Source organism: Eretmochelys imbricata, chromosome 4 (genome assembly GCF_965152235.1).
Source record: "Eretmochelys imbricata isolate rEreImb1 chromosome 4, rEreImb1.hap1, whole genome shotgun sequence".
NCBI classification, from domain to species: domain Eukaryota; kingdom Metazoa; phylum Chordata; order Testudines; family Cheloniidae; genus Eretmochelys; species Eretmochelys imbricata.
In genome coordinates, this window is record NC_135575.1 from 37,761,334 (window position 1) to 37,826,607 (window position 65,274).

Here is a 65,274-nt window from a genome sequence, read left to right on the forward strand (position 1 = left end):
TAAGTGCAAAGTACTACACTTAAGGAAAAAATCAAAAATTCGACTAAAAATTTGAGAGTAACTGGTTAGGTCATAGTACTGCTAAAAAAAAAAATCTGGGGATTACAGTGGATCACAGACTGAATGAGTCAATAATGTGATGCAGTTGTAAGAGAGGCTAATCCCTTTCTGGGGTATATTAACAGGAGTGTTTTATGTAAGACATGGGAGGTAATTGTCCTGCTCTACTTGGCACTGATGAGGCCTCATCTGGAGTACTGCATCCAATTCTGAGTGCCATGCTTTAAGAAAGATGTGGATAAATTGGAGAGAGTCCAGAGGAGATCAACAAAAATTATAAAAGATTTAGAAAACCTGACTGATGAGGAGATGTTAAAATAAAGGGCTTATTTAGTCTTGAAAAAAGAAGACTCAGCCCTGGTCTACACTAGGACTTTAGGTTGAATTTAGCAGTGTTAAATCGATGTAAACCTGCACCCGTCCACACGATGAAGCCCTTTATTTCGACTTAAAGGGCTCTTAAAATCTATTTCCTTACTCCACCTCTGACAAGTGGATTAGCGCTTAAATCGGCCTTGCCGGCTCAAATTTGGGGTACTGTAGACACAATTCGACGGTATTGGCCTCCGGGAGCTATCCCAGAGTGCTCCATTGTGACCGCTCTGGACAGCACTCTCAACTCAGATGCACTGGCCAGGTAGACAGGAAAAGAACCGTGAACTTTTGAATCTCATTTCCTGTTTGACCAGCGTGGCAAGCTGCAGGTGACCATGCAGAGCTCATCAGCAGAGGTGACCATGATGGAGTCCCAGAATCGCAAAAGAGCTCCCGCATGGACCGAACGGGAGGTACGGGATCTGATCGCTGTATGGGGAGAGGAATCCGTGCTATCAGAACTCCGTTCCAGTTTTTGAAATGCCAAAACCTTTGTCAAAATCTCCCAAGGCATGAAGGACAGAGGCCATAATAGGGACCCGAAGCAGTGCCGCGTGAAACTGAAGGAGCTGAGGCAAGCCTACCAGAAAACCAGAGAGGCGAACGGCCGCTCCGGGTCAGAGCCCCAAACATGCCGCTTCTATGATGAGCTGCATGCCATTTTAGGGGGTTCAGCCACCACTACCCCAGCCGTGTTATTTGACTCCTTCAATGGAGATGGAGGCAACACGGAAGCAGGTTTTGGGGACGAAGAAGATGATGATGATGATTGATGATGATGAGGTTGTACATAGCTCACAGCGAGCAAGCGGAGAAACCGGTTTTCCCGACAGCCAGGAACTGTTTCTCACCCTGGACCTGGAGCCAGTACCCCCTGAACCCACTCAAGGCTGCTTCCTGGACCCGGCAGGCGGAGAAGGGACCTCCGGTGAGTGTACCTTTTAAAATACTATGGTTTAAAAGCAAGCATGTGAAAGGATTACTTTGCCCTGGCATTCGCGGCTCTCCTGGATGTACTCACAAAGCCTTTGCAAAAGGTTTCTGGGGAGGGCAGCCTTATTGCGTCCTTCATGGTAGGACACTTCACCACTCCAGGCCAGTAACACGTACTCGGGAATCATTGTACAACAAAGCATTGCAGTGTATGTTTGCTGGAGTTCAAACAACATCCGTTCTTTATCTCTCTGTGTTATCCTCAGAAGAGTGAGATATAATTCATGGTCACCTGTTTGAAATAGAGTGCTTTTCTTCAGGGGACACTCAGAGGAGCCCGTTCCTGCTGGGCTGTTTGCCTGTGGCTAAACAGAAATGTTCCCCGCTGTTAGCCACAGGGAGGGGGGAAGGTTGAGGGGGTAGCCACGCGGTGGGGGTAGGCAAAATGCGACCTTGTAACGAAAGCACATGTGCTATGTATGTAATGTTAACAGCAAGGATTACCCTGAAAGAGTGTAGCCACTGTTTCATAAAATGTGTCTTTTTTTAAATACCGCTGTCCCTTTTTTTTTCTCCACCAGCTGTATGTGTTTCAATGATCACAGGATCTTCTCCTTCCCAGAGGCTAGGGAAGATTAGAAAGAAAAAAAAACGCACTCGAGATGAAATGTTCTCCGAGCTCATGCTGTCCTCCCGCACTGACAGAGCACAGACAAATGCGTGGAGGCAAATAATGTCAGAGTGCAGGAAAGCACAAAATGACCGGGAGGAGAGGTGGCATGCTGAAGAGAGTAAGTGGCAGGCTGAAAACAGGGCTGAAGCTCAAATGTGGTGGGATCGTGATGAGAGGAGGCAGGATTCAATGCTGAGGCTGCTGGAGGACCAAACCAGTATGCTCCAGTGTATGGTTGAGCTGCAGCAAAGGCAGCTGGAGCACAGACTGCCACTACAGCCCCTGTGTAACCAACCGCCCTCCTCCCCAAGTTTCATAGCCTCCACACCCAGATGCCCAAGAACGCGGTGGGGAGGCCACCTGCCAACCAGCCACTCTGCCACAGAGGATTGCCCCCAAAAAAGAAGGCTGGCATTCAATAAATTTTAAAGTTGTAAACTTTTAAAGTGCTGTGTGGCATTTTCCTTCCCTCCTCCACCACCCCTCCTGGGCTACCTTGGTAGTCATCCCCCTATTTGTGTGATGAATGAATAAAGAATGCATGAATGTGAAGCAACAATGACTTTATTGCCTCTGCAAGCGGTGATTGACGGGAGGAGGGGCGGGTGGTTAGCTTACAGGGAAGTAGAGTAAACCAAGGGGCGGGGGGTTTCATCAAGGAGAAACAAACAGAACTTTCACACCGTAGCCTGGACAGTCATGAAACTGGCTTTCAAAGCTTCTCTGATGTGTACCGCGCCCTCCTGTGCTCTTCTAACGGCCCTGATGTCTGGCTGCGCGTAACCAGCAGCCAGGCGATTTGCCTCAACCTCCCACCCCGCCATAAATGTCTCCCCCTTACTCTCACAGATATTGTGGAGCACACAGCAAGCAGTAATAACAGTGGGAATATTGGTTTCACTGAGGTCTAAGCGAGTCAGTAAACTGCGCCAGCGTGCCTTTAAACATCCAAATGCACATTCTACTACCGTTCTGCACTTGCTCAGCCTGTAGTTGAACAGCTCCTGACTACTGTCCAGGCTGCCTGTGTACGGCTTCATGAGCCATGGCATTAAGGGGTAGGCTGGGTCCCCAAGGATACATATAGGCATTTCAACATCCCCAACAGTTATTTTCTGGTCTGGGAATAAAGTCCCTTCCTGCAGCTTTTGAAACAGACCAGAGTTCCTGAAGATGTGAGCGTCATGTACCTTTCCCGGCCATCCCATGTTGATGTTGGTGAAACGTCCCTTGTGATCCACCAGAGCTTGCAGCACTATGGAAAAGTACCCCTTGCGGTTTATGTACTCGGCGGCTTGGTGCTCCGGTGCCAAGATAGGGATATGGGTTCCGTCTATGGCCCCACCACAGTTAGGGAATCCCATTGCAGCAAAGCCATCCACTATGACCTGCACATTTCCCAGGGTCACTACCCTTGATATCAGCAGATCTTTGATTGTGTGGGCTACTTGCATCACAGCAGCCCCCACAGTAGATTTGCCCACTCCAAATTGATTCCCAACGGACCGGTAGCTGTCTGGCGTTGCAAGCTTCCACAGGGCTATCGCCACTCGCTTCTCAACTGTGAGGGATGCTCTCATCTTGGTATTCATGCACTTCAGGGCAGGGGAAAGCAAGTCACAAAGTTCAATGAAAGTGCCCTTACGCATGCGAAAGTTTCGCAGCCACTGGGAATCGTCCCAGACCTGCAACACTATGCGGTCCCACTAGTCTGTGCTTGTTTCCCGAGCCCAGAATCGGCGTTCCACAGCATGAACTGCCCCATTAGCACCATGATGCATGCATTGGCAGGGCCCATGCTTTCAGAGAAATCTGTGTCCATGTCCTGATCACTCACGTGACCGCGCTGACGTCGCCTCCTCGCCCGGTATCGCTTTGCCAGGTTCTGGTGCTGCATATACTGCTGGATAATGCGTGTGGTGTTGAATGTGCTCCTAATTGCCAAAGTGAGCTGAGTGGCCTCCATGCTTGCCTTGGTATGGTGTCCGCACAGAAAAAAGGCGCGGAACGATTGTCTGCCGTTGCTCTGACGGAGGGAGGGGCGACTGACGACATGGCTTACAGGGTTGGCTTCAGGGAGCTAAAATCAACAAAGGGGGTGGCTTTACATCAAGGAGTATTTCAGGCAGGACTTCACGGAGGGTTCCAATAAGAAATGGTGCACCTAAGTTATTGTTCTTATTGGAACAAGGAGGTTAGTCTGGCCTCTGATTGATACATGGCTAGATGTACCTCGCTGCACCTTCTCTGTGAGTGACTACAGTGTGACCTAGAGGAATGAGTCCCCTAGACAGGGGAGGGGGGGAAGCAAACGAGTACAAAACAAATCTGGTCTATTTCTTGTTTTGATCCACTCCATCTATCTTTTACATCTTTGGCTGGCAGCAGATGGTGCAGAAGGACTGCATGCCATCCACATCTCATGGCTGCTCGGCAGAAGATGGTACAGTATGACTGCTAGCAATCCGTATCGCCTGCCTGCTCACCATAAGACGGTTCAATAGGACTGACTGCAGGACTAAAGAGAATGACCTGGTCAAGTAACTCCAAATTTAGTCCCTGCGCCCATGTCTGCCTAGGCGCTCCCAGCCAACGTGGCCAGGAGCACCTCGGACACGACGATGACGGCTACCAGTCGTATTGCACCGTCTGCTGCCACAAGGCAAGGGGTTGCTGCTTCTGTGTAGCAATGCCGTACCGCGTCTGCCAGCACCCAGGAGACATACAGTGATGGTTACCTGAGCGGGCTCCATGCTTGCCGTGGTATGGCGTCTGCACAGGTAACTCAGGAAAAAAGGCGCGAAACGATTGTCTGCCCTTGGTTTCACGGAGGGAGGGAGGGAACGGGGGCCTGACGATATGTACCCAGAACCACCCGCAACAATGTTTTAGCCCCGTCAGGCATTGGGATCTCAACCCAGAATTCCAATGGGCAGCGGAGACTGCGGGAACTGTGGGATAGCTACCCACAGTGCAACGCTCTGCAAGTCGACTCTAGCCTCGGTACTGTGGAAGCACTCTGCCGAGTTAATGCACTTAATGCACTTAGAGCATTTTCTGTGGGGGGGGACACACTCGAATATATAAAACCAATTTCTAAAAAACCGACTTCTATAAATTCGACCTTATTCTGTAGTGTAGACATACCCTAAGGGACACCTGATATGTTTTCTACTGTTATTAAGAGGATTGTGATCATTTGTTCTCCATGACCAGTGAATGTTAGACAGGAAGTAATAGGGTTAATCTGTAGCAAGAGAGATTTAGGTTAGACACTAGGAAAAGTTTTCTAACTGTAAGGGTAGTTAAGCATTGGGATAGGTTCCAAGGAATGTTGTGGAACCCTCATCACTGGAGGTTTTAAGAACAGGTTGGGCAAACCCTTGTCAGGGATGGGCTAGGTTTACTTGGTCCTGACTCGGCAGAGGGGACTGGACTAGATGACTTCTTGAGAATTTCTAATTTCTAAGTTTCTATAATGCATTTCTATCCCATCACGAGTACAACTGTAAACAAATTATTTTTATATAAATTCTCAGTCTTACTAAAACATTCTCTGAACACATTCCAGATTTATCTCTAATCTTTAACAGTAAAAATATTGGAGGCAGATAGCTTACATTTGCAATTACATTTAAATTATCATTAGCATGGATTCTTAAATCATTGGTTTGCTTTTGCAAACCTAAAGCAAAACTTCTTAAGATAAACCATAGCACTACAATTCAAGAAATTATTTCCATATAAAGTCTGTCTGTTATATGTACAGAACTGTTATATGGTTCCTTAAAATTTATTAAAGGCAAAGAAACTGCCTGGCAGGAATACCTGAAATACATGATAAAAGCGTTTCCTACTATATAAAGTAGAGCATGCACAAATAACTGGAAAAAATTCTACATATTCACTTAGATAGTGAGTATAACATAAACCAAGTTGACCTCATTTATGTGAGACCATCCTAAAGTCAAATATATTCCTAAGCTTAGTTTTATCTGTTATGCTAACACTTTTTTGTTCAAATCTAAAATGAAACCGTTCAGACTTCTGAGCTGTCTGATAGTGAGGAATTTAACAATAAAACAAGGTTCAGAACCCACTGTTTGGATGGCTACATCATTTTAAAACTTATGCTTGTAAATTAGCAGATATAAGTAAGGATTAATGTTCCTCTCTTATTTGGAATATACACTTTAATTGTCTGAACCTTTACTGCTAGCACAGTTGCAACTCACTCTTAAAAGGTGAATGATCTCAGAGTTGTTAATTTTGGCAATCGCAATCTGGTTAGTTTAATTCTGTAACACGTTACAACTAGTGTTAGGCCATTTGGAACAGTATTAGAGCCAAATGCCCTGTTACTGTCAAACAATGAAGAATAAAATTTCTTCCACTAAATTGACTCCCATTTGTTCCTTAAAATAGTTGTATATAATAGGCAAAGCCTTTTTCTAAAGCTAACTCTCATAACTGATGATAGATACTGAAGCAGCACTGTGCTCTACAAGACACTAGAATCTTTAAATGATGACTTAAGGATGTTGCTATTTGCTTGATTAACCCTTTTATTTAGAGAGAGGCCCAAACCAAACCAAATCTCTGGATTTGAACACCCAGAACTTTAGGCAGAGTATGGAGGGTTGGAATCCAAACAGAGATTTGCATCAGGCAGTTGACGTGTGACAAAGGGAAAGAATCAGTCACTTTCTAACACTGAACAAGAAATTATTACAATAAGGAAAACTGATGATCCCTAAATCTACTCTGCCCCCCCACACACACACAGACCCTCTGCTTCACTGTAGAGCTTCTGCCTAGAGTCTACCCTAGGCAACGCCTGCTGTCTTCCTGATACAGATGTAAAGAAACAGGGACTGAGAGTATGTGTACTATCTTTATTACAGGTCAAACCAAAGACCTGGATCCAAATATCCTCATGCTTTGGAGTGTCCAAAATCCAGTTCTGAATTTTGTTGCTTGAACCTACCCCTACTTTTATTATTGTTTGTGCAGAAGTGCAGTGCTGTGATAGTCATTCTCTTCATTCTACCATCTTTTCCATAGGTGATAGAACATCTGGTGTAATCTGTCTGTGGAATTCGTTTCCACAAGAGATGATAGATTAAGTGGCGTGCTTAAATTTAAGACAGGAGTAACTGGTTTAGTGTCCAGTAACACAGGCATACTGAGTTGGGTAATCAAGGCCTTGTTTACACTGGCAAGTTCCTGTGCAGTAAAGCAGCTTTCTGCGGTGTAACTCCCGAGGGGTACATGCTGCCAAGCCACTCAGGGCACAGAAACTGCACAGTTGCAGTGCTGTTTAAAAAAAAAAAAAAACATCCCGATGAGCGGCATAGAGCTTTCTGCACCAGGGCTATAGCGCCGTGGTGTCAGTGTAGACACCCTGGTCGATTACAGTGCTGGGACTGGCCTCTGGGAGGTGTCACACAATGCCTGTTCTTGCCTCTCTGGTCATCGGTTTGAATTCTACTGCCCTGCCCTCATGTGACCAACCATCATCTCCACCCCGTAAATTCCTTGGGAATTTTGAAAGTCCCCTTCCTGTTTGATCGGTGACACGTGCAGTGATCTCAGCACATCTTTCCAGGTGGCCATGCCTGCTCCATGCACCAGGCGATCCCCTGCTTGGAGAAATGCCGAGCTGCTGGACCTCATCAGCATTTGGGGAGAGGAGGCTGTCCAGTGCCAGCTGTGCTCCAGCCGTAGGAATTATGATACCTACAGACAGATTTCACGATGCATGACAGAAAGGGGCCATGACCGGGACACACTGCAGTGTAGGGTCAAAGTGAGGGAGCTGCAGAACACCTACCACAAGGCGCAGGAGGGAAACCGCCACTCCAGTGCTGCACCCACGAGCTGCCGGTTCTACAAAGAGCTGGACGCGATACTCAGTGGCGATGCCACCTCCACTGCGAAGGCCACTGTGGATACTTCGGTGGCTCACGTGCTAGTCAAGAGTGGACCGAGCCAGGAGGAGGAAATCTTGGATGAGGATATGTAGGGGGAGGAGGACCCACAGGCAGAGGACAACTCAGAGGCCAGAGATGCATGCAGCCAGGAGGTCTTCTCTACCCCGGAGGAGGCTAGTCAGTCACAGCTGTCAGATCTTGGTGAAGCGCAAACAGGAGAGACGCCGCTGGTAAGAGGCTTTGATTTTGGGACTCGCTGAAGCGAGTTGTTGGGGGCAGGAGAGTTGCAGAAAGCAGGCTTCTGACTGTATTATGCACGTACCACCACGTGGCTAGTCTGAGTGGCGGAACAGGGTGTTGATTGACTCCCTCACTTCACGGGAATCTGCCTCAGAGATCTCCAGGAAACTCTCATGAAGATATTGGGCAATCTGCTGCCGCAGGTTCTTTGGCAGAGCTGCTTTGTTTCTTGCCCTATTAAGGATAACTTTCCCGTGCCACTCTGCCATCACTGGTGGGGGGCGGGGAAGGAACCATTGCTGCACACAGGCAAGCCACATAAGGGCTAGTGTGGAAGCTTCAGTCTTAGAGAAGACCCTCCCTTGATTCCCTGCTCCCCCTCAGCAGCGAGATATCTTCCATAATGAACACAGCTTGTGGAAAATGTGGGGACAGGAATGATTATAAGCCCCCCCACTACAGTGCTGGCTCTACCCAAGAGCCGTGTGCCCAGTGTACAGTATAGTCCTGAAACACTGATTTTTTCCCTACCCTTGCGGTTACTCACCAGCGCTGCGGCCTCCCAGTACCCACTGCACTCAACACCCATCCCTCTGCAGTTTAGCCCTGCTGAAGTACAGTACCCACTGCACTGTACTCCAAAAGAGAAGGTTGGATATGATCCCTCGACATACACAAATCTTTAACCGTCCCAGAACCCCACCTCTTCCTGGGACCTTCTCTTCCCCATCCCCCTCAGTGCTGCTGTGTGGTTTTTTGTCTCTCTCTTCCGGTTGTTGTTTTTTTAATAAAAGAATTATGTTGGTTTGAAAACAATCCTTATTCTATTAATTTAAAGAAAACAGAACCATGCAAAGCAACAGGCAGTTTTCTTAAACCTTCATAGTGCATCGTCTGAACCAGCCACAATCATCTCCTAGCATTACAAGCACTGCACTCCCAAGCATAGCAACAAATATTAGTGGCTTTCCACTTCAAATTGCTGCCTCAAGGCATCCCTGATCCTCATGGCCCCGTGCTGTGCCCCTCTAATAGCCCTAGTCTCTGGCTGTTCAAACTCAGCCTCCAGGCGCTGAGCCTCAGCAGTCCAGCCCTGAGTGAAGCTTTCACCCTTCCCTTCACAAATATTATGGAGCGTACAGCACGCGGCTATAAGCATAGGAATAGTGTCATCGGCCAGGTCCAGCCTCCCATATAGGAAGTGCCAGCGGGCCTTTAAATGGCCAAAAGCACACTCAACAGTCGTTCTGCACTTTCTCAGCCTGTTGTTGGACCGCTCCTTGCTGCTGTCAAGGTGCCCCGTGTATGGCTTCATGAGCCACGGCATTAAGAGGTAGGATCTCAATGGGCATTTCGACTTCCCCATGGTGATCTTCTGATCCGCGAAGAAAGTCCCTGCTTGCAGCTTCCTGAACAGGCCAGTATTCTGAAAGATGTGTGTGCCATGCACCTTTCTGGACCAACTTGCGTTAATGTTCATGAAACACACACAGTGATCCACAAGTGCCTGGAGAACCATAGACAAATACCCCTTCCGATTAATGTACTCAGTGTCTCGGTGGTCTGGTGCCAGAATTGGAATATGCGTGCCATCTATCGTCCATTCCACAGTTAGGGAAGCCCACTTGTGCAGAGCCATCCAAATGCATGTTGCCCAGAGTCACGGTCTTTCGGAGCAGGATGCGATTAATGGCCCTGCATACTTCCGTCAACGCGAGTCCAATGGTTGACTTTCCCACTCTGAACTGGTTAGCGATCAATCAGTAGCAGTCTGCAGTATCCAGTTTGCACAGTGCAATCGCCACACACTTCTCCAATGGCAGGGCAGCTCTCATTCTCATGTCCTTGCGCCACAGGACTGGGGCAAGCTCATCACACAGTCCCATGAATGTGGCTTTCCTCATCCGAAAGTTCTGCAGCCACTGCTCATCATCCCAGACGTGCATGACGATGTGATCCCCCCCCACTCAGTGCTTATTTCCTGAGCCCAAAAGTGGCGTTCCACTGTGACCAGCACCTCCGTGAATGCCACAAGCAATCTCATGTCGTAGCTACTACGTGTGGAGAGATTAATGTCTCACTCCTCTTGCCTTTGTAGTTTAAGGAATAACTCCACTGCCACTCGTGACATGTTAGTCAGAGCAAGCAGCATATTGGTCAACTGTGCAGGATCCATTCCTGCAAATTGAAGAGGCAGAGCCCAGTACACAAACCGAAAGATGGCGCTATATGTGGACAGAAGCACAGGGATGCTGAGATGCAAAGCAATGCATCACCGGGCATTGGGACAGGTCCCAGGATGCCCCCTGACCCCTTCCACCTTCCCACAACTCTTAGCAGCAGAAGAGGAAGAGATGCTCTGTGGGATAGCTGCCCACACTGCACCTCTCTGAATACCAGTGAAAGTGCCGCAAGTGTGAACACGCTATTGCGCAGGCCGCTGACAGTGTGAACACAGAACCGCAGTTTCAGTGCTCTCTGGGTGGCGATCTAACTCTGCCAGTGTAGACATACCCCAAATCTCATGCTACAGCCTGATTTCACTCTCACGCTCTTCAGTGTATGCATTTCACAGTTGTCACATTATGGCTCCTTTTACCGTAGAGTCAGCTCTCTGACATCCCAGCCCCAGGCAACACAAGCACTTCCATCTCAGCCTGTGCAGGTTCCAGTGGCCCTCATACAGGTTAGTGATCTGCAGACTCCAAACCCTAAGTCCTCCAAGCATCCTCCTGCAGTGTCCAGCCCCTGTTCCCCTGGACATGCAGAATTCACACACCAAAGAATAGTACATACCAGCATATCAGTTTCACCTATGTAATGCTACTCTGTTTAACACACAGCACTTAGATATGTTTATTCCGAAAACAAGGATTTGTTTATTTAACAAAGAGAAGGTCTGAGATAAGAAGTAAGTAAAATTAGGATTACATATAAAATAAAATCATAGTACATTCTGAAGTTTAAACTTAACTAACAAGAAGCCCTCTTGTCTAATAAGAAATGCTTACCCAAAGTCCTTTTTACAGCATATTCTACCAGGATGGCTGAGCCCCTCCTTTCATGAGACCAAGCCCTCTGGCAGCTTGTCTCCCCAGACAGATGCTAGGGTGTCTTTCTGCACCCCTAGGTATATTAAACCACTCTCTTGTTCTTTACCTGTAAACGGGTTTCCCTCTTCTGCTGTTCAACTCTTCCTGATAATTTCCTCACTTGAAGTCCCAGCAATCTCTTCATTAGCATTTGACTTGGTATGCAAATAGATTTCCATTGTAAAACACACAGTATACAGAGACCAACCAGAGAGAGAAATGTCTCCCACCTCCTCTGGTGGAACCTGTCTGAAGGCATATTACTGCTGGGTGACCTACCTTTGACTTCAAGACTTTAAAAACATAATTTCCAGTATATGTACATAACTCCTTACATATTATCTGTGCATTCACTTTGCAAAGATTATGACGACCAGAGTGATGCAGGCATTCAGCAGAAACCTTACATGACATTCTTTGGTGAATTAAAATGTAAATAACAGACACGGGCTCCCTGTACCCTTACGCACCCTTGTGCCCTCTGCCAGTTGGCAGTAAGAGGTCATTGGGTCACAGACACTTGTCTAGGTCTCCAACACAAATTTTAAAATAGATGCTTGTTTATAATAGAGATCATTGACATACACTAAAAGATTTCTATGCAATCCCCTTGCCACTGAAGCTGGGGGGGGGAGAGATCTTTAAAAAGAATGGGTATCTGTGTCAGCAAATGCAATATAGAATCAGATGAATTTTTCATGGCCTCAGGTTCCTTATGAACATTTCTCACGATTGATGATGTACAGTGGGCTAGATCAGCCAGGGATGGGGCTGGTATAAATCACTATAACTCCTTGTAAGCCAGTTAACACCAGCTGAGGATCTGGCCCAATAGGTGTGTCTATAGGAATATAAAGTACATGTTCACACATATACTATTTACTGTGAACCTGCAAGAAAATATTTTAAGAGTTCCATGTTCCTGGCAGATTAACACTCTCCCCCCCGCCCCCCCCCTCAGCTCAGGAGAGGAAGAAAATCCTGTGGGAGAAGCTCTGAAAAGGCAATATTCCCTTAAATTGAACACACAGGAAAAGACATGACATTTATAGTGCAGCAGTTTATTTCGAAGGGATTAGTGGATGAGATTTTAGAAATAAATACAATGTACATTAGGTTTAGAAAAAGCTTTTCCCCAGAGTACTGGAAGTGCCATTGATTTCTGACACTAGGTTTGTAAACTTAAAATGTAATGCTGAGTCAATAAGAATAGACTATGCCTTGTGCACCAATTGCTTCAGCTACAAGTGTTTTACTGCAGCAGCAAGAGGCCTAGCCATGACTGCAGCTTTGACTTCTAATTACTTCCATAACATCAGTGGGCCAAATTAATCCCCGATGTAATTCCTTTGCAATTAATGAAGTTAATTAATTCAATTATCAATTTAAAGTTTGGTGTTTCCTTTTATTTTCTGTGGCCATTGAGCTTTTGCTAAATAGCTGCCAAATTCACAAGGCTAAAACAATGGGATTGTGCTCTATGGGCCTCCAGCCAAAGCCCACTGAAGTCAACAAGAATATTTCCAATTATTTCAGTAGGTTTTGGTCAGGCCTTAAATTTGCTGTTCAGTTTTAAGTGTGTGCTATTTGTATCCAGAGCTCCTTATTATTGTCCCAATCCAGCTGAGCAATTAAGCTTGTACTTAACTTTCAGCTTGCAAGTAATTCCACTGAAGTCAGTGGTAGTAGTGCTTGTGGTTGCTAAAGCTGTAAAACAAACTGCATTATAACTTCTTGGCTCTATATAATTGTAGAGGGAGTTGAGCAAACTACTTGTAGCAAATAATGTATTTGAATTTTCTCTTTTCAAATTATCAAACAGACATTAATTTTTATTAATTTGTTCAGTATTCAGAATTTTCCAAAAACCTTACACAACTGTGGTCCAAGGGTTGTTGACAAACTATTTGTTCTGACTGTGGTTTTAACTCTTCATTATTCACTGTGTGCAATTGTTCTCCTAAATAGAGCTGGGTGAAATTTTTTTACCAGAACGTTTTTGGTTGACTTCCCAGGTCAGGTCCACAGACTTGTGCTAGTGGGGCTCACGCTAGCATGCTAAAAATATCTGGGTAGACCAGTGGTTCTCAACCAGGGGCACGCATACCCCTGGGGGCAGGGCCTGCTCCAGCATTTTTGCCACCCCAAGCGGTAAAGGAAAAAAAAAGAACTATGGCCTGCCGACTTGGACCTGCCGCCGACTTGAAGCTGGAGAGGGAGTGAAGGGCTCGCCGCTGAATTGCCGCCGAAGACGCGGACGTGTCGCCTCAATCATGGACAGAGTGCTGCCCCTATCTATTGGCCGCCCCAGGCACCCGCTTCCTTCGCTGGTGCCTGGAGCCAGCCCTGCCTGGGGGTATGCAGAGGTCTTCCATGGGTACATTAACTCATCTAGATATTTACCTAGTTTTACAACAGGCTACATAAAAAGGACTAGCGAAGTCAGCACAAACTAAAATTTCATGCAAACAATAATTTGTTTATCCTGCTCTATATACTATACACTGAAATGTAAGTACAATATTTATATTCCAGTTGATTTCTAATTATATGGTAAAAATGAGAAAGTAAGCAATTTTTCAGTAAAAGAGGGCTATGACACTTTTGTATTTTTGTCTAATTTTGTAAGCAAGTAGTTTTTAAGTGAGGTGAAACTTGGGGGTACGCAAGTCAAATCAGAAAGGTTGAGAGCCACTTGTGTAGACATTGATTTTAGGTTGGAGCTTTGGCTCTCATGTGGTTGGGGAAAGGCTCCTATCTGAGCCACAACCTCAAAATAATACCTACACAGCTATTTTTAGCACACTCGCGTGAGCCTTACTAGCATAAGAGTGTGGACCTGAGCTGGGAGGCTCACTCCACATGCTTTGGAAGAATAGGCCGGAAAGTATTTCCTCTGTGAACTTTGCCCTGGAGCTTTGCCCACTCGTTATTTAAGGAATGAAATGCCTGCTGCTTCCTGCTACAGCAAGGTTTCTTTTGCCATCAAAATTGAATTGACACTTTTCCTTTTTTTTAACCAAAATATTATTTTATTGTTTTCCCTCTCCTCTCCTCCCCTCCCTTTTCCTTTTTACAACTGCTCTGATAGTTTGAGAAGTCATTTAGAGGGGCATTTATTTTTGAGTATAGACTTTAAGGTCAGAAGGGACCATTATGATCGTCTAGTCTGAACTCCTGCACAACGCAGGCCAAAGAATCTCATCCACCTACTCCTGTAATAAACCCCTAACCTATGTCTGAGCTACTGAAGTCCTCAAATCATGGTTTAAAGACTTCAAGGTGCAGAGAATCCTCCAGCAAATGACCTGAGCCCCACGCTGCAGAGGAAGGTGAAAAACCCCCAGGGCCTCTGCCAATCTGCCCTGGAGGAAAATTCCTTCCCGACCCCAAATATGGCGATCAGCTAAACCCTGAGCGTGTGAGTAAGACTCACCAGCCAGACACCCAGGAAAGAATTCTCTGTAGTAACTCAGATCCCACCCCATCTAACATCCCATCACAGGCCATTGGTCATATATGCCGCTAATAGTCAAAGATCCCATAATATCATCACCTCCATAAACTTATCAAGCTTAGTCTTGAAGCTAGATATGTCTTTTGACCCCACTGCTCCCCTTTGAAGGCTGTTCCAGAACTTCACTCCTCTGATGGTTAGAAATCTTGTCTAATTTCAAGTCTAAACTTCCTGATGGCCAGTTTATAACCATTTGTTGTGTCCACATTGGTACTGATATTAAATAATTCTTCTGCCTCCATGGTATTTATCCCTCTGATATAATTATAGAGAGCAATCATATCTCCCTCAGCCTTCTTTTGGTTAGGCTAAACTAGCCAAGCTCTTTGAGTCTCCTTTCATAAGACAGGTTTTCCATTCCTCGGATCATCCTAGTAGCCCTTCGCTGTACCTGTTCCAGTTTGAATTCATCTTTCTTAAACATGGGAGACCAGAACTGCACACAATATTCCAGATGAGGTCTCACCAGTGCCTTGATTCATGGTACTACCACCTCCTTATCTCTACTGGAAATACCTCACCTGATGCATCCCAAGACCGCATTAGCTTTTTTCACGGCCATATCACATTGGCGGCTCATAGGCATCCTGTGATCAACCAATACTCCGAGGTCCTTCTCCTCTGTTACTTCCAAGTGATGCGTTCCCAGTTTATAACAAAAAATCAATAGGACTACTCATGTGAAAATGGTTGCAGGTCCTGGTGTCATGAGATAGTAGTTTTGCATGTGTTGAAACCTGAAGCCAGGAAAAAGTTGATATTTTTTTGAGTCTTCTTTTGAAACTGAGTGTCTTTGAACCCGGAACTTTAAGAGAAACATAGATGGCCCAAACCCTGCAAGGTTTTAAGGAAAGATCTAAAGGAGGATAACATAGTGACTTTGCAGTTTTTTTACTTGGCGCTCTTCCCAGACATAAAGGGGTGAGAGGGGAGAAAGCACAAAGGATTTTGGGGGAACGTTGAACTAATGCATAATAAAAGCTGGTATCACTGTCAGAGTGGAGGCAGGTGTCATGTTTAAGGTATGAGTGGTAAGGTAGGATTAGGGGAGAAGAATGTTAAAAGTGAAAGCAAATGAAATATTTGCATTGGGAGAAAGCAAAGTCAAACTTATTTAAAAATTCTTAGATGATGCATGAGCCAGAAAGGAATACCACTCACACTCCCAGAGCTTGTGGTTCTGTGGAGCTAAGCAGACCAGCATAAAAATATAATAGTAAATATTTGTTTGTTCTCAAAGTGGCTTGGGTGACACTAGATACACACATGGTTTACCTTCTTCTGCCTTAGAAGAGTTTAAATTGGGAGGTTGACATCAGCAGAGTGTAAAGCTGAAGTAAGTGAGCAGAGAAATAGGCCTGGTGGCAGCTGGTCTGTTTGAGTTAAGAAACTGCTATTTTAACCGTCACTTTTCCTGTGTAGAACTGGGATTTTAAATTAGTTTTAAAATGCTTAAATTTACATATTTTGCATAGTTTTGTCTGATGTTAAAGTGAATTTTAATGCTTGTAAGAGGTGTAGTGGTTGACATGTCTTGTGCTGCTGGAAACTAAAGTTCTGTTTCACCCTTGAACAGGTCCAGCACAGGCAACAGCAGAAAGAGCTACCCTGCCCCTATGCCTCAGACCTATTCAGAAGGCATTCTCCAAAGTTGAGGAAGGAGTTTAACTCCATGTTCAGTGCCTCTTTTGCTGTTACCTCCAACAGGGGTGTCAATGGTAGTGATTTGTAGATAGAAATGCCTGTCCATACGAAACTGCACTGAGATCACCCAGCACATTTCACACAGATCATCACACAGCCATCATGTAATTCTATGCTGGATAGGTTCTTATACTGTGCTTAAAATTATAGCAGCTGAGTACCTTTCAGTAATTAACCTACTTGGGGCTGATTTACACTGGTGGAAAAAAGGTTCTAAGTTTCATGTTAGAGTCTGCCTGTCTCCAATTTTGCCTTATCTCTGTTGACTTGCATCAGTGATGCGGCACGCAGCAGTGAAAGGATTGATCTAGCACAGAATAACCCATTTAAACTCCCAACACTTGACCACCTGAAATGTGCTGAAAGGGGCATGGTTTTCATTGGTCTTTTCAAGAGCCTAAAACTGCCATTCCCTAGATGCAACATTTAGAGATAGAGCACTTACCGAACCCAGGCACATGGTTTTTGCTGAAAATTGCAGCATTAATTTCAGGTTTTTGCTGAAAATTGTTAGTGGCATGACTCAAAAGGCCCACACTGAATATTGATTTTGAGTCTTGTAGGAGGACTCTGCATACGAGAAAAGAAAGTCTAACAAATGTAGTTCTCTTTCTACAGAATGGATGAATGTACACTGTGAAGTTAAGGCTTTACATACGTATAACCGGCATAGAAAGCTGCATTACACCACCCAATGTTTTACTATTAAGAAGAACTACTGCTGGGTACCCTTTAGTTCAAGTCAGCAGTATCCACATGGGGCAGTTATAGGTTTCGGTGCTCTCTGCCGTTCGCACCCCGATCATCCGCACTGCGGTGCAGTGTAGACGTAGCCTCAGATTGTGGCAGAAAATGTAATCAAATAAGCCTTCCTACACAAGAGTACAACTGTGTGGTAATCTGCACTAAGCACTGGAATCTGCCAGTCTACATATTGTAAACAGAGACACTGGGCTGGAGCTGATTAATCCGGTTGGTCAGACTGGGTAATTTCTAACAATATGACAGCATATTGTTAAATGTGCCATTCACATTTCTGTTATGAAGGTCCTGTGATTGCTTTATGGATTTTTACTGGGTAGTAAAATTTTGTTTTGAGTACATAGGGCAAAGAGAGACAATAGGAGCTTCTAAAAGAGCTAATCCCAGCTGAATAACTGAGGACAGAATAACTTGGAAAAATATAAAAATGAAGGAAAAACAGGAAAGGAACTGAAGTGTGCATATAATACTATGTTTAAGGGCCTGTCTACACTTAAAATGCTGCAACTGTGCCACTGTAGCACTTCAGTGAAGACATTACCTAAGATGACAGGAGCTAATCCACCTTTCCAAGAGGCAGTAGCTAGGTTGATGGGCGCATTTTCCTGTTGACATAGTGCTGTCTACACCAGGGTGTTGGATGGTTTAACTGCATCACTCAGGAGTGTAGATTTTTCACATCCCTGAGCAATGTAGTTATACTAACCTAATTTCCTAGTGTACACCAGGCCTTAAATGGGCTTCAGCATGACTGCATTAGCTTTTCCAAATGTAAAGAACATCTGGACCCTACTGCAAAATATATTTGGAAACAATTCTGCATAGCAATGACTTTGATATTATGAATTTTTCTTCTGTTAAGAAAAAACTGGTTTTTGTTTTACACCTTGTCTGGTTTTGCTGCTATTTGCCTAAGGTAGGTGCTAGTCCTCCATTTGTAACATCAGCCCCAGTATAGCGAAGGGCCTGATTCTGCACCACTAGAGTCATTCAGAGCAGCATCAGGCCCCAAATGCAATGTCACACTTTTGGAATAAGTAGTAGTAGATGAATTTAAGAGGCACTATTTTTTCATGCTAGGGTCCTACTGGATATTGTCATCCCCAAGTGTTCAGAAATCATTAGACACCAAAAATCATGAGACTTTTAAAAATAAGTGTTCCTTTTATCTGCCGTCTGGTTTCTGAACCATTTGGGTGCAGTTCAGTCATGTTTTCAAGCTTTGCTCCATAGCCCAGATGACTAGAAACTTTTTTGGTTTTGTTTGTTTGTTTTACGTGAGAATATTGGCTTTCATTTAATGACTGGATTCTGTGTACTGAGGATGTGAGAAATATATCAAATGTCACCAGACTCTCAATTAAAAAAATCACAAGAATTGGCAACACAGAGACCAGACATGACCCTAAGTCATAAAGTTTGGATACAGACCCAGACTTTCCCAAAGTTTGGAAGTATTTAGGGGTGGTGCTTTGATTTGAACTTATTTGTAATGAAGAACAGGAAAAGAAAAATAAAGAAAATTCAATACCAGTGTAAGGGCAAAACTGGTTCACTGTAGCAGTGGAGCTCAAATTTTCCAGGTTCTGTATCTAAATCAAATGGGAACATGTGTATTCCAAAAAGAATAAGGCAAAACAGATGCAGTTATCCACCATCTACTCTATTCCTTCTCCCCCCAGTCAGACTTCTACCCTTCAGCAGTACAATCATCCACACAGTTCCCCTCTGACCTTCCTTCTCGGAAGACCCAAAACATATTGCAGTTCAGTTCCTCTTCTCCCGGTCATAGCTCTCTACATGGCAGATCTTGGCAGCAGCTCTAGCAGCAAACATCAGGGCTAGATAAGCACTGTGACCTGAAGGGGAATGGGAAAGATTATTGTGCTAAATGAGGACTTTTTGCCCCCACTGAATTCTTTAGGCTGTTTGGTGAAGCCTCTGGGGGTCTGGCAGAGAAATAGATTTGCAAGCCGGCCTCCTTCTGGTGCAATTTTGCAAAGCTACTCTAAGAGCTTGTGTACATAAGGAAATTGATTGGAGTAGGTATTGCAGAATAAGATACCCAGCAATAGCTATTCTGAAATAGCTCTCTCTGTGCACAATACTCCGGAACAAATGTGATTGTATTCCAGAATAATTACTCTGCTTTGGAAGTGCACTAATTATTCTTATTTTTATTCGAGAATAGGGTGTCCACGCAGGAAGCTATTCTGAAATAGTTTATTCCACAAAAACTATTTTGATTAATTTCCCCATGTAGACCAGCCCTAATCTAGTGTATCCACCCCAGGTTTTGAGAAAGGAGGACATGTGCACCACATACCATACATTAGCGATTTATTTAAAGAGGAAGTATGATCTATTGGTTAGAAAACAGAACAGTCTCTCAAATATCCTGGCTTCTGGTCTTGGCTCTTGTATTTATTTGCTGTGTATAACCTAATCTCTGTTTGAAATAAATGTAATATGTACCTGACAGTGGTGTTTTGAGGCTTAATTACTCCTGATAAAATACCTTGAGATTCTCAGATAAAAGCACTAATATTTAAGGTTTGGAAATAGGGGTAAGGAATAGGACTATAAAGCTTAGTTATTGATGACTTCAATTTTCTCTTGCTTACGTTTTCCTCTGGAGCTGTTAGACAAAGTGAAAAGGAAGAAGACTCTTGCTCTCCTTTTTATTTTAATAATGAAACAGGTTTGTGGACCTAGAGTCTTCATAAAATTCTTTCATGGTTGTGGATTTGAGACATTCTACCTGGGTATCTCTCCTGAACTTGAACTAAGACGCTAGATAAACCAACAAATCCTGGAACATTTTATGAGCTAAAAGAGCTCTTGTTGTGTTATATGAACTACAAGGACTCTACGCAATTAGATTATAAATAATTTGTATTTGTATTTGTAAATAATTGGGGTAGGGGCAGTGTTTTCATTCTGTGTATATATACAGTGCCTACCACAATGGGGTCATGATCTCTGATTGAATCTTCTAGATGCTACTGTAAATACAAATACACAATCATTTTTTACAACTATCCAGCACTGTTGTTGAAGGAAAAAAAAGAAACATCAAAGCAGACTTCACCCAGTGCCCTCAACACTGTGACAGATCCATCTAAATCAGTTTGCTGAGGTGTGGAATGGAAAGGTTGACAACTAGAGACAAATTATTTAGAGCTTTTTCTTTCATATTCCTGTGTTTTTATTTTCTAGTTTTCTTGTGTTTTGTTTCTCTTTGCCCCAAGGATTATGGTTGTACCAATGTTAACTTGTTTTAAATCATTTTAATTAAATTCTGAAAAGATTATATACTTGTCTTTTCAATCTCCCTTTTCCTATCCAAAGAACAGAGGAGTTAATCATATAGTGGGCTTTAGTTTACTCTGAACCCAAGCTGTCACAGTGGTTATTAAGTCTTGCTATTTAGTTAAAATACAGCCTGTTAAAAAACAGGTTTCTGTTGCATTGTTTGGTATTTGCTTTTCAATCCAACAGAGAGCTCTGTGATTTTAGAATTCTCTTCTGTTTATATTATTACAGATTCATCTTTATTAAACTCTTCACATAAGTGAAGGAAAAGCATTTGGCAGCATTAGAATTTGGCCTTGAGGAAGCATCTGGTCCTGTCCTCAGGAAACACAAGTATCTAGATGTTGAGAATGAGGGAATTGTGCATAATTTTTTATAAACATGAAATGCCTCTCAGGTTCTGTTCGATGTTAACCTGCCTGACTGCCAGGAGTTAAATCAAAGGAGGCTGCTAAGGGAGAAACCAACAGGAAAGGAAAAAATAACAAAGAAGCTTGGAGAAGCTAATTGGGGATACCCCATGCCTGATTCCAGCTAGCCTGGCAGGGTGTATTCCTCCCAGACCAAAATCTAAGGATCCTAAATATTAAAGATGATGGCCTCTGGAAGGAAGGGGGCTGACTGAGTTGCCAGCCAACTCTGCTGTGTTAACCTATTTTCCTAAATGATATGTTCTTTCTGGCAATTCAATGCTACTTTAAGATGCTAAGTTTGAGTCACTTTAATCAGCTGCTGTCCCTGGACAAAAAGGGCTTACAGGTGCCAAACTCAGCTGGGCCTATCAGACTAACATGGCTGGCATAGGGGGCTGCAACCCAGAGATGCAGTCTAGGAGTAGTTGTACTGCATGATTCCACCTAGAGCAGGGGTGGGCAATAATTTTCACAGGGAGGCCGCTCCACGTATTTTGGTAAGTCGTCACGGGCCGCACATTTCTACTATATTAATGGAGGAGGTGCAGGGTCTGGGAGGGAGTTTGGGTGCAGGAGGGAGCTCCGTGCTGGTGCAGAGTGTTGGGGTGCGGGAGAGGGTGAGGGCTCTGGGAGGGAGTTTGGTGCAGGAGGGGGCTCTGGGCTGGGGCAAGGGATTGCGATGCAGGTGAGGGGTTCAGGGTCTGGGAGGGAGTTTGCATGCAGGAGGGGGTTCTGACCTGGGACAGGGGGTTGGGATGCAGTAGTTGGTGCAAGATGCAGGCTGTGGCCGGGAGGCGCTTACTACAGGGGGCTCCCAGACGGCACCTCAGCAGGGCTCGAGCAGGCTGCCTGTCGGCCGTGGCCCCACATCGCTCACGGAAGCGGCTGCGGCCGGCTGCTGCTGGCACTTCTCTGTGTGCCCCTTGGGGGGAGGGGAGAGTGGGTCTCCGTGCGCGGCCCAGAGGTCGCCAGGGGGCAGCCAAAGAGCCTGACAGGCCAGACAGAAACATTAGACAGGCTGGATTTTTCCCACCCCTGACCTAGAGTGATCTGCCAGAAGCTAGGCCTCCAGAGGGACTAAAAGGGGTCTAATGCATGGGTCACTCAGTAACCGTGACATTAGGGGTATGTCTACACTACAAGCACTGCAGCTGCATCACTGTAGTGTAGGCATTTAATCCATCAATGGAAGGGTTTTTTCCATTGCTGTAGTAACTCCACCCCCTCAGAGGTGGTAGTGGAATTCTTCCATTGTCCTACCTGCATCTACAGCGGGGATTATGTTGAGCATTACTGTGTCGCACAGGGCATGAAATGTCCCTTCCCTTTTCTTTCCAATTTGCTTATCCCTCTTAAGTAACCCTAACCCCCAACCGCCCCCCCAAAAAATTGTGGAACTAACGTAATGTTTGCTGTCATCACACTGTTCATTCTGCTTGCGTGCTTTATCCTTCCTGTATCTTCTGACTGTCTTTTCTCTAGATTGCAAGCTCTTACTTCTATATTTGGCACTGGTATGACTGCTGCTGGAATACTGTGAAGAAGAAGCGAGAGACAAAAAAGCATCCTTTAAAAAGTGGAAGTTAAATCCCAGTGAGGAAAATAGAAAGGAACATAAACTCAGGCAAATGAAGTGAAAACATATAATAAAGAAGACCAAAAATTAGTTTGAAGAACAGCTAGCCAAAGACTCAAAGTCATAGCAAATATTTTTTTTAAGTACATCAGAAGCAAGAAGCCTCCTAAACAACCAGTGGGCCCACTGGATGATTGAGATGCTAAAGGAGCACTTAAGGATGAGAAGGCCATTGTGGAGCAACTAAATGAATTCTTTGCATCTATCTTCATGGCTGAGGATGTGAGAGAAATTCCCAAACCCAAGCCATTCTTTTTGGTGACAGATCTGAGGAACTGTCCCAGATTGAGGTGACATTAGACGAGGTTTTGGAACAAATTGATAAATTAAACAGTAAGAAGTCACTAGGACCAGATGGTATTCACCCAAGAGTTCTGAAGGAACTCAAATGTGAAATTGCAGAACTACCAGCTGTAATTTGTAATAATTTAAATCAGCTATCCTCCACTTATTTGGTACAGAAACTAATGTGGGGCCAATTTTAACAAGGGCTCCAGAGGTGATCCCGGTAACTAGAGGCCGATAAGCCTGACTAGAGTACCGGGCAAACTGGTTGAAACTATAGTAAAGAACAAGACACATAGATGAACATAAGTTGTTGGGAAAGAGGCAAAATGTTTTTTGTAAAGGGAAATCATGCCTCACTAATCTACTAGAATTCTTTGAGGGGGTCAACAAGCATGTGGACAAGAGGGATCCAGTGAATATAGTGTATTTAGATTTTCAGAAAATCTTTGACAAGGTGTCTCACCAAAGGCTCTTAAACAAAGTAAACTGTCATGGGATAAGAGGGAAGGCCCTTTCATGGATTGGTAACTGGTTAAAAGTTAGGAAACAGAGGGTAGGAATAAATGGTCAGTTTTCAGAAGGGAGAGAGGTAAATAGTGGTGTCCCCCAAGGGTCTGTATGGGGACCAGTCCTATTCAACATATTCATAAATGATCTGGGAAAAGGGGTAAACAGTGAGGTGGCAAAATTTGCACATGATACAAAACTATTCAAGATAGTTAAGTCCCAAGCAGACTGCAAAGAGCTACAAAAAGGATCTCACAAACTTGGGTGACTGGACAACAAATTGGCAGATGAAATTCAATGTTGATAAATGCAAAGTAATGCACGTTGGAAAACATAATCTCAACTATACATATAAAATGATGGGTCTAAATTAGCTGTTACCACTCAAGAAAGAGATCTTGGAGTCATTGTGGATAGTTCTCTGAAAACATCCACTCAACGTGCAGCAGCAGTTAAAAACGCAGACAGAATCTTGGGAATCATTAAGAAAGGGATAGATAATAAGATCGAAAAATATCATATTGCCTCTATATAAATCCATGGTACGCCCACATCTTGAATACTGCATCAGATGTGGTCATCCTATTTCAAAAAAGATGTATTGGAATTGGAAAAGGTTCAGAAAAGGGCAACAAAAATTATTAGGGGTATGGAATGGCTTCCCTATGAGGAAAGATTAATGAGACTGGGACTTTTCACCTTGGAAAAGAAACGACGCAGGGGAGATATGATAGAGGTCTATAAAATCATGACTGATGTGGAGAAAGTAAATAAGGAAGTGTTATTTTCTCCTTCTCATAACACAAGAACTAGGGACCACCAAATTAAATTAATAGGCAGCAGGTTTAAACCAAATAAAAGGAAGTATTTTTCACACAATGCATTTTCACACAATGCACAGTCAATCTGTGGAACTCCTTGCCAGAGGATGTTGTGAATGCCAAGACTATAACAGGGTTCAAAAAAGAACTAGATAAGTTCATGGAGGATAAGTCCATCAATGGCTATTAACCAGGATGGGCAGGGATGGTGTCCCTAGCCTCTGTTTGCCTAAAGTTGGAAATGGGCAACAGGGGATGGATCTCTTGATGATTACCTGTTCTGTTCATTCCCCTGGGGCACCTGGTGTTGACCACTGTTGGAAGACAGGTTACTGGCCTAGATGGACCTTTGGTCTGACCCAGTATGGATTGGATGGTTTTCTAAAAGATTTGCTCTCCAAATTACTTTGGGGGAATTCTATGGCCTGTGTTATATAGGAGGTCAGACTAGATGATCATAATGGTCCCTTCTGGTCTTGGAAACTACAAATCTATGAACCAAATTTATTTTTAAAATGATTATGATTTGACAAATACAACTTTTCCATGTAAACAAGACCTCAATTTAAGTCTAAGGTGTTAAAACCATATGCAGTAATACCTGCTATTTATAATATACAACACAAAATGCTACACACAGTATGTACCTGTTCTACGTTATCTATAAATTTATGTGCAACAAAAGTTGTGCACTAATAAATTTCTATTACCATCACATACATGATCCATACTGTGTGAACTGTGGCCAACTGTGGTTCCTTTAGGAACTATGACCTCGTATTTCTGCTTGTGTTTTATAATCTATTGTGTTTGAAGTTAAACTTTCTTTGTATTGACTGTATTAAAACAAATTACAGAATTCACTTTGTATCAATTACATAAAAAGTTGTTTACGTACTCATGTACTACAAAGTAAAATTGTGTGGGAAAAGAAATCAACAATGAACAGTCATGGCATATGACAAATAACTCTACTTGCTGCTCAGTTGAGTTCCTTGCAATAGAGCACAGATCATATTTTAACTCAGAAATTGTTTAGTGAATCACCTATTCTCCTGTTCAAAACTGTGCAGACTTATCGTGTGGAGGCCTGTAATTCTAAATTGGCCCCAGGTAACAGAAGTCCAATTCACCCTGTTATATAAAATTGTTCATAAAAGTCAGCACCAAATAGACTGGCACAAACTGGATTTATTACATGATTAAAAGAACTATGGTAAGTGGTCTACAAGACTCCTGGGAAAGTCATGGGCTGGCATGACAATGAGCTGAAAGATTGGAGGAAGGGGACTGGTGGACTGGAGGAAGCAAGATTCATCATAATGGCTGGCAGCCCCTCTGTCTGCTGGGATCCACAATGACACTGTTGGGCCTTCATCATACTGATCCTGGAAGATGACCTGACCAGACAGGGACAGAAAGAAGGAACCAGATGGTATCACCACTTTCATTTGTTTCTCCTTTTTCTTGTCACTCTCCTTTTACCTTCTATCTAAGGGTATGTCTACATTTTGAATTGGAGGTGTAATTCCCATCTTGAGGAGACATACCTGTGCTAGCTCTAGGAGGGGCTAGCCACTCCAAGTATAATCCCAGCCAAAATGCTGAATACATCCCTGGGAGCACCCTCTGCTGCTGTGCTATATTTTTACAATGCTAGTTCCACCAGAGCTAGTGCAGGTATGCCTCCTCAGCCTGGAAATTACACCCTCAGCTCAAAGTGTAGATGTACCTTAAGAGTCTGGCTTAGCCACGAAGACAACTCCACCTTTTCAAACAATGCTGTGAGCCTGTGAGTAGAAAGACAGCTAAAATCAGAAGCTGCATTTTCTCTTGTGGGGAGAGGTGTAAGAGAAAACAGGACTGGACTCCAACAACAACTGTTTCGGACCATCTAAATAATAGGTAATACCATTTGAAAGACTGTCAGAGTTTTCTCTGTATAAAAGACTATGTACAGCTAAAAGGAAAGGGAATAAGGAACATTGTTAAAGATGAAAGCTTTATTTAATACTTTACATTTCAAACCTTGTAACTGATTTTTCTTTTTCTCTGTCTAATCAAAAGTTTAAAATATTAATGGTGCTTGTTACAATGGAAGTTGTCATCAATACCTTGACATACAAGCCTGGATCATATATAACTGTTTAACGTTGTTAAGTGAGGAAGGGTTTTGTTAAAATGTTATCCTTTGCTGGTCCGTAGACACTGACGCCCACTTGTCAAAACAACAGATCATCTCCTTTCTCATTCACCATCATTGTTGCAACTCCCTATAGCCAAGGCCAGATTTCCAATTAGGCATAGTAGGCACATGCCTGGGGCACCTAAAAGTTAAAAGTCAGTTAAAAGTTTCATTTTTTACTGAAAACAGGAAGGTCAATTGTAGGTGAGAAGGGGTGTGTCCTGAAGATGCTGTGCCTAGGGTGCGTAAACTGTAAATCTGGCCCTGCCTACAGCCATTGCTTAGATTATAGAAGGTGATAGGAACATTTTTAATATAGTTTTGGCTTTTACTGGGATTTAGAAGCTAGAAATAAGGAGTAGCATGTTGCACTATATAACCATTCAGCTCTCCAGCATATGATCTGATGGCCACCACCAGCAGTGCGTGGACTACAGTTTGGAAACTCTAGGGTAGAGCATTACAACTGTGACAAGAAAAATAAAGAAGTCCCAGTGTGTCCAGTGGGGCATTCAGACGACAATATATTAAATTCTGACTGTGTCAGGGCCTCATTCTCCCGGACAGTAGGATATGAATAGCTTCCCCTGAAGTCAGTAGGAGTTAGCTAGATCCTGCAGGGAAGGGCTTTAGCGCTTTGTCTTTAATTCTGTGTTCCGACTGGCAGGGCTGGAATATGAAAATTCAGCCTCTCTTCACACACACACGCCTCCAAAGAAACGCTCACGCCGCCGCTCAGCCTCGCCCACTCAGCCCCAGCCAGCTCCCTCTCCTCAGCTAGACGCACACCCAGGCGGGGTCCTCCCGCCTGCCCACAGACACATGCCGCCTCAGGCAGCCCGCCAGCCCCACGGGTCCCCGCCACACGCCCTTCCCCACCCCGCTCTCTCACACATGCTGGCGCTCGCCCCCGCCCCCCAGACCCCGTGACAGCACAGACCCGCCCTGCCAGGCAGCGGCCGCGGCGGGCATTGTGCGGCTGAGCGGCGCGCTCGGGGCTCGACCCTCCGCCCGTTGCGCGTCCCGGGCAGAGGCGGCGGCGGCGCTGCGGACAAGGCTGCCCCGGGGAGCAGAGGGCGCTGGTGTCGGAGGGGAATGGGCTCCATGGCGGGGCTGCTGCCGCCCGGAGACTGCGGGTGCGAAGGGGACGCGGAAGCAGCAGGAGCCCGGCACAGACATTGGCAGCCAGAGGAGCGGGTCAGTTTCACCTTCCCCGCCTGGGGCACAGGGCAGGGCAGCCGCGCCCCAGAGCCACAGGCACCAGCTGCTGACAGAGAAGGCAGCCGCTAGCCTCTTCCCCCAGCGCCGGGGGTGGGGGGGTTGTAACCAGGGGGCTGTACCCGGAGCGGCGCCATGTGTGTGAGGGGGTTGTACCCCCTGCCTAACCCTGGTGCAGGTTGGTGTCTCTCCCCCCTGCCCCCCGAGCAGCAAGTGGAGCACCAGGCACAGGGCGCGGACAGACCCAGCGGGGCCACCCCATGCCGTGCTGGAGCGGGCAGGGGGCGCGGCCCCGCCCGGCCCAGGGGCACGGGGCGATGCGGCCTTCGCGCCGCCTCCTGCCCATGGTGAAGGGGGTGGGCATAGCAGGGAAGCGGAGCGATGGCCCCGGGGCGAAGCGGGAAGCGGCTGTGCCTTGAGACCTTTCCACCGGGGCGGCTGCTCGGTGCAGGGCCGGCGAACTGGTGGGTGTGTTGGGTGCTACGATGTAGTGTAGGATACCGCTCCGCGTAGTAATGTGCTACCGGTAGCACTTATTGATACGTGTAGATTGTAAGAATTCCTATTGTACGAAATTGCTACCTGATTACTACGCAGAGCAGTATCCTACACTACACCGGGCAGCCAGGGAAGCGTAGAGCTTGGAGCGAGGGTGGCTGAGGTACCGGTGTGTGTGCTGGACCTTAGTGTGCGAGTCACCTGCCAGCCTGGTGCTTTGGTCACCTGGTCTGGAAAAGGGAGAGGATGGGTGATCTTTCTGATGAGCTGAGGCTAGTTATTCAAGGGGTTTCAAGATTTTGGTACCTCCCCTGCAAATTTATAAATTATATCAGATTCATCATTTTTTATCTCCCTATCTCAAAAAGATCTTCAGTCACTCCATCTTAAGCAGGAAAACTGCAAACAAGATTTAATGGTATCCAGCTTTAGAGTATGAATCCTTAAAAAATAGTACAGCTTTTGTATTGTGTGTAAGCCATCAAAATCAATTTTCTGTGGTTCCTGCAGCTGTGCACACAACTTCCTCAGTTAGCAATTTCGGTTCGTGACTGGTCTGAACTGCAAGAGAAAATTGAGGAGCGACCAAATACATTAAAGACTCAAAAAGACATTACAATAATGCAAAGTGCATGGGAGGCAGTAAGAAAATTAGGTGATCTACTTGAAATTTATTCTTTAGATTGAGGCAAAAGATGATTATGAAACCACTTAAAGCAAACTTCTTATAACAACTCAAATTGTATATTATAGGACTGCAGATTTTAATCATGTCAACAACATCCTTTTATAAAATGCAGTTACATAGTACAGTAACATTTGTTATGCCCTCTAATAATATAACTACTTATGTGGTGAGGTGGCATTGTTTCCCCCATCCCCTTAATAAGAGAAATCAGATTTGGTAAGGAGGAATGTTTAGAATAATTATTGATATCTTCACAATGGTTCCAGTCCTGCATCAGGCTCTGCTAGTACATACGCACCTGAATGTGGTGTTCTATGCTAATAGAATGGAGGCAATAATGACTTTAGATGTAGGTCCTGACAACAAAAAAGCTTTAAAACAAGTGTTGCACTTCAGAAAACAGTCTCACATCAATATTTGGTTGAGCTGCCGCAATTAATTAAAAGGACTTTTTAAAATGGCAGTATTGTAGCCATGTTCTCTCAGGATGTTAGAGAGACAAGGTGGGTGAGGTAATATCTTTTATTGGACCAACTTCTGTTGGTGAGACACACTTTCAATCTTACACAGAACTCTTCAGGTCTGGGAAACCTATTTAAAGCGTCATTACTAACAAGGTGGAACAGATTATAGGTGGAATAAATGGTAACTACTCACCTACCTTGTCTCTCTGATAACAATGGGGTTTATGAAAACTGAATAATTATAAGAATTTAACTAATTACTTAGTTTGTTTACGCAGGTTATGCATTTAACATCACTTAGGGAAATTCTGTATTTCACTCAACTAGCCAATGAAAACAGACTGGTTAATTTCATTTTTGTTTAGAGTTACTTTCACAGTGGGTAATCACTAGTGCCCTACCAATTCAAGGTCCATTTTGTTCAATTTCGTGACCTGGAGGTTTTCAAATCAGTCAGTTACACGTTTTCAGATGTTTACATCTGACATTTCACAGTATTGGTAACTGTGGTGGCCCGGACCCAAAAGGTGGTCGGGGGAGGGTCACAAGGCTATTGTAAGGGGGTCATAGGATTGCCACCCTTACTTCTGCGCTGCTGCTGGCAGAGGTGCTGCCTTCAGGGCTGGGCAGCCAGAGAGGAAGGCTGCTGGCCGGGTGCCCAGCTCTAAAGCCAGTGTCACCAAAAGCAGCAGCGCAGAAGTGAGGGTAACAGAGTATGGGGGGTGGATTACCACATGTCTGGTTTTCCCAACAATCTCCTGCCCAAGGTAGGGGCTGACAGCTGGAGCCAGAGCCTCTCCACGAGGGGGCGGGGGTGACAGCTTGACCGTCCTGCAGCCACAGGTGGGTCTGACCCACTCTGAGAGCGGCCCCTGCTGGAGAAGAGGAAGCCTTGTTTCTCCCCATCCCCGGCCAGGACTAGTAGCTGGAACTCTGAGCAGGGTAGGAGCCGCCAGCTGGGCTCCAGACGTCACAGGGAAGATCAGATTTCACTGTCCGTGATGTGTTTTTCACGGCTTTGAATTTGGTAGGACCCTAATAATCACATTTTACATTGTGGCAAAATGTTTGGGTTGCAAGCTCTGCAGATGATTCAAGCAAAGAACGGTGTTCATTACACATTTACAATATTATGAATATATTTGTATTTACATAAGAGTGGCCCTACTGGGTCAGACCAAAGGTCCATCTAGCCTAGTATCTTGTCTTCCGACAGTGGCCAGTGCCAGGTGCCCCAGAGGGAATGAACAGAACAGGTAATCATCAAGTAATCCATCCCCTGTCGCTCATTCCCAGCTTCTGGCAAACGGAGTCTAGGGACACCATTTCTGTCCATCCTGGCTAATATCCGTTGATGGACCTGTCCTCCATGAATGTATCTAGTTCTTTATTGAACCCTGTTATGGTCTTGGCCTTTACAACATCCTCTGGCAAGGAGTTTCACAGGTGACTGTGTGTTGTGTGAAGAAACACTTCCTTTTATTTGTTTTAAACCTGCTGCCTGTTAATTTAATTTGGTGGTCCCTAGTTCTTGTGTTATGAGAAGGAGAAAATAACACTTCCTTATTTACTTTCTCCACATCAGTCATGATTTTATAGACCTCTATCATATCTCCCCTGAGTCGTTTCTTTTCCAAGGTGAAAAGTCCCTATCTTATTACTCTCTCCTCATATGGAAGCCGTTCCATACCCCTAATAACTTTTGTTGCCCTTTTCTGAACCTTTTCCAATTCCAATATATCTTTTTTGAGATGGGGTGACCACATCTGCACACCATACTCAGGATGTACTGTGGATTTATATAGAGGCAAAATGATATTTTCTGTCCTATTGTCTATCCCTCTCTTAATTATTCCCAGCATTCTGTTTGCTTTTTTGACTGCCACTGCACATTGATTGGATGTTTTCAGAGAACTATCCACAATGACTCGAAGATCTCTTTCTTGAGTGGTAACAGCTAATTTAGACCCCATCATTGTATATGTATAGTTGGGAGTATGCTTTCCAATGTGCATTACTTTGCATTTATCAACGTTAAATTTCATCTGCCATTTTGTTGCCCAGTCACCCAGTTTTGAGAGATCCTTTTGTAGCTATTCGCAGTCTGTCTGGGTCTTAACTGTCTTAAGTAATTTTGTATCATGTGCAAATTTTGCCACCTCACTGTTTACCCCCTTCTTCCGGATCATTTATGAATATGTTGAATATGACTGGTCCCAGTACAGACCCCTAGAAGACACCACTATTTACCTCACTCTGTTTCCTATATTTTAACCAGTTACCAATCCATGAGAGCACCTTCCCTCTTATCCCGTGGCAGCTTACTTTGCATAAGAGCCTTTGGTGAGGAACATTGTGAAAGACTTTCTGAAAATCTAAGTACACTATATCCACTGGATCCCCTTGGTCTACATGTTTGTTGACCCCCTCAGAGAATTCTAGTAGATTGGTGAGGTATGATTTCCGTTTATTAAAACCATGTTGACTCTTCCTCAACAAATTATGTTCATCTATATGTCTGACAATATTGTTCTTTATTATAGTTTCAACCAGTTTGCCCGGTACCGATGTCAGGCTTACAGGCCTGTAATTGCCGGGATCACCTCTGGAGCCCTTTTTAAAAATTGGCCTCACATTAGCTATCCTCCAGTCATCTGGTACAAAAGCTGATTTAAATGATAGGTTACAGACTACAGTTAATAGTTCTGCAATTTCACATTTAAGTTCGTTCAGAACTCTTGGGGGAATACCATCTGGTTCTGGTGACTTATTGTTGTTTAATTTATCAATTTGTTCCGAAACGTCCTCTAATGACACCTCAGTCTGGGACAGTTCCTCAGATCTGTCACCTAAAAAGAATGGCTCAGGTTTGGGAATCTCCCTCACATCCTCAGCCGTGAAGACCAATGTAAAGAATTCATTTAGTTTCTCCACAATGGCTTTATCGTCCTTGAGTGCTCCTTTAGCACCTTGATTGTCCAGTGGTCCTACTGGTTGTTTAGCAGGCTTCCTGCTTTTGATGTACTTAAAAAAAAAAAAAATGCTATTACTTTTTGAGTCTTTGGCTAGCTGTTCCTCAAATTCTTTTTTGGCCTTCCTAATTGTATTTTTACACTTCATTTGCCAGTGTTTATGGTCCTTTCTATTTTCCTCACTAGGATTTAACTTCCACTTTTTAAAGGATGCCTTTTTTCCTCTCACTGCTTCTTTTACTTTGTTGTTTAGCCAGTTGGTTTGCTCTTTTTTTAGTTCTCTTACTATGGTTTTTAAATTGAGGTATACATTTAAATTGAGCCTCTATTATGGTGTCTTTAAAAAGTTTCCACGCAGCTGCAGAAATTTCAGTTTTGTCACTGAACCCTTTAATTTCTGTTTAACTAACCTCCTCATTTTTGTGTAGTTCCTGTTTCTGAAATTGCATGCTACAGTGTTGGGCCGCTGTGGTTTTTTTCCTGCCACAGGGATTTGATGTTGTGTAAAATATTTCTGCATAATCAAAATTTTGAATTTAAACTATTTGATATTTCCCTTTGTAATTGCTTTAACAATTTCCCTGTTGAAATATAAAACAACCAATAATTCATCCATGTTAGCATACAAAGCTACTTCAAACCAAGATACAATCAATATTGCTTTTTGTTGATTTTTATGAAATTTCACATAATGGAGTGGTGAGTGCACTCAATCATGATTCGTCCTTTTCATCGGTAGAAGAAGCTTGCTTGATACTTATAGAATGTGTTCTTTTTTTTAATCGTAACTTTAGAGACAAGTAGGAATATAGCACAACTTTGTGACATCAGTGCACCTATCTTTTAAAAATGTTGATCAGTTAGAGGGGCCAATGTTTCCTTCCCATTCTCCTGTAAAAGAGATACAAACAAAACTATGGGTGGAACTGGTGTGTGGTAGGGAGGTATACAACAGAAAGAGTAGTGGGTCCATTGCACACTTCCTCCTCCTACCCTGTAGCCTGTGGGAGGTCCTTATACAGGATACCATAGAATAGGGACAGGAAATAGAAGGAACAGACAGTGGTTGCTATACATATTATGCTTCCCTGGTACAAGAAACAAAATGCCTCTGAAGTTAATGCTGCAGGTTCCAACATTAACAATTCCAGTGAGGAAGGAACTTCTTGCAGACTAGCAAAATAAACCACAGTGACAGAGCCAGTGGTAGAAAGCCAGTGGTAGGAGCAATGCTACCAGGAGATAGCAGAATCCCTTGCGAGAGCACTCAGGGAGATCATGTCCACATGTTTTATCAGGTGCCCATGGCATTTCATCATGGATCCTGAGCCTAAATGATTATGGCCATGCCCTTTCTACCTGTGCAAAGCTGCCATCCTGGAGCCACTAGAAGGAGAGTGTGATGACGACAAGCACATTTGTCTGTTTAAAGCATCTCTGTCCCTCTTTTTTTATGCAGTGAGGATGATCTTCATGAAGGGACAGGAATCTTGTTAAAATGTATAGGCAGACGGGGGAGTTTTAATTGCCAGCTAAGAGAAAATACACCTTCATATTTTTTAGAAATATTTCATTCGCTCTAGAGCATGTTTTCTCATGTGTTCAAGTGCTGAACAATCAGCAAATAACAAAGCAGATGCAGCATTACAAAACGCAACAAAATCAAGGGCATCAGAGAGTTTTCAGTAAAATAATAGGAGGAAAAAAAACTTTAACAACTTAAATGTTAATAAGCCAAAGAATCAGCAATACAAATAACTATTTCATATTTTTGCAAATGAGCTAAAAATTTTCTTTCTTCAGAAGAGCCCAGCTGATTTTAAAGTGGGGTGGGCAAACTTTTTGGCCCGAGGGCCCCATCTGGGTAATAGAAATTGTATGGCGGGTCACATCAGAGGAGTGAAGTTTTGGAATAGCCTTCCGAGGGAAGTAGTGGGGGCAAAAGATCTATCTTGCTTTAAGATTAAACTCGATAAGTTTATGGAGGAGATGGTATGATGGGATAACATGGTTTTGGTAATTAAATATTCATGGTAAATAGGCCCAATGGCCTGTGATGGGTTTTAGATGGGGTAAGATCCAAGTTACCTGGGAAAGAATTTTCTGTAGTATCTGGCTGATGAATCTTGCCCATATGCTCAGGGTTTAGCTGATCGCCATATTTGGGGTCGGGAAGGAATTTTCCTCCAGGGCAGATTGGAAGAGGCCCTGGAGGTTTTTCGCCTTCCTCTGTAGCATGGGGCACGGGTCACTTGCTGGAGGATTCTCTGCTCCTTGAGGTCTTTAAACTACAATTTGAGGACTTCAATAGCACAGATATAGGTGTGAGGTTTTTTTTGTTTTTTTTTTTGTAGGAGTGGTGGGTGAAATTCTGTGGCCTGCGTTGTGCAGGAGGTCAGACTAGATGATCATAATGGTCCCTTCTGACCTAAATATCTATGAATCTATGAATCTATGAATGCTCACACTACACTGTAGTGTAATGCCCCACACTACAAGAAGTATGTGGATAAATTGGAGAGAGTCCAGTGAAGGGCAACAAAAATGATTAGGGGTCTGGAACACATGACTTATGAGGAGAGGCTGAGGGAACTGGGATTGTTTAGTCTGCAGAAGAGAAGAATGAGGGGGGATTTGATAGCTGCTTTCAACTACCTGAGAGGTAGTTCCAGAGAGGATGGTTCTAGACTATTCTCAGTGGTGGAAGAGGACAGGACAAGGAGTAATGGTCTCAAGTTGCAGTGGGGGAGGTTTAGGTTGGATATTAGGAAAAACTTTTTCACTAGGAGGGTGGTGAAACACTGGAATGCGTTGCCTAGGGAGGTGGTGGAATCTCCTTCCTTAGAAGTTTTTAAGGTCAGGCTTGACAAAGCCCTGGCTGGGATGATTTAATTGGGTATGGGTCCTGCTTTTGAGCAGGGGGTTGGACTAGATGACCTCCTGAGGTCCCTTCCAACCCTGATATTCTATGATTCTATGAAATTGGGGTTGGGGTGTGAGAGGGGATGAGGGCTCCGGCAGGGGGTGTGGGCTCTGGGGTGGGGCCAGAAATGAGGAGTTCAGGGTACAGGAAGAGGCTCCAGGCTGGGGCAGGCGGGGGTGAGGACTCCAGTTGGGGTGCGAGGGCTGGGGATGAGGAGCTTTGGATGTAGGAGTGTGCTCTGGGCTGGGACCGAGGGGTTCGGAGGGCGGGAAAGGGATCAGGGCAGGGGCTTGGGACACGGGAGGGATAGGGGCTCTGGCTGGGGATGCAGGCTCTGGGGATGAGGGGTTTGGGGTGTAGGAGGGTGCTCTGGGCTGGGACCTAGGGGTTCAGAGGGCAGGAGGAGAATCAGGGCTGGGGCAGGGGGTTGAGGCACAGGGGGGTGGCTCGGAAGCGTGGCTTGGGGTGCAGGCTCCAGGCACCACTTACCTCAAGCAGCTCCCGGAAGCAGCAGCATGTCCCCCTCCCTCCGGCTCCTATGCAGAGGTATGGCCAGGCAGCTCCGCTGCATGCTGCCCCGTCTGCAGGCACCACCCCTGCAGCTCCCATTGGCCGTGGGAGCTGTGGGGCAGCGTGCGGAGCAGAGCACCCTGGCTGCCCATATGCATAGAAGCCGGAGGGGGGACATGCCGCTGCTTCTGGGAGCCACGCGGAGCGGCCCCCGACCCTGTGCCTAGTTGTGGAATATTTCATCAGGGAATATCTGCCCAGAATGCTTAGTTATTCTGAAAAAGCACAGAGCTGTGTGGACACAGTGACACAAGGGAAGTAGCTTAACCTAGAATAAACAAGGCAGGATGAACCCACTCTTTTACTATAGCTTTCTGCTTGTTATAGTGGAGAAACATGAAAAATCTTTCCCATGTAGATGAGGGCTAAATGTCATATTATGTTCTGTATGTATTGTATAAGAGAAAAGATGAGGATAGCAAACAAACTTTGTATTGTTAACTAGCATAGAACTATAAATGCCTGTTACTGATAAAAGTGTTACAGATTGGCAGGCACCATGTTGGTTTATCAAAACTGAAACTAAAACCTACATTAAGAGCTGTAGATTCTAAACGTCTTTTATCATCAAACCAGAAAAATACTGCTTTGTAAAAGGGGGGAAAAAAGTGTGTCATGCAGATTGTACCAAAAGCTCTTTATGTCTCTGCTCAGAGTAGTCCAGATTTAAAGTCTTCCTTCACTAAGGGTATGTCTATACTACCCGCCGAATTGGCAGGCAGCGATCGACTCCCGAGCACTCTCCTGTCTACTCCAGTACTCCACCAGCACGAGAGGCGCGGGTGACAGGGGAGCGTCAGAAATTGACTCACTGCAGTGAAGACACTGCGGTGAGTAGATCTAAGTATGTCGACTTCAGCTACGTTATTCGCATAGCTGAAGTTATGTAACTTAGATCGATTCCCCCCCCCCCCCCCCCGTGTGTAGACCAGGCCTAACGTATCTGGGATGAGATTCTGGCCTCATTTAAATCAATGGCAAAATTCCCATTGACCTCACTGAGACCAGGATTTTCACCCCTGGTTAAGTGTAGTGAGGTGTAAGTGGCTTCTCTTTTAGCTCAGCCACATGATCGCAAGCCTGCATTTCCTCAGCCATCCAGACAGATAAGCCAAAAATCTGACTTCCTCCCAAACATGGTATGTGGTGTAGATGCAAGAATTAATGTATGGCATTTTTGCACATAGAGTAGTTAACTGATCCAGGCACACACCTGTACCAAATGTAGCGTGTCATTTTTTAACAGTATTTTATTTCCAAAAGCATGTTTCTTCTTGGTGTTTTCCTTGGAGAACTTTTTTTTTTTTTTTTTTTTTTTTTTTAGAGGCAGAGAGATTTCAGATTATAAACTCAGCTATTATTTGTTCAGCCTGTTTAGGTTTTGAAGCTCTGAAATTTTTAAAAAAGATTTCAACGAGCTATGCTACAAGTATTTTTCCAGTATGGAAAAAACAGAGGTTAAGTCAAAGAGGATAATTTCAGTGACTACAGATGTGGCCTTTACGTTTTGCCTTTGCGTGATTAGCAGCACTGGCAACTTCTGCCTTGCAGGATATTTTATAGTTCTCTGATGTTTTAAGTTCACTCTTATCTTGCTGTCTCCAACTCACATTAACTTGACAGAGGCCAGTGTTGTGTCAGCCCACTCTTAGACGTTTCATCATTCGCAGAACTGTAGGATCAATGGACACTAATAGTTTTCCTTTCTCTACCAGAGCCAATGACCACATCATTTAAATCATAAACTACCAGAGGATCAGTGAGTTTTCAAAAGCAAATTTCTACCATTAAGAATAGAAATTGTGGTGCCTCAAGTACTGTTTCTGGTTTATTCCAGACCCAGTTAAATATAAAACCTAATGGTCTCTCTCTTTCTCGTCTGCAGTATATGGGTTTATCTCTATGCCCAATTAATACTGTGTCTGGTCAGACATCTTTTAAAAGTTTTGACTGGAACATTTCCAATACACATTTTAAAGTTGTTTTTGGTTAAAGGGTCTATGGCTGAAATCCTTCAAAGGGGTCTTTCAGTCAACAGAGGACCTTGATTTCTTGGCAATTATGCACATAGAATTACAGCACTGGAAAATTGGTGAAAATGGTATGTCCTCATGCATATTTCTCCACTAATTGAATGCTACTTAATTTTACAGAATTCCTACCAAAATTCTAGTGTCCTGATTACTTATTCTTAAAATGGGATTCAGCAGTGGCAGGGAAAAGGGGGAATTCACCTCACCTATTCACTAGAATTTATACAACATTACATATTGGAAACTACACACAGTAGGTTATAGCCCAGTCTTGCTCTAAATTACATCAGTGTAACTGTAATAGTAGACAATTGTACAAGTATATCTGAGGGCAGAACTTGGCCTTTATATATTAAACAGTTTTCCAGACAGTAGTCCAGTATAGTTTTTTCCTTCTCTGAAATGTTTTTTTATAACACTTTTTTTGGGGGAGGGGGTCTCAAGTGTTTAAAGGGTGTTTAAATCTGGAGGGTTGTTTTGGACATACAGTATTTCAATTTACTACAGAAAAAAATGGGTAGCAGTAATTTATTATAAAAATATATAAACACCTAAGTGTGGGATGATATGTACATTTCAGTAGATTCCCAAGCATGCAGAGGGACATCTGCAAACAGAGTGGAGGCTTCATCTGTGACTGTAATGGTCTCAAATAAGTTTGTGCTATCGCTATGAATGTCTTGGCTCCCTACTGAAGAGGCTGCCATGTATACAGTAATACAGTGCTCTGTAGCTTCCTCAACAAGGTTTCAGTGATTGTAGCCACATGTTGTTTACTGCAGTAAGTTGTTTTTTTTTCCCCTCACAACTGAATAGCGTGCTAAGTATTAACATGTTCTGTTCACTTTTGTAGTAAACTTCTGCAGATTATAGCTTTTTCCATACACTTAAGAAGTTGTCTGTTGTTCCTTTATAATTTGAATTTGAGAATAGATCAGTGCCAGGATACATATGTGCTAAATTGTAATTCTTTCCTTTAGCTTAGAGTGCTGCTGTGTAAAGTTGACTTGATTTTAGAAGGGGACATCGCTAAAAGAAAAACAAAATCCTGAGGTTATTAGATGCCTCAAGCATATCTGGATATGTTTAAATACAAGAAAAGGCTTTATAAAGAAAGGACCCAGCGCAAAAGGGGCTGAAATCAAATATATATTTAAAATAATATGGATGGGATAAATTTCTAATGATAGCAATAGAGGCATCTTAGTATAGTTTGACAGAGAAGGAAGATGGATCTAAAAGAAACATGGAGCACAACTTCTAAAATGGTTTTCCTTCTTGCTGTCTTAACATTTCCTGTGTTTTGTTTTTGCCCTATTTTAATGTTTTATTTGATGCAACATGATGATAAATCATAGGGTGGGGTGGGCAGGTCTAGCTTTGTGTTTTCATAAAATATTATTTTGATCTAAGTTCCTTATAGTATACTATTTCACAAAGATCTGAATGCGCAGGAATTCAGACTTGTGGATAGTGTTCACTTGGTTGCTGTGCTCAGATTTCAGTTGCCATAACAACTTGAGGCAGTACTCTTAGATTTCTTTTTTCCTATGGTTTGCATCATCGTATTTGAACTTTAGTTGCCATAACAGCTGAATACAACTTTTGCATAGCAGTTGCTTTTCTTTTCATTGTTTGTCAGTTTATTCCTTATCTCTTTGGTCAGTCTTACAAGCTTATTCTTGTTTGTTCTTGTTTCTCCTTCTATAAAAACAAGTCACTGATTGCTACTCAGACTTTATTTCTGGTTGTTCAGGCCTTTGTATCTTATTTCTTTTGAATTATATGTAAATTAAAAGCACAAATACTAAACTCTCAGTGCCTGTAACAAATTTTAAAGCACAATCTATAAAACAATCAGCAAACTTTGCAGCTAATCCAGCATAGCAAAACAAGGCTAACAAAAAGGATATTTTAAAACATAAAATAGCTCACGCCCAAATACTACTAACCTAGATTCATCTTCCCTTGGCTAAAAGGCAGAGGACATAGATGAAATTTGCAGAATTCTCTAACATCAGCAAATTCTGGTTGTTTCAGACCAAGGGAAGTGAATTCCAAAGCTGAAAATCCCTAGAGTTAAGAGACCATGATCATGCTATGCGCAGAGGCAAATTATTAGATATTTTAGGACTACTTAGGTCCCTGTCCTGAAAATAGATCCACACACAGAGAAGCCAAGAATTTGAATCAACATGGACTACATTCTTGCTCTTAAAGAGTGTTCTTTCCAGGTTAGGGCTGAAGTACATTTGTGGATGATGTATGGAAAGTTACACTACTCTTGTCAGAGTTGTACCTGTTACATGGATAGATAATTTCAATATCCAAGGCAGGCAACACATTAATACAAAATTTATTTAAAACTTCTGCTGGCATTTTGAAGCTTATTGCTGATGATGATGATCTTGTTGGCATGTGTTATCAAATGTGGCATCAACAGGGAGGTAGTATGACTAAGATATGATGGTTTTCATAGTGTGCTCAAGTAAGTCTCTCATTTTTACAAAAATATATTCATTTTCAAAATATGAAAGATGTTTATATACTTTTACTGTGATGAATACTGGACCCAGATATCGTTCTGTGTTAATACCACAACATGTGCTTTGTTGAAATTCCCTGTTTAAATTTAGAAAAGAAATCTTTAATGGATACTATTTCCAGAAATACTGGTGGTCTTGGCAATTTTCCTATACAGGAAATCTTTGCTCATTGTTTGTTCTATCATCTGCAAGCACTGTTTAACTGTTCCTCATTTGCTTTCCATCTATTAGCCTTTTAATTTATATGCAGAAGAATAAATGTTCTAGGGTAGTGAACCTGGTCATTTTGCCCAAAGCAGTTTAGATATTTACTGTTTTTCTGCCCAGTATTCTATTGCCTGAATATCAAAATCTATATTGTCACTTAGACCTGCACAGTCAAAGGCACTAATCATCAGTTTTTGAGGCTGCGGGCTGCATTCTGCCATCAATCTGCATGTTAAACTTCAGTGAAAGTCAGTGGGAGTTGTGCATGTGAATTCTTTGTAGGGTATGTTCCTGTGGCTGGGGAACAGCAAGATTGGTTTTATAAAGTATTTTGAGTGAATAGGATGCCAAACTTTCATAAAAGCTAACATTTGATGAAAGGTTACTACATTTCCTGTATGATGCTCCGTTCTAACTTAATGATAGAAGAGGGAGGAAAATAGGAAAAGCAAAAATATCCTTGCTGGTTAACTCTTAGCCAAATCCTGTTGTGTTTAAACAAGTAAAATAATAATAAGTAGTAGTAGTAATAATATTTTATTATTTTGATGTTGTTATTATTCAAAGTTATGTTTGGAAACAGGTTGAAATCCTGACCTTCCCCACAGCAGTGGAAAGCTTAAGAAACAGCAGAATTGCTCTGGTTTGAGAACATACATCATTAGTAAGCCGAGTGCCCATGCATGGCAACCTTGTATGCCACGGAGCAGAATTCAGTGGAGGTAGTCTTCAGGAATGCAGGCAGAGGCTATATGTAGGTAGCCCAAGCGATTGTCAAAGGGGTAACTGTAGCAAATGGGATCACAATCTAGTCAAACCACCATCTTGACCTATCTAGCAGATCACTCTGAGTGCCTGGAAAGTTGAGTATTCTACTCTTCCATTTGTTGTATTAGCAGCTACATATCCAGCAAACATCCGTTACATTTGTGCTCAGGATTCTGTTTCCCAGCCTTTATTGTTGTGTTGCTCTGAATACGTAGCCTGGTTACCTAATTTGGGTCCTTCCATGGGAGGTGAAGGTGCTCATGATTGATTCCTTCATGAATATCCCTGACATCAGCTTTCGTAATCTGTTTTCTCATATTTTTGGTCAGATTTCCACTTAAGAACTTCATTTTACCTTGTATTTTCTAGAGACCCTGCTTTGTCACATCTTTAGAGCTTCCTGTGTTTAATGTTTTATCATTCAAAAAATTCTGTTGAGTATTTTTCAGCAAATAACTATAAAGCTAAAAAGTCAAGTTTCATAGCATTTTTTTTTACATTAAAGTATGCATGCCATCAGCCATACACACTGCTTCTTGTTGTGAAAATAACCCTTAGTGAGATAAAATTAGTAGCTGGGTTATAAGGCTAGAAACTGCAGGAAAAATTTGTGGCCTTGCTTGGTTTGGGTTTTTTTAATTTTTATTTTGCCATTTATTGGTGGTAACCTTTTTTTTCTTGTGCCTATTAGACATTTATTATTAAATGTCAATTCAGATTTAAATCCAAAGCTTTTTTTTTTTTTTTCACATTTAAGGTGAATGTGGTGATAATCTTAAGTGTGCTATTCTTTCCATTATTTCTTTCTTTTGGTAACTTTGTGCATGTGACTTGTCCTCATTTATGGCTTATGCCATGTCTTGACAGTTGAATCAGCTGTTCTGGAGATAGTGCTTCTTGTCTGTAATCTGACAAGAGCTTTTGTTTCTGGTGGAAATAAGGATAGCTCAATGGTTTGAGCATTGGCCTGCTAAACCCAGGGTTGTGAGTTCAGTCCTTGAGGGGGCCATTTAGGGATCTGGGGCAGAAATTGGGGATTGGTCCTGCTTTGAGCAGGGGGTTGGACTAGATGACCTCCTGAAGTCCCTTCCAACCCTGATATTCTATGATTCTAATGTTTATCCCATTACTTACTGGCAGCTCCCCACCCTGCCCCTTTTTTTAAACTCCCTTTCTCTTCCCTCCTCCACAACCCCTAGTTCTAAGTTTTGCATTTCCTCCCTAACCTTAAAAATACAGTGGTTTTAAATTGGCAAAAGTTTATGGGAATCTTACATTTTCTCACACCACTATGTTTTTAGACATTCCCCCACTGAGGGAATTCACAGTTCTGCTACTGCTCCTTCAGACTGTGCTGATGTTGTACTAACAAGAAGAGAAAAGTGAAACTGATATCATTCTAGTCAGTTCAACTCTTCTGCTCTTGTGGGACAATCACTCTGTGAGATTTTTTTTTTCTTTTTAAATAACCCATCTTTCTGAAATCTGAGCACACAAAAGTGCACTTAAAATCTCTTAAAGCATGAAAAATCTTGGGATATTTTTGTTTTGATTTGTTTTGAAATACTCCAATAACTAAAAAATGGCTGAGTTGGGTTTTATTTCACAGACTTTAAGGCCACAAAGGACTATTATAATCACCTAGTCTGGCTTGCGGAACACAGGCCATTGAATTTCACCCAGTAATTCCTGCACCAAGCTCAATAACTTATGGTTTTTCCCCATACAAAAAGTCATTTTTAAACGAAGAACAGACATGGTAGAGGTTGGACCAAATCGTGTTTCTTCAGAAACTTACACGTCTGAAAACAAGGACTTTTACTAAAACTGTAATACCAACCATAATCATTGCTGCAATGCTCTGATTAAGTTAGTTATCTTAATTCATCTGATTTCTCTTCTGTTCATGTTGACGCCCTCTAGCAAACTTGATTTGTAGATAACAGAAAGTGAAAAATGAAAGCCCCTCTATATTAACATACTCTACCCTGCAATGTGCAGTAGAAAGAACTAACTTCTTGAGCTTGAAAAGTTATATATTTCCTATATGTCCAATTCTGCCATCCTTATTTATGAGTTCGTGCATTACTTTGCAAGTAGTACCATTGAAACTCCATGTGACTTAACATTATAGGCTGCACCTATAATAACTTCAGTAGCAACAGAGGTCACGCAGCACCTTACAGAATTGGGTCTTGGAAAAGAGATATTTGCAAACAACGTTGTTAGCCTTAGATTTATACAGTAATCTGTTTTAAATTATTTAGAAGTAAAAGTTCAAAGCTAAATTTCCTTAATCTTGTTTTAATGTTGCTTGAATCATATTATTTCATTGTGGGATTTTTATACCTAAGTTTTATTTGGGAGTTTATCATGTTTTAATGTGCCATAATGGGATCTAATGTATAATATTGACTTTTTAAGTGGCTAAAATGATGATTATCATTGGGTCCCTATTCAGGAGTAAATGGTGGCGAGAGAGACCATTTTAGTTAGAAACAGTGCATTGCCTACTAACAGTACGTAAACCACAAAGTTGTCATGTGCTTTCCTGAAAATAGACAACAGGCAGTCTTGTAAGTCTGTGAATGGCATGGCAAACCTGCCACAAGTAAAATGTAGCGAGACTTCAAATTATTTTTTATACTGAGCAGACACAAAAATGTATCGACATCCTAGCTTGAAAAGCAAGCACATTTGTGACACCAAGGTTAAGTGTTCTGATTTAATCATTGTACGATCATCACCTACCTGTACTAGTCTTTATGTAAAGCAATTTCAGAATAGCTAATTAGATAAGGGAGATTTTCAAAAGTGCCTTAGTGATTTAGCAGCAAATGACCTATTGTAAATCAGTGGGATTTGTGCTAAACCCCTTCAAAGCAGTTTACATCAAAGTGCACAAGGGAACTTTTAGTATTTGGTGGCAGGGTCTACATGGACACTTAGTGCATGGCAACCTCATGTGGTGTAGATTTACACTTCAGCTTGCCACGAACTAATAGTTCGTTTAGACAAGCCCACAGCCTCTTAAGTGCCTACATCACTTTTGAAAGTGGGACTTAAGCTCCTAAACCATATAGGTGCTTTGGAAAATTTTATGCAGGCTGTTTTAATACAGTTGATCGCTGCCACCACATTAGATTAATAGCTGTAGAGAGCACAAAGCGAAAGGTTACACTCAATTCTTCAGAAGCGTTTGACAGACCTTACCTGGATTACTGGGTATGCCAATATAAGAAAATTTCCTAAAATATTTTAACAGCATGTTTTTATAGTGGTGTTCTGTTCCCTAGAGATAAGCAACTGCAAAAATAAATCATAGACTGAGCTGATGGTGATGTCTATAGTTAAGATCCTGTTTTAAAACTTGACACAGAAATATACAGGTTTTAGGAGAAAATGTGTTATCTACTGGTGAAAATGTAATTGTGAAGCTCGGTTACTAGCAATAAATCGGTTTTTTAGGTGATTAAATGCTGAAGCAAGGTGAGTATATTCTACCACCATGAATATTGTTTCTACAATAAAAGACAAAAGATGGTTCAATAAACTGCAATGTACAACTTGGTTTTCTTAGTTGGTTCTCTGTTGGTGCTTTCTCTGACTTTCCATTGACATTACTTTGGGGATTTGATTCAGGTCAGTAAAGCTCTAATCCTCGAAAGACTCACGCATATTCTTAACTTTATGTATCCTGAATAGTTGCACTGAAGTTAAGCACTGAAGTTAGTATCTGGGTATTCAGGCAAAAGAGGTAGTGAAGGATGCAGATCCAATGATGGATATCCTCAGCCCCTCTGGACCGGCACATATTTTGCTCTACCCCTCATAAAGGCCATTGCTGACACCACAAAAACCTTGTGGCAGATCCCGGCTTCATTGCCCCCTATGCCTACGCGAAATGAAAGATGATTCTTTGTGCCGTCCAGGTGCTACGAGCACTTGTATACCCATCCTCCCCAGATTCCTTGGTCGTGGACGCTGCTAACCAACATTAGCACCAGGGCTATTAAGGTCCCTCACCAAAGAATTGGGAGGCAAAACGACTCGACCTTTTTTGGTAGAAACGTCTGCTCCACTGGCGGCTTGCAGCTCCGCATTTCTAATCAGCAGGCCATTGTGAGCAGGTACTGCTACAATACATGGGGGGCAATGGCAAAGTTTGCAGAGCTGCTGCTGCTGCAGGACTCCCTTGCTGAATTCTCGGCCCTTGTGGAGGAGGGCAAGCTCATTTCCCGAGCTTCATTGCAGGCCGCTCTGGATGGGGCTGATGCAGCCACTCGGGTGATGTCTACCGGGATTGCCATGAAAAGGCGCTCCTGGCTCTAGGTATCAGGTCTGCCAAACGAGGTCCAGCAAACCATTCAGGAGCTACCCTGTGAGGGTGTGACTCTCTTTTCAAAAAGATGGATAAAAGACTACATAGCCTAAAAGACTCAAGAGCCACCTTTAAATCACTGGGCCTCGACACCCACACCACGCAGTGGAGGCATTTTAGGCTGCAACCTCCTCCACGGTTTTACCAACTGCAGAACCGGCAGGACAGCTCAAGAAGGAGAAACAAGAGCAGCAGGAAGAGGCCGCACACATATTCGGGCCAGGGCTCTGGCTCATCTGAACCTTCAACTGGCCAGAAGCAGGCCTTTTGAAGGTGCAAATGAGAACGGCACACCAGAACTTGGACTGGATCCAAACCGCCTTACCTTCTCGTTCCTACTATCCCCTTTCTTCGCTGCGTGGGCCCGTATCACATGAGACCGCTGGGTACTCCACACGGTAGAAAGGGGATACTCCCTCCAATTCTCTGCCCTCCCACCCTTCCACCCCCCTTTCCCATCCCTCTTCAGGGACCCTTCTCCTGAGCAACTCCTCATACAGGAGGTGCATTCGCTCCTATCGCTAGGAGAAGTGGAAGAGGTTCCTCAGGGGCTGAAGGGCAAGGGCGTCTATTCCCAGTATTTCCTAATACCAAAAAGCGGGCTCAGGCCCATCCGAGAGCTCAACAAGTTCATGAGGAAACTGAAGTTCCGCCTGGTCTCTTTGGCCTCCATCATCCTTCCTTGGATCCAGGGGACTGGTATACCGCCCTCGACTTGAAGGACATGTACTTTCATATAGCAATTCCACTGTCCCACAGAAGGTATATCAGATTTGTGGTGAGCAACAAACACTACCCAGTTCACAGTCCTCCCATTCGGCCTGTCAGCGGCAGCTTGTGTGTTTACCAAGTGCATAGCAGTCATGGCCACATTCCTACGCAGACGCCAGGTACAGGTGTTCCCGTACCTCAATGACTGGCCGATCAAGGGCCACTCCAGGGCTCAAGTGGAGGCTTCAAAGAATGACGTTTGATGAACTGGGCCTTATCCTGAACATGGGGAAATTGACTCTGTCCCCTGTTCAGTGGAAAGAGTTCATGGGGCGGTGTTGGACTTGACACACACCAGGGCATACCTCCTGGAAGCGAGGTTCTTGGGCTCTGGGTGACATCATTCGAAGTGTCAGGCAGTTTCCCACCACCACAGCAAGGAATTGCCTGAAACTTCTAGGACACATGGCCTCTTGTACCTATGTGTTGCAACATGCCAGACTCAGACTCTGGCCTCTCCAATCGTGGCTAGCTCAGTGTATTGGCCGGCTCAGGACAGTTTGGACAGGGTCATGCCTCTGCCTTGCCTGGTCCTCGATTCCGTCCTGTGGGTTGAGCCACCACTGGTAGTGTATGCAGGGGTCCCTTCACTTGTCCTCAGCTATCCCTCTGGCTAGTGACGAACACGTCAGCCTTGGGCTGGGGAGCACATCTGGGAGACCTCAGGACACAGGGCCTCTAGTCTCAGGTGGAACTCACTCTCCACATCAATATCAGAGAGCTGAGAGCGGTGCATCTGCCATGCCAGACTTTCCAAGCCCACTTGACAGGGAGATGATAGACAACACCATGGCAATGTTCTATATCAACAAACAGGTGCACGCTCCTCTCCCCTGTGCCAGGAAGCCCTCACGCTGTTGGACTTTTGTGTAGCTCATTCGATACATCTGCAAGCATCGTACCTCCTAGGAGTACAGAATGAGTTAGTGGACTGTCTCAGCAGGTCTTTTCACAGCCACGAGTGGTCCCTACGCCCAGGCGTCACGAACTCCATCTTCCAATGTTGCGGCTTTCCCCAGATGGACCTGTTCGCCTCGCCACGCAGCGCAACAGGAAGTGCCAACAGTTTTGCTCCTTCCTGAATCACAGCCCGGGCACCATCACAGACACGTTCCTCCTCCTCCCCTGGGGAGGCCCTCTCTTATATGCATTCCTGCCCATCCCTCTCATTCACAAGGTGCTCCTCAAGATATGAAGGGAAGAGGCTTCAGTGATATTGATAGCTCCAGCCTGTCCCCACCAACACTGGTACACAAATCTCCTGGAAATGTCCGTGGAAGCCCCAGTTACCTTGCCGCTCCTCCTGGATTTGATAACTCAGGATCACGGCCGTCTCCAGCACCCAAACCTCGAGTTGTTGCACCTCACAGAGTGGAAGCTCCATGGCTGAGCCCCACGGAGTTCTCCTGCTCAGACCCAGTTAAACAGTCATCCTTGGTGGTAGGAAACCCTCCACCAGGGCTACCTACCTTGCCAAGTGGAAGAGATTCTCAATCTGGTTGGCACAGCATCACCCATCCCCGACACTCACCTCTATTCCACTCATACTAGACTCCTTTCTCCATCTCAAGTAGCAGGGGCTGTCCATGTCGTCAGTAAGGGTTCACTTGTCCCCCATCTCTGCCTTCCATCCAAGCTAAGAGGGCCGGTCAGTGTTTGCCAACGCTATGGTCAGCCATTTTCTGAAAGGTCTCGGCAGGCTATATCCGCACGTTCGGCAACCAACCCCAACCCGGGACCTCAATCTGGTCCTTTCCAAATTGATGGGTACGCCCTTTGAACCGCTGGCGACATATTCCCTGCTTTACCTGTCATTTAAGATGGCATTTCTGGTGGCGATAACCTCAGCCAGGAGGGTGTCTGAGCTCAAGGCCTTAACATGAGAGCCTCCTTACACCGTGTTCTATAAGGACAAGGTTCAGCTCAAGCCACATCCAGCTTTTTTCCCAAAGGTGGTCTCCCAGTTTCACATCAACCAGGACATCTTCCTCCCACTGTTTTATCCTAAGCCACGCTTGAATGCAGAGAGCAGAGGCTTCATTCATTGGATGTCCGCAGAAATGTAACCTTTTACATTGAAAAAACATTTAGGAAGTACATTCAACTGTTTGTGGCTGTGGCAGACGGGATGAAAGATCTTCCAGTCTTCTCCCAACAAATTTCCTCGTGGATCACATCCTGCATCCTTGAATGCTATAACCTGGCAGAGTTGCCTGCCCCTCTGCTCACAGCGCACTCCACTAGGGTGCAAGCTTCTTTAGCCGCATTCCCAGCGCAAGTCCCGACCCAGAAAATATACAGAGCAGCGACGTGTTCCTCCATACATACTTTCACCGCGCATTATATGATTACCCAGCAGGCCAAAGACGATGTGGCCTTCGGTAGAGCAGTGCTCCAGTTAGTGGACAGCTCCGGCTTTCTTGTAACTGTTCTTCAAGATGTGGTGTTCATGTCATTCCAATACCCACCCACCTACCCCTCTGTCGGAGTAGCTGGCAAGAAGGAACTGAGGGGCTGGCAGGTCGGTCGGGCCCGGACCAACCCGACGGGGAAAAGTCTTCCGGCTGCCATGCACACACACACCCCTGGTTGGAATGGACATGAACAACACATCTCGAAGAACGACAGTTACAAGAAGATGAGTAACCATTTTTTTTCTCTCTTTTGAAAACATTGTTATATTATGGCAGCACTCACAAAGGCCCGGCCTGATTCAGCAAGGTACTTAAAGACATGCCTAACTTTAACCGTGTGAATAGTCTCATGGAAATCAATTGTGAATAAGGGTCTAAAACAGTGACAGATAATGCTAAGTGTTTGAAAGTTCATTTTTGAACAAAGATCATATACACTCACTAACACTGCAGTCCTACAAGCACTGACAATTTACGTAACTTTATGCTGCTTAGTATTTTAGTTAAATTCAATGGGACTACTTATGAATAAATTTAAGCTTTATTTAGTAATATTTCTTTAGCAGTCTGAAGTATCATAACCAATTGTTGGAGTTTTATATTAACAATACTCCCACTGTAGCTCCACTGGTAAAGAAAGTACTTGGCAAGAATATGGAATGATTATGCAGCATTAGTGAAGAAAAATGTGCCATCTATATTTTATGGCTGGTAATCTGTTTTCAGTTTCACTTGTTTTTTGATACTCTGCTGAAGCAAAATTGCTCATCTCAAAAGTCTTGGAAGCACATTTTCAAATTCTAATTTTAACTCAGATCTGTACAGAGACTAGTTTAGAAATATGTTGAATTACTGAGGAGAGCCCTACATTATTTCTCTTTGTTAGATTTTTTCGGTCCAAGGAAAAGATTACTAACATGCTAACTGCTTTAGCAGCTTTCCCCTAGATGAAGAATCTCATTTTTGAAAGTTACTTTATAATCTGCCACAGATATTACAGTATCAGAAAAATGGGTGACATTTATTCTGCCATATTAAACATGCCGTACAATGAAGGCTTTTGTTCTAGTTTTAATGTGCTTCAGTATCTATTTTACCTCAGAGATTCAGGAATACAAGATTGTTTGTTTGTATCAGTGCTTAAGAAGTGGGGAATGAAGTAAATGCCTTCATTTAAAAAACATTTCTAGAAGAGACTTTTAAATTTTGTAATATAGGCTATTACAGAATAAAAGGATATTGTATTTATTCATTGTTCTGATGTAATAAAATGTATGTGATTTTGCTGGCTTCAACCTTTCAGAGTAAAGTAATATGAGAGAGGCAAGGACTTCAGGCTTTCCCACCAATGGCCTGGGACTAATTCATGTCACATGTATAAGACAAAAGTAAAACTCCAGGCGGTCCTGAACTAAGTTTGATATGTGCGTCTTCATCAAAAATCTGACAGTACTCTGTAGTGTTAATCTATGTTATGGGGAAGAATTCAAATCCATAAATTCAGGGGTGAACTATTATTTAGTGTTTTCAGTTGTTTCCTTCAGGCTATCAAAATTTGTTCAGTCCTCCTTGTGGAGATTGAAGATATTTCAGGACTGTTGGCCTGATGAGGTGATGGTTCACTTAAGGGTCTTGCTGAAGGTTTTGCCTTTGTCCAAAAGGCCAACTGAGCATGGTGTAGCCTGGATCTTGGCTGCTACCCTCCCGTAGTGCAAGTATCAGGGAAGTCATTGCATTGCTTGTGGCATTGAACAAACCCCATGGGATGTGGCCCTATCCCATTTTGCGCTGGCCAGCTGTCCAAGACCAGTGTTGGGACAGAAGATGCTGTTTCTCCAGGAAGGAGTAGGAGTTACTCCTACAGGCACTCCCAGAAGTATTCTGTCTGCATCAGCATTGCACATGGAAAGTATCTCCAGCCACGTGTGCGGTGTCTTTCCATGCGTGCTCACTGTGATCCCTGGAGCTGCAATATAGCCCTTAAGTGCAAGTGCTTTACGCTAATGGGAATTCAGCGTTTTAAAATTATAGGTTATCAGATTCTGTAATGGGGACCAGATCCCACTATCAGTTACCCAGGTAGTCTCCATCAGGCAGCCAATTACTATCTGCTGTACCCACAGGAAATAGGTGGACTTCTACCCTTAGATATAATTGAAGCTGTGGTTAGAAATTAGCTTTTGAATATAAATCCAGACTTGACACAGTACTCCCTCTTCCATAAACTTTGCTTTATGATGAACACTTAATAACTATAATTAGGGTTTACATCCAGCCTGTTGGAAATATTGATTTGTTGACGGAAATATTGATGAGGAGCTTCGTCTACACTGTGATAGCTACTAATGGAAGCATCAGAAAAGGCATGTGCCTGAGCTACTTTATCATCTTGAAAGTGTGCTTATTGAACATGAAATTCACCCCTCTTCACTCAAATCCCAAGTATTTAGGTTTTGCACAATGAATTCCATGGAGCTGCCCCAGCTCTGCAGCCGCTGTTCCAACCCATGTGATAGAATAGTGACTTCTGCCCCTCTATGGCTCTTGTACAATGGTGTTTGTACCACTGGATTTGCATACGTGAAGATCCAGTTGCCCCCCTCCAATCTGTCTCATTTGGAGCTAGTGTGGAGCCCCCTTTAATGGTGCAAAGGTTCCCTGGTACCACTGCTTCACCTGTGATTTTCCTCAACCCCTACCGCAGCCTACCGCTACCTCTGGAAATAGTGGGAGGTTTCCACAACTTCTTGCACCATGTATTCACACTAGTATGAATTTCAGCTTTCCCTGTTGCTAGCCTAGCCCATTGTCTTCCCTGGCCATCTTTCAATAATAAAAATCCCTTCAGTTTCTTTGTCTTGTGCAAAATACCTAAAGGTTTGTAGTCTGCTAGTAGAGGTTATTCATGCAGGTTCAGTGGTTCTAAAGTCTTACTGGAAATGACTTTTTCAATGAATCCACTGTATTCACTGTTGACTATGTTAAAATATGTGACTCATATCAGGTATTGAATTTAATGAGTTCCTTTTTACATCTACTTTTTGGTATATTTTATTTGACCTTTTTTTCCTAATTCTTGAAAGTAGAAACAGCTGAGATGTTTGTAAATTGTAAGACACAGACAATAACAGTATCGTATATAGAAAAGGAGTACTTGTGGCACCTTAGAGACTAACAAATTTATTTGAGCATAAGCTTTCGTGAGCTACAGCTGAATGCATCCGATGAAGTGAGCTGTAGCTCACGAAAGCTTATGCTCAAATAAATTTGTTAGCCTCTAAGGTGCCACAAGGTACTCCTTTTCTTTTTGCGAATACAGACTAACACGGCTGCTACTCTGAAAAGTATCGTATACATATTCTATATGTCCAAACTATTTCTTGCTTTTGTTTTCTGTCTACAGATCCAGCAAGAACAAAGAAACCACACTGTAGAGCCTGTTATAGATGACTATAAAAAGATGGGGACTCTCTTTGGTGAACTAAACAAAAGCCTTATCAGCATAGGCTTCACAAGGATGTATTTTGGAGAACGGATTGTGGAACCTGTAATAGTCATATTCTTCTGGGTTATGCTTTGGTTCCTTGGCTTACAAGCTCTTGGACTAGTTGCTGTTTTGTGCCTTGTCATTATATACGTGCAACAGTAGAGTATGGTGAATGGCCTGCTGGATAACATATTACAACCATGTCACCTTTCAGTGGATTTATGTGTTTAAGCAAACAGTGGCATATTAAAGGCTGCAATTTTCCAAATCATGCTACACATTACATTTGTGAGACTAAAATTTACATACTCATTTTAAAGGAAGTCATCAGTCCTAGCACATATCCAAAGGGAATGAAAAGGATATGCTCTCAATAATGGTACTGTCCAAAGTAACTTACTCTTTCGAAGGCCTTGTCTACACAGTACGTTAGTACACAGCAAGCCAGGGTATGAATCTACTGTCAAATACTAACTTGGTGTGGACAAGCCCTGAGTGAGGGTATGTGAGCCACTGCACCCTTGAGGGCTCAGTCCTAGGTTGTCTTTTTATTAAATGTGATATAAAAACACCTCCATCCAAATGGGGTCAGCCTCTCTTCTGTGGTGTGGCTGATATTTTGAAATGACAGGTTCTTGTGTAATGGAAATTCCTCTCTGTTTTGAAGAGTACAAATAACCATGAGTTTTATGTTCTGTTATTTTTACATTGTTCTCCTGTAAGCTTTTTGAAAGCTGGACCCTGAAATCTGTTAACTAAATAAAAATGTGTTCTTCCACTGTCTTGCGCGTGTGTGCACACATTAGTTACTGTAATGCCAGGCCTACATTAGAAAAGGTTTGTCAGTCTAGCTATACTGACATAACTATCCCAGCTTATACTGGCAAAAAAGCACTGTTGCCAGTATAACTGTATCTACCCTAAGGCTTTTGCCAATATAGAATTATGAGAAAAGAATCACACCCCTAACTGACTCTGCTGTGCTGGCAAAGTTTCTAGCGTAGACTAGGCCTAGGTCTACTCATGTGTGCTTGGCTTTGGCCATTAATGCCTTTTTTAAATATCAGAACAGTTCTCTTAAAAGAAAGAATTTGGGGACTTTTCAAATAAATATAAATCCCCACCCCTGCAACTACTATTCCAGCTAATGTGCTTGAATACTGACCACAGCCCCTCTACACCTCATGCACAGGAGGGTTGAATTATTAGTATTAAATGTGAATCTATCAACTTTGATGGTGATTCTGGTTTACTGCAGTCTAGGCCCAGTCCTAACTTAGATGCAAGTTTTGCTTGTACAAGCACAGCAGACCCAGGCCCTAATGTAAGATATAAGCAATTACACAAGTAAGATAAGTATAGATAGATTTCAGCTGCAGTCTTACTCAGGAATTTTTGGTGTTTGATTTGGAAATATACCATCTAGAGATGCATGTTGTAAGCTGAAATATCAGAGAATAAGATATAATATTGTATACAGTTTTAAAATAAATCTGTATCTGTAATAAATCCACTTTGGTAATGTAGGATCCAATCCTGAGAAGTGCTGAGCAGAGGAAAGGCCAGAGAAAATCTTCACTTAATAGGCTAAAAATTTAGCACCTCTCAAAACATTGTATTTATTTTAAATACAGAATTGACCCTATCCATATGCATTTTATCATTATTACATTTGTTTAAATAAAGCAGTTTACAATTTAAGATATAAGCTTTTGAAATGCTACTTTACTTTACTTTTGTTTTTGCAAACATTTTTGGATTGACGGACCTTAACCATGTGTAGTTTTAGTTATTTACAAACTATGGGCTTCATCTAAAGACCATTGAACACAATGAAAACAATCTCTATTGCCCTGATCCTTTAGTTAATTGGGTCCTTAGGAATATTGGAGTCCATGGCCTGCACACATTGATCCAGTTGCAGGACCTGTGGAGCCATTCCTTGTAAACTTTTACAACCATTGAAACCAATTACTGTTTGTGGTTTTAAGCACTAAGGCCCCAATCCTGCAACATTTCATGTATATGTGTACCTCTGTAAGTAGCCCCACTGCATTAATGAGACTGTTTGCATGTGAGAAGTTAAGCTCAGCTGTAAGTGTGTGTTGACTGGGCCCAGGTTAAAGAATATATCAGTCTGTACATGAGTAAAATAAGTATACTGATGACATAGGAATACTGTACATCATAAAATATTCTCATATATACTTTACTCAAACATTGCTGGAAATCTGGATTTCCAAAAGCTAAGTATGAATACAATTTGAATGTAGTGGAAGGAGCTCTGGACCCACAAGTGCCTAAGGATAAACATTTAAAAATCCTTTAAAAAATAATATATACATAGTATGTTTGTGTATTGTTTATATATAGTTGTGGTTTTGTGTGTGTATCTATATATGTATATATGGGCTGTATTACAAAATTTGCTTATTTTTTACATGTTATGTCTTTTTCCTCCCATACAAGTTATTGTTCAGAGCATTTCATCTGAACCCTTTTGCCTTGTAGGGAAAAGGTCAATGTCTTGTAGGATATTCCCTGTTGCTGAGACTGTGTGTGCACAGACTGTGTGTTGTGATGCAGAATACACTAATTTCCTGAAGTGAAAGGAAACCTTCCATTGTTTTGGAATTTAAGGAATAGCTGGCCAAAACTGGGGCTGCTTGATCACAGGCACAGAAATGAAGTAGGGAAGACAGTATAGTTATCTGCATATAATTTGTTGTCTGTGCATAGTAATGATCACAAACAATATGCATATAATCATCCCAGTAGCTCTCCTTCCCACGCGTCATGTAACACACATTCATAAAAAGGTGGTTCTTTCCTTTTGAACTAAAATCAAGTATAGTGTCAGCTATGTCTGTCCTCTTTTGAAGGATACTATATTCTGCCCTACAAGTCTTTCATATCTGCATTTTATGACCCTTTTAAAAAAAAAAAAGGTCCCTCTATTATTGAAACTTAACATGGAATAGATGGAGATGGACAAATCTATCATTTGGACACCTCTCTCCCTCCCTTTTCCTCTTTAAACACCCCCCCCCCCACCGCTTTCTGTAATGTCCCCTACTTCATTACTTATAGTCTGTATTGTATACAGGATTGTCCGCCTTTAATATCTATATGTTACAGCATTTCCCTTCCCTGTTTTTCTTTGTTTTGGTTGGTTCTTTTTTTTATTTTTGAGGGTGAACTGGGGAAGACATTCCATTATATTGAAAATGGCTTTAAATGAGCAACGTAACTGAACAAAGATGTGTATCAAAAGAAAATATGTTGTAAAATTGTGTCAAATATTGTGAGAAAATGTATGAGTAGCCTTTGTATTGCTTCTTCCACCCACCCCCAAAGTACAGTTTGAAGTCATTGGAAGTTTTGGATATGCAAAGAGTGCAGAATAGAGTCCCTACTTCAGAAATAAAGGGTGAATGTAAATTTTATTTGGAGACAAGGGGTATAGTCTCATGCTGAAAATCATTAAAATTAATACAGGCGACTCAGTCTCTCTCTCTCCAGTTCTAATTACATATCTATGTATGTTTGTATACAGTGATTGTATAAAAGAATTACATCACCCAAATTCTTATTAAATAATGAACTGTGTAATCCTTATTGGTCTTTGGGGCAGATAATAAGAACTGTGTCTCCAAAAGAGTCTTCAGATGCTTAAATGTTTGAATTACTATGTACAGGGAGGAAACTGCACATACAGCAAAGCTGATGGAACCTCATTTGTACTGAAAATTGACATATTGTAACTGTCCATAAGGGGGAAAATGTTGTTTCCTGGAGATATTTGTGTGACATAAGTCTTATTGAAAGAACTTTGTTACTCTTTCTAATAAAATGTATTCTGTCCTCACATGAATTTATTGTTTTTCCCCTCTGTGGTGTTCTGTCTTACATTTGGAAGCAGCTAACTGATTAATAAAATATATCTGATATGTCTTGATAATCCACTGATTTCAACTGAATTTAAAATTATTGTAAATCAGCTATGGAAAGGTCCACAGATGCTCATCAGTGGACTATAGCAGCTGTTGGTAACTGCATACAGCATCACATAACTAAAAGTTAAAATGTCAAAGAATATAAACTGTCTCATTCCAAAAATGTGTGTAATCTCGTTTCAGCTTCAGTGGCTGGAGGGTTTTCTGGTTAAGGGTGCAACCTGTGGAGGAACTAGATTTGGTCAGTAGCATGAGAGAGACTTTATAAGCCCATAATTTGTAGACCTCTAAATAGTCATCTTTGTTTAACACTCGTGAATGATACACAGCGCAAGATATACCAAAGTGTATCCACATCAAACTCTTCTTTCTCATTCATCAACCCAGAAGTTGTTTCATTTCAGGCCATTCCAAAAAATGCATGTGTCTACCCGTGGTTCTCAACCAGGGGGTATGCATACCCTATGGGTACACAGAGATCTTACAGGGGGTACAGCAATTCACCCTAGATGTTTACCTAGTTTACAGTAGGCTACATAAAAAGCACTAGTGAAGTCAGTACAAACTAAAAATTCATACAATAACTTGTTTATACTGCTCTATATACTATACACTGAAATGTAAGTGCAATATTTACACTCCAAGTGATTTATAATTATATGGTTAAAATGAGTCAGCAATTTTTCAGTAATAGTGGGCTGTGACACTTTTGTATTCCTTTGTCTGACTTTGTAAGCAAGTAGTTTTTAAGCAAGGTGAAACTTGGGGGATACACAAGACAAATCAGACTCCTGAAAGGGGTATAGTAGTCTGGAAAGGTTAACAACACTGGTTTATACCACACAAAAAGCCAGAACTGGTAAGGCAACATAGGGATTGATCTGCTTTAGAACAATTGTGTAGAAGGCCTTGGGGCCCAGTTCTGCAAATTTATGTGAATAGTCTTACTTGAAGTATGAGACCGCTCACATGAGTAATAGGTTGCAGGATCAGGCCCATGGTCATTATTTTCCAGTAAAATTCCTTGCAATGTGGGATGCTACCGATTTCCCAAGCATCTTGGTTAACTTCTCTGTATAAGTATTTTTAGTCCTATGTACTTGTGCCTTTAAGAGTAATTTAGTTTTTGTTTTATATTCTATAGCTTATCTATTCAATGTGTACCTAAATTCTATTCTTAGAAAACTCTAACTTTCTTATAATGGGGACAGAATAGTTTCAAAAGGGAAGCTTACAAATACTCTAATCGGTCTGGTTATTTCTAATGCACTCTTATACTTGGTGTCTATTGTAAGGTAATAAAGGTGGAAGAGGTTCATGTTTCACCACAACACACTGAAAATCTAACCCTTCCTTTCCGTCCCAATGGTGAAAACACTTGTTCACACCCTGCTAATTTCCCATCTTGATTATTGCAACTTCTCTTTTATCTGGCCTCCTTGACTCCCCTTTGGACAGTCTCTCCAGAGTTATGTTCCTCACTGATCTATCAGGCTGTATCACTAGCTCCCTCTTGCCTACCACACCAGTTTTAAACTTCCTATTTCCTTGCACAACTTTGCCTCAGCCTACCTCTTGGATCTCATTTGTTGGCTCCTTTGCTCCATCAACAAAGACAGCCTGATCACCACCACCTTTCCTTCACCTGTTCCTAGCTTTGTCTTTTCTCCATGCTACTTCATGTGCATAGAACAACCTGATGAAAGTTCCACAGACACTAATTTTACTGTTTCAGTTGTCTTCTCTGCTCTAGCTTTATACCAGAGATGCATATGGAAGAGAGGACTTCTTACAAAAAGAACTGAAGTCCTCATTTCTTAGTGTGTTTATCTTGTGTGTCTGCCTTATAGGGTGCAAACTCCATGGAGCAGCAACTGTATTCATTTGTGTCTTGGATGACCCTGATTACATGTTTGGTGCTTAGCAAATTAATGCTGTCAGGTGCAGTGTTTAAAAATGTTTTATCAAGTGCTTGCAAAACATTTTCTCAGAGTGAATAAAGTGAAGAAACTGGAAGAATAGAGTCATCTGTCCAAGGGAAAGTTATTTTAAAAGGTTAAAATGTTATGGGTCAATGGGAGAGAATACCTTTCTGGTGAGGCAGTTGCTGACCTATGTCCAGCTGCAGATGAATTAGCTTCCTTCCAATCCACCAGCTACCAAAGCTAATGGGGAGAAAGGACCATCTCTCCCTACAAGGCCCAAGGAATCAGTGAGGTCTGTTTTAGCAAGATGCTGATGGCAGCTTGGAGTGGAAGGGCATAAAAGAGGGGGGATTGCCTCTCCACTGGCCAGGAATTGGTCCAATGGCATTAAAGGAAAATAGAGGGAGAATTAATACAGGACTGAATGCAGGATCTAGGATTTGTTATATCCATTCATCTTGTATTTTGCTTTCTATCCTGGGTGTGAGAACAACCCGGTGGTTTTGTTGCTTGTCTTTGCTTCCCAGTTTGTGCCCACAACAAGCACTGTTTGCAAGCAATTTGTGTGTCTGCCTTTCTAACCTGCCTTGCTGTGTCCTCTGTCAAGGTATTTTAAATATACCCCTTACTGTGTATCTATTTTAAAGCATTAACAGTGATTGATCTAATCTCCCAAACCCCATTTTTAGGAGCTGGAGGTATCATTTGTTTTGTGCAGTAGAAGCCGAGTTCATCACTGAGAAACTGCTCTTGGCTTCCCAGCAAGGGAGGGAACTGATTATTTCAGTATGCCTGTAGCAGTTTGGGTTTCATAGAGGACTTCTGAGAGTACTATGGAGAAGAGCCTGTTGGATCCATACGAGTATACCAGGATAGGAGGTGGACATCAGCCTTCTTCCTCCCTTCATTTACAAAGACTACCTGCTTGGGATAATTATTTCTGCTTTTTAGTAAACCTCTATTCTTTTTCTCACAAAAAAAACAGCTTGTCTCAAAACAACACAGCCATGCCTCCCTCTGTGCTTGCAACAAAGGAAATGTTAGGAACCAAAGTCCCATTTTCAAAAGAGACAGGTAGTCAGGAATCTTGGGGCTCAGCTACACTAATATTTAATTTGTGGCAAGCGGAGGTGTGGATCTAACCTATCCTAGCCTGCCATGGTCCAACAGTCCATTCTGGTGGCTCACACTGACAGTTCGTTAGTGCATGAACTGTTAATATGTGCCAGCAGGGTCCACACAGACAGACTGTGGGAAGCTAATGTGAGGTAGATTCATGCCTCAGTTGGCCACAAACTAAATGTTTATGTAGATAAGCCCTTTGTCTTACTGACTTTCTGTGAGACTCAAGTGCCCAAGTTACTTTTGAAAATGGAACTTTAAACTCCTAAATAACTTGTTTTTGAAAATTTTATCAGAGTGAAGCTAAATCCACTGATTCATATCTCTTTAAAAATCTGTATAATCGTGTTCTTTTAGGATCAATACTTCCCCCTCCAAATTACTGGTTCTCGAAGAGTGAGAAAATCTAGACAGTGTTTAAGGAACACTGGTACAGGTTACAGTAAAGCGTTCTGGCATATCTATATTAATGCTATCTTGCTAATGTCACACACTAAAACGAGTTCTCCAGCATTTCCTTTACAGTCACTTTGTGTATTCATGCATCTTGTAAAAGGCCTTGCTAGAGCTGACATCAGCCAAGTATCTGCTTTCTTCAGGCATTTTAGCCCTTTAAGCTCAGGACTGTATGTCCCTCCTCCCTAGCTGATCTTACATTGTCTGTAGATAGCTGAGCTCCAGAAAATGGCCCTGCTTTTCCCTAAAGAGAGTGGAAATACAGTTTAGCAAACTGCATCCTTTTCCTGGTCTTAATAGGATTAGTAAAAGCATATGATGATGATAAAATTTTTCAGTAAGAATAAACCTTTCTCTGCCCTAAAGCTTGAATTTATTTCAATAAATATCTTCTACAATTGCACTGTTGCTGGAAAAAAGATTTAACAGCTTGATTCTATTACCTAACTCTGATTTCTAGCCCTCTAATTACTTATGCTAAGTGGTGCTGTTTAGTGTCACCCAACATAATTAAATAATATTCTAAGTTTGTACTCTGTTAATCATGATTCCTAGTTTCTCAATTGCCAGCAGCAATCAGAAAGGTAAAAAGGAAACTATTTGGCTCTGTTGTGTTTTCACTGAAGCATTACCTAACGCCTCATGCTTGATTGAGTCTTATTGCAGCTATTCAAAAAACAAACACAAGTTATTGCTAACTGACTCCTTTGTTAACTTAACCTTTAAATCACTCCCTTATTTTTCCTATCTTGTGCAGTAGCCATCACCATTCAGTCCACTTTACACTTGTAACATCTACTGTCTTGGGGAATTCAGTTCCCATACAGGGGCTGCATTTGTCATGGTTATAGAACAGTTGAATAAGGCAGTGGAGGCAGGATTGTATCATAATTTAAGTATTCCTCAACTGTGCTTCAGCATTGGACTTTATCATTGTTCTGTCCTGTCTACAATGCAAGCCTTAGCCAGGTTTTTACCTGTCTTAAATTAATTCTGTGTTATAAGCATGTGGCTATTAATGTAAATGGGACCTTAAAACAGTAAGAACTTATTTGTGTATTGATTGCCATCTACAGTTTCCCATAGGACTGAGCAATGAACCATAATGGCAATTTTTGCAGGAATCAGCAACAAATAAGCTAAAAAATACTTTCAGGTGAAAAAACAGGGAGTACTTGTGGCACCTTAGAGACTAACAAATTTATTTGGGCATAAGCTTTCATGGGTAAAACCCACTTCATCAGATGCATGGAGTGGAAAATACAGTAGGCAGGTATACACAGTACATGGAAAAGATGGGAGTTGCCTTACCAAGTTGAGGGTCAGTGCTAATGAGACAATTCAATTAAAGTGGAAGTGGGCTATTCTCAACAGTAGAATACCAAGGGAGGAAAAATCACTTTTGTAATCAGGATCACCCATTTCAAACAGTTGACAAGAAGGTGTGAGTAACAGCAGGGGGAAATTAGTATGGGGAAATTAATTTTTATAGTGACCCACCAACTCCCAGTCTTTATTCAGGCCTAATTTGATGGTGTCCAGTTTGCAAATTAATTCCAGTTCTGCAGTTTCTCGTTGGAGTCTGTAATCCTTCACTAATCATTACACTCTGCTGCTCTATTCTTAAATTACTTTCAGGAAACTTAATTCTCAGTTATTAGATCCTTCATTTAGATGTCAAAGTTGGTAATATTGTATCTTTAGTGTTAAATAAGGTTGCCCTTGTCTCACATACAGGCACGATGATACTTTCTCTGAAAGCTTCTTTAATGCCTCCTTATCCCATTTCCCACTATTCTCTGGGAATACAGACTGTGGAGGAAAATCACTTCAGCTCTCCTTCAATAGAATTCAGTCACTTACACCACCGGCTTCTGGTAGTGCTCATTACTTTCTCCTGTGTAAGAGCCCCAGATGTCTCATGGGGAAACTCAGAAAGCATTCCACTTAGAATCAGGTCTGTGTATGTATAGTAATATACTCTGTATATTTTATGTGCTTTATTACTACTATTTAAAAACTAATTTTTGAAAACATTAATAGTTGTTTGAGTTCATCCCCTGCTGCTTATTTTCTATATAAAGTCATAGGACCACATTCATCCCTTGTGGAACTCCCCAGAGGCCTATAGAGTTTTCTACCGATAATAAATTTGGCTCATAGTGCCTGATCCTTTAGCTGCTACTCAGACAAAATTCCCAGGGCCAAATTCAATCCTTAGTGGAAACAACATAATTCTATCTATAGCCTTTATTGGAGCTGCTGATAGTTAAACAGATGAAATTCAATGTTGATAAATGCAAAGTAATGCACGTTAGAAAACATAATCCCAACTATACACACAAAATGTTGGGGTGTAAATTGGCTGTTACCCCTCAGAAAAGAGATCTTGGAGTCATTGTGGATAGTTCTCTGAAAATATCCATTCAATGTGCAATGGCAGTCAAAAAAATGAACAGAATGTTGGGAATCATTAAGAAAGGGATGGCTAAAAAGAGAAAAAATATCATATTGCCTCTATGTAAATCCATGGTACGCCCACATCTTGAATACTGCGTCAGATGTGGTCGCCCCATCTCAGAAAAGATATATTGGAATTGGAAAAGGTTCAGAAAAGGGCAACAAAAATTATTAGAGGTACGGAATGGCTTCCATATGAGGAGAGATTAATAAGACTGGGACTTTTCACCTTGGAAAAGAGATGACTGGAGGGGATAGGATAGAGGTCTATAAAAGCATGACTGGTGTGGAGAAAGTAAATAAGGAAGTGTTGTTTACTCCTTCCCATAACACAATAATTAGGGGTCACCAAACGAAATTAATAGGCAGCAGGTTTCAAACAAAAGAAGTATTTTTTCACACCATGCACTGTCAACCTGTGGAACTCCTTGCCAGAGGATGATGTGAAGGCCAAGTCTATAACATGGTTCAAAAAAGAACTAGATAAGTTCATGGATGATAGGTCCATCAATGGCTATTAGCCAGGATGGGCAGGGATGGTGTCCCTAGCCCTCTGTTTGCCAGAAGCTGGGAATGGATCACTTGATGATTACCTGTTCTGTTCATTCCCTCTGGGGCACCTGGCATTGGCCACTGTCAGAAGACAGGATACTGGGCTAGATGCACCTTTAGTCTGATCCAGTGTGGCCGTTCTTATGTTAACCCTAATTGAATGTGGCCTTGTCCTTGAGTAAGAATTTAGCCTGATTAAGAACTGGAAAGTTAGGTCCAGGACTCTGTTTGTTACTTTTATAACCCTCTCTGCAGCAACCAGTTGTGCAGTCACATACACAGCCGTATACACAGTCAGACTTTAGACTGCCACAGGAGCTGATAAGAAACCAGGCTCCTAATGACTAATGCTTTACAAATTTTTCCATTAAGTATTGGCATTCAGTGTCGGAAATTTCCACTCTCTCCTCACTTGACACAGCTTGTGCTTTCATTACCATATTCCTAGTATTTTGTGTTCAGAGAAGAGAAGTATGAGAAGTGCTGATGTTTGCTCTCTGAGTAATGTGCATCTGGTTCCAAAGCAGCCCTGGATGCATGGGCATTCTAGGGTGGGCAGAGTAGAAGCTGGGCATGGGTGGACCAGAGGAAGGAAGGGGTGTGGCTGGGACAGGCTTACATCCTGGCTATTACGTTCTGCAAAGACCCGTGGTGGGTAATTGGGTCAGGGAGCAAGTTAGAGCTGTTCTCAGGGTTGCCTTAGTCTGTGCCAAAGGCCACACCAGCCTGCAGCCTCCATGACCTTGAATAGGAGGCACAAACTGCACTCCTGTCCCTTTGCTGGGGCCTAAACAGGAATGATTGTGGCTTTAGATTGGGTGTTACTGGGACTATAAAACTTCTGGCTGGTGATTTGGGATAAGTCCTTTGCCAACTGCATATTTCCATGGATTAAAATAGAATGGAAGCTGACCTTTATGTAAAAACTTTTTCCTTTAAGGCTTTTTAAAGGACTTTTGAAGGCTTTGAAAACATTTTAGTTTTTCATATAAGGGAGTTACATTTAAAGTTTAAATTTTAAATGGTTCTTTTAAAACAAAACACAGGGAATCCTAAAATAATCCTACACCCCAATAAAATCCTGAAGTTTCCATACATCTGAAATTTGTCTGCAGAGCCTCTAAAGCTACACAGCTACAGGCTCCTACCTCTTACAAAATGACAGAAGAGAAGGCCAAATAATTGCATTTATAGGGTTCCCAAGTCTGTGTCCATCCCAGGTGTCCCAAACATAGTCTCTATACTCAGTTCATGGCAAACAGGCTCATTGGATTGATGCTGCACCTGCCTTGACAATTTTTAAATGGGCCTTGTGGTGCAAAGATGATATTTCATTGCTGGACTCTGAAAAGCATCTCACCTTAGAGAGAAAAGATGGGGTGCATTAGGCTGAAGAGGTACATGAATACACACAAAGAGAATGGAAGGAAGATGGTGTCTCCCTATGCTGGGAGCCCCACGCCAACCCTCACTCAACAGTTTTACACCCCATTTTGAGCTCTGCAAGTTCCTGCAGAGGTCTGTTATTAGTATTAGTCATGTACAGCCTGGGCTAATTCAGCTCACTGCACAGTCTTCTGAGGCCTGAGTGCCCCAGAGGGCCACATAGAATTTATTCTGAACCGGTTTCAGTTTTGAAATCGTCCCCAAAAAAATTTTTTTTAATTGCTGAGTTGTTCTAAGGTAATTTGAAATGTCATATTTGATCTCTTCTGTCATTAGATTTGTTTTTATGCATCTATTCATATATACTTTTGAGTGTCTTTTACATTCATTTTTAGTACTTATACAGCAACTTCTATTTTAAATATATGATCTTGGAATATGTGTGAATTAATTACTTGAATACCAAATTATCCCCCAAAACATTTGAAATATCAGATAGAATAGAAATTATGATTTTCACTTATCTTTATTTAGCGATTACTCTCCTAGCTTGACTCAACATCCACGTCTCCTCAGTTGGAGACTGTGTGAGGTGCAGCACAGGTTTCAGTGTCCTGTGATGTCATGTTTTTTGTCCTTTAAAGACTGCCAAAGTCAACCCACAAGAAGAGGAAAGCCAAGACCTGATACTCCTAATGTAAAAAAAACCAAAATAATCTTGAATAGTAAAAAATTAAGCTTTAAAGTTCTCGGTTGTCATAAAGAAGCAGTAAGTAGCACAACTCTGTTTTTTCATTATGACTTTGCAGTTCACCGTGAAGATACTGTGTAAAGATCTGGATGAAGTTTTAGTAATAACTTCACTGACTCAGATGTAGAATGTCAGGTAGCTAAGTGAAGAATTCAAGGCCTACCATTTTAAAGAGTACAAAAACCATTTCACTGTTATGGTTGTAATCTCAACCTGAGGAAGGACATGAGCAGTGGAAATGTCTTTGATTTTTTGCCCTCTCTGACTTCTGT

At 42.6% G+C, this 65,274-nt stretch overlaps 1 protein-coding gene across 1 annotated transcript; it reads left to right on the top strand.

The window, feature by feature from the left end:
• The first annotated feature begins 27,418 nt into the window (after nt 1-27,418).
• FAM241A (family with sequence similarity 241 member A) lies at nt 27,419-56,344 on the top strand. The gene is made up of 2 exons (XM_077815144.1): nt 27,419-27,651; nt 52,311-56,344. Exons 1-2 carry the CDS (start codon nt 27,550-27,552, stop codon nt 52,554-52,556), a joined length of 348 nt encoding a protein of 115 aa, XP_077671270.1. The 5' UTR covers nt 27,419-27,549; the 3' UTR covers nt 52,557-56,344.
• The last annotated feature ends 8,930 nt before the right edge of the window (nt 56,345-65,274 follow it).

Coding starts and splice junctions, on each gene's coding strand:
- FAM241A (XM_077815144.1), top strand. CDS start 27,550: ATGGGCTCCATGGCGGGGCTGCTGCCGCCCGGAGACTGCGGGTGCGAA. Junction 27,652..52,310: donor ATTGGCAGCCAGAGGAGCGG/GTCAGTTTCACC, acceptor TTCTGTCTACAG/ATCCAGCAAGAACAAAGAAA.